This window comes from Helianthus annuus, chromosome 13 (assembly GCF_002127325.2).
Source record: "Helianthus annuus cultivar XRQ/B chromosome 13, HanXRQr2.0-SUNRISE, whole genome shotgun sequence".
NCBI classification, from domain to species: Eukaryota; Viridiplantae; Streptophyta; class Magnoliopsida; order Asterales; family Asteraceae; genus Helianthus; species Helianthus annuus.
This window is the reverse complement of record NC_035445.2, coordinates 151,843,880-151,915,968: the sequence shown is the minus strand read 5'-3', so window position 1 is coordinate 151,915,968 and position 72,089 is coordinate 151,843,880. Positions and strand designations below refer to the sequence as shown.

General features: G+C 36.9%; 1 protein-coding gene and 1 pseudogene across 1 annotated transcript; both read right to left on the bottom strand.

Moving 5' to 3' along the window:
• Positions 1–8,458: 8,458 nt before the first annotated feature.
• Positions 8,459–10,115, bottom strand: LOC110899867 (probable serine/threonine-protein kinase DDB_G0276461). The gene has a single exon (XM_022146766.2). The coding sequence runs from the start codon at positions 10,006–10,008 to the stop codon at positions 8,797–8,799; it is 1,212 nt and encodes a 403-aa protein (XP_022002458.1). The 5' UTR covers positions 10,009–10,115; the 3' UTR covers positions 8,459–8,796.
• A 23,308-nt stretch (positions 10,116–33,423) lies between these two features.
• Positions 33,424–52,201, bottom strand: LOC110902033 (annotated as a pseudogene).
• Positions 52,202–72,089: the final 19,888 nt, after the last annotated feature.

Here is a 72,089-nt window from a genome sequence, read left to right as displayed (position 1 = left end):
CATCACCTATTTAGTTGGAAAAGTTACAACCAACCCCCCCCCTAACCGATTCGGTCACAAGGACCATACCCACCACACTCTCAAATCTTGCCTAAAGATTTTATGGTATTATTTTAATAGATCTTTGCTTGTAGTACTCACCAAAATATATGAAGTGATTATAAAAGCATGGCCAAGATCACCACAACCATACTCCATCATTTCACACTCCCTCACTTCACTCTCTCTCCCTTTCTCGGCTCACCCACAACCGGCCACCATACACCACCCACACACCACCCATCTTCTTGCAACTTCAATCCAATCCAAGGTGATAGCAAGGTGCTAGGAGGTGAAGTAGGAAGCCCGGTGTGCTTGGAACTCGAAAGACCTATCTAGATTGCTTTTATCCACCACTTTTACGCCTTTGATCTTCCCTAGCCTCGAGCTAGTAGTAAGTGACTCTAAACCTCTTCTTGATCTTGTCTAGAGTGGTTAATAAGCGTTTTGTCGGATAAATCGTAAACACTAAAAATCAAAACTAAAAAGTCTTGCTAGAGTGATGAACTTGTTGGTTAAAGAGTAAATAATGATAAAACATGGTAATACAAGATAAATCTGAAATATATGAGTATTAGCTTGCTGTAAATAACTTATAACCTGCTGTAAATCATTATTAGAATGAATGGTAATCATATGTGTGCGTTTTAGTAGCCTTTAGACTGATAACCGCTTGCTGATGTGTATTTTCAGCCGCCTTTAACAGGCTGTAAACAGGTCATAAACTTAACGAAAAACCGATATTTTGAATCTAAAATATGTTATTATGAAATACGGTTCTAATGGCACTGGAATCGTAATTTTTGGACTTCGTTTACTATTTTTAAAGTGTTAATTTGTAACAGCAACTTAAGCTGAATTTTGACAGCAATAAATGGGTGTTATACTTTCGATCATAACCTGAGTTTTGTGATGAATCGGACCATGAAATTTGTACAGTAGATGACAACCGATGCATGTGTAATTACCCCACTGGAATTTCGTAAATCGGACACTCGATGAACTTTTAATAAATTGTTCCGTGGACTGTGGTCAGAAATTCACAAATCTGAGTTCAGTCCGGAACATGAATTTTTATAAAATATTGGTAATTAACCGGACCCCGATATTTTTCACAATAAAATATGGAACGTTTAAGACATCCTGTAAAAATATGGGAATTTTTGGAATAATTTAACTATTTTATTAAAATGACCAAATACAGCCGGTTTTGAATATAAATGCTGAATTGAGATAAGTTGTGACTTGCGTGTCTAAATGTCGAGTATGCTATCCGTGAATGATCTAACATGTTATATATGTTATGTGCATTATCGTATGTTTGATTTTGAGTGGGGAATGGATGGGAAACTTAGAGGGCATAAACCGTTAAAGTGATGCATGTTATGTGATAGATACGTGTAGGAACTTTGTGTTCTATCTGAAAGCCACTAAATGACTAACTAGTAAATCATACTAGGACGTGATTGACCGACCTTGACTGTTAGCTATATTGAGAATCTAACCGAGCAAACCGAGGTGAGTTCACACACTTTCTAAGGCATGGGATTCCCGGTGGTTTGGGAATGAGTTAAAGAATTAAAACGGAATCTACATATCCTACTTAGGTAGGATATGTACGGCCATCCTCCTCGGGTAGGATGCCAATATTAATCCTGCGTATTCTCTTTGGGAGAACTACGTACGTTCGTCCTCCTTGTGTAGGACAACAACCTTAAACTTACTAGACAAAACTCTATCATAAGTCCCTCATTTTATATCGACTTAATAGCCGAGGCCAATGGCGAGCGGGTCATTAGTTAATAGCGCTATTAGGTTTAACAAACCTCACACCGTGCCAGTCGGACGGGCGTGTACTAATGGACTATGGTAAACCATCAGTGATGATAGACACTGATGTAGGGCACAACTTACTTGCGTAGTAGTCGATACCATACGGTCTAGTAGGTCACATAGGGAAGCCCCCACTAATCATGAAAATGGTTTGGGTAATAAAGAATGAACTGGTTAATCTTACTTTCAACTACGGGCTAACCCCCACGGTAATTACGCCAACGAAAGACAAACCACGTTTTCAGAAACAACTTAAAACTAAACAACTACACGTGAACTCACTCAACTTTGTTGTTGACTCGTTGTTACATGCCTTACAGGTCGTTAAATGCTTGGAGCTTTACGAGGAAGGAGTCGTTGTGGGATACGGACTGTCATGTTCCGTAATAAACACTTAATCCTTATGAACTTATTAAATCTACGTTTTGGATTTTTAAACTTATGGACTATGAACTTATATTTTGATATCACGTATTATGCTTCCGCTGTTTAATTTAAAACTTGGTTAACTGGCTTTTGGTCACCAATTGTATTGTGGTTGGTTTTATTTACTTAAATACTTGTTCAATATGATTGGTGGTTCGATCCTGGTCATGTCACGCCTCCAAGCGGTGGCGCTCCGCATGGTGGATTTTGGGGGTGTGACAAAATATATAAATAATAAATTAATATTAAATGCTATCCTAATTTATTAAAAATATAACTTTTTTATTATTTGGTATACAAATCTATACTTATCTTATATTAACTAAATAAATTATAAATTAATATTAAATCTTATCATATTTTAATAGAATATTATTCTCAAATCTAAATTATTATTTTAATATGTTTTTAAAACAATTACATCTTTTCCTACTTATCTTATATTAAATAGATAAATAATAAAATAACATTAAATGTTATCCTAATTTATTAAAAATATAACTTTTTTTATTATTTGGTATACATAAGTATATTTATTCAACTCGTGTAAAAGTAACGCATGGTTTTTCAAAATATTTTTTTTTTATTCTTTACTATTCAAAGTTACATTTATATAACCCGTGTAATACACGAAGTTTTTAAAGATATAACTTTCTATCATTTGCTATGTAAAATTAGATTTATTCAACACGTGTAATAAACATAGTTTTTTAAGGATATAATTTTTTTTTATTATTTGGTAGATTTTCAACCCGGCTATACACGGATTTTTTAAAGATACGACGTTTTTGTTATTTAATATACAAAATTACATTTATTTAATCTGTGTAATACACATGATTTTTAAAGATATAACTCGTTTTTAGATCTATTCAACATGTGTAATATATGGGGTTTCTAAGGATGTAATTTTTTTTTTATTATTTGGTAGATTTATTCAACCCGATTATACACGGGTTTTTTTAAGATACGACGTTTTTAGTAGTTAGTATACAAAATTACATTTATTTAATCTGTGTAATACAAATGGTTTTTAAAGATATAACTTTTTTTATTATTTGATATATAAAATTAGATTTATTTAACCCATACAATATACGGGGTTCATAAAGATATAATTTTTTATTATTTAATATATAAAATTACATTTATTCTACCTGTGTAATACACGGGGTTCTAACCTAGTTATTTGATATACAAAATTATATTTATTCAACAAGTCTAAAATGCGGGGTTTTGAAAAATATAACTTTTTTTATTTTTTTACTATACAAAAAGTTACATTTATATAACCCGTGTAATACATGAAGTTTTTAAAGATATAACTTTTTATCATTTTCTATGTAAAATTAGATTTATTCAACACGTATAATACAAGCGGTTTTTAAGGAAATAATGTTTTTATTATTTGGTAGATTTTTCGACCCAACTATACACGGGTTTTTTAAAGATACGACGTTTTTTAGTATTTAATATACAAAATTACATTTATTTAATATGTGTAATACATATGATTTTTAAAGATATAACTCTTTTTTAGATCTATTCAACACGTGTAACATACGGGGTTTTAAGGATGTAATTTTTTTTATTATTTGGTAGATTTATTCAACCCGATTACACACGGCTTTTTTTAAGATACGACGTTTTTAGTATTTAGTATACAAAATTATATTTATTTAATATGTGTAATACACATGGTTTTTAAAGATATAACTTTTTTTATTATTTGATATATAAAATTACATTTATTTAACCCGTACAATATACGGGGTTCATAAAAATATAACATTTTTATTATTATATATATAAAATTACATTTATTCAACCCGTGTAGTACACGGGGTTCTAACCTAGTATTTAAATAGTTTAAAAAACCTTAAAGAGTAAATTAAGTTTTTTGCCCCCTGTGGTTATATCATTTTTACTATATTAGCCCAAAATAAGAATTTTTAACATATTTGTCCCCATGGTCTCTATAACTAACCATTTTGGCCTCTAAGTCTAACCATTTTAGCCCCCATGGTATCTATAACTAACCATTTTGGCCCCCATGATCTCTAGACTTAGGGGCCAAAATAGTTAGTTATAGAGACCATGGGGGCAGATATGTTAAAAATTCTTATTTTGGGCTAATATAGTAAAAATGATATAACTACAGGGGCCAAAAACGTAATTTACTCAACCTTAAATAACGTCAAATAATAAACAAATCAACAAATACTTATTTATAACAAATTTATATAAAATAAGTTTGATTTTACAACTTAAGGTGAAATTTATTTTAAAAAAAAACATGAAAGTTTAATTTGTATTTTACCTATTAATATAAAGACCTAAGTGAAAAGAAATCAAATCAAGAAGATTTATTTGTATTTTAACTATTAATATAAGGATCTAAGTGAAAAATCCACCACAGGATCGGGGGTGGTGTTCCAAGACGAGTTAACTTTGATTTTAACAAAATAAAAAGCAACGCAAAGCTCGTGCTACGTTTTTGTTTAGAGTGAATTTCAAGAATTGTCATTTATCTTTATACCCTTTTTCAGGTGATGTCCTTTGTGTTTAAAATTGATGAGTTTTATCCTTTATGTTTTAAAATCATCACGTTATGTTATTTACGCCTAACCCAGTTTGTTTTTTTCAGTTAAATGTGACCATGTGTAGGTCACGTGAGGGCAAATAAGTCATTTCTCCCACCCTTCCCATTTCTCCCCAATTAATATCCACCCAAACCCTAGTTCACCAGTTATCCCCAAATCAACTCCGGCCACCCACCCTTATCCACCGGTCACCCACCCCTAGCCACCGGCCACTCACCCCAACCTGTAAAACCCGACCATATCCCTACAACCACTCATCTTTAACAAACACTGATATTAACCACAACCATCATCGCTATAAAACCATCACTGGATCATCAATATCATAACAACCATCATCACGACATCACCATAAAACCATCACTTGACCCATTTTTTTACCAAATTTGTCCCTCAAACATCCATATTTCAATTAACATAAGTATAATCACTAATCAAGTGTCAAAGAAAAGAACAAAACAAAACCCCAACTTTGGATGGTTTTCTATCTGGGGGTTTTAAGAAAGCTGTCCAGCATCCGATTGAAGCTTAATATCCGGAGACCTAGCTTGAATCAATATGGGGTTTCAAAGGGTCCAACCAAAGATACAGAGTCTTCTCCTTCTAGTGTCTTCTATTTCGTATATGGACCCTAACCTGTCTGCTTGACCTCGATTGATGTTCGTTTTGAACATTTGGACCACCAAAGATCACAACTAGACTTGATTATTGGGAACCCTAGCCGCCACCGTCATCGTTGTTCCTTCACCGCAAACCATCCTCTTCGTCTTCTGTCTTCACCATCGGAATGGTGGGTGGTGCAATCTGGTGGTGGTTGTGGTGGTGGTGGTGATGGGGACAGTTGTTGGGGTCGTGTAGTGTAGAGAAATAGAGAGGTAGAGAGAGAGAGAGGGGAATAGTGGTGGTGAAAGGAGTTTGTGGTTGTGGAAATATGAGGTACAGAGAGATACATGGAGTACAGAGAGAAGGGTGTTTGTTTAGAGAGAGAATATATGAGTTTGATATAAAATGATATATCTACCCTCACGTGACCTGCACATCATGGTCACATTTAACTGAAAAAACAAACTGGGTTAGGTTTAAAGGACATAACGTGATGGATTTTAAAACATAAAGGATAAAACTCATCAATTTTAAACACAAAGGACAACGCCTAAAAAAAGGTATAAAGATGAAAGACAATTTTTGAAATTCACTCTTTTGTTTATATAGAGTTTTCTTTAAGAAGTCGATTTAACAATTACGCAACACGCATGTTAAGTTTTTGTTGAGAAACACTTTTTGTATTTATGTTTTTTATTTTAATTTTGTTGAAAATCGTTAAGTCTCCGCCACGAAGCATGGCCTTTTTCGCTAGTAATTTTTAAAATGGGTTTATAAATTAAACTACCATTAATAATGGAATACTAAACATATGCATATACAGACCAAATTATAATGACCAAAACAGTTTTAAACATAAGAGTTAGGATATAATAGGAAGTTTTTTTTTGCTAGGAATAGTGGAAGTAATCTTGACCATCAATAGATTTAACTAACAGCTAAAATTAAATGAGTGAAATTGAAGATAAAAAAAAAGTGGCGCGTGAGTTTGTGTAAGGGCATTCTAGTCACTCCACCACAATAGTTTCTCTCTCATCCAATTCTCCCCAATTTTTTAAACGTTAATAACTTTTTCATACGACATTATTTTTTTATAAAAATTGCACCAAAAAAACGAGTGTTTTTTTATCTTTAAAATGAGTATACTATTGCTATATTTTCGAATTTTTTTTTGAAAACCCAGTTGCGTAAAACGCAATGCATCAAAAACACTTAAAAATGTCTTATTTCTAAAACGCAATAGCCTAAAAACACAAAGAAATGTCTTATTTCTAAAACGCAATGAACAGAAAACACTTAAAAATGTCTTTTTTCTAAAACGCAATGGCCAGAAAACACATAAAAATGTCTTATTTCTAAAACGCAATGGTCTAAAAACACAAAAGAAAGTGTTCTCTATAAAACGCAATGAACTGAAAACGCATAAAAATGTGTTTTACCTAAAACGCAATGACTAAAAACACAAAAGAAAGTGTTCTCTCTAAAACGCAATGGACTGAAAAATGTGTTTTAGCTCGACCCCAGCCAGGGGCTCTGCCCCTTGGACCCTGCTCCCAGGGGCGCTGCCCCCGGACCCTCGCCAAGATTGTAAAACGCAATGACTCAATTCAAAAACCCAGCTCGTAAAATGCAATGCAAGAATTTCTTACATGGATCGAAGCCGATTTCTTAAACAATTGACAAAATTTGAATGATAGAAACACTTATCAGCGATCGAATCGAACGGATCGAGTGATTCGCTGCAAAATCACGGGAAAAATGAGATATTGTATGAAGTTAAACTGGTTTTAATTTCAAAAAAGTTGAAGAACACCTTGATTGAGTGTTTGAATCATTGATTGGTGACGAAAATCGCACTATAATGTAGTGATTATTGTGATAGAAAGTGAAGAAAAGGTTGAAGATGATGGGTTTTGAAAATGGTGGGTTTTGAAGTTAATGGGTAGAAGAAGGAAGAAGAAAGAATACGATTGACTAAAAAACTCTTCCTCTTTATTTTAAATTTTATCACATGTTATAATTCTGTTACTTTCTATACTTTCTAGCCAAAATAAACTTTCTATTTGATCTCACCCTTAAACATAATTCTAAATTGGTGAGTGAGTGATAATCACATTGTATTTATTTATTTATTTTTTTTTTGCTAATTAAGTTTTCAAAGATTATTAATTTTTTAATATATTTTTGTTTGATATAGGTTATTAAAAAGAAAAGGAAAATTGGTGAGTGAGTGATAATCATAAATGATAATAAGTGTTTTGAAATGGACTGTTCAATGCGTCAAACATAACGTACCTCATACCTGCGACATACTCACACTCTTATCAGTTTAAAATTTAAATCAAATCCTGTCATTTTCTTTTCAATTCATTGATACTTTTGTATTAGTTAACCATTTAATACTTAGATTATTTTTATTTTTTACATGAGTGAAGTATTTAAACAAATTATTTAAAAAACACACAAAAATTGTCAAAAGAAATGTTACTTAAATAGCTCAAATTAAAATTGCAGTATATATCCCATTCCACAATAGACCCTAGTAGCATAAGAAAAAGGTGAAATGGACACTTGTAACCCTTTTTAAAACCCCATCAAATCTTCAAAAAGTTCATCATTCTTTATCACTATATCTATGTTCCCCCCATTTCCTTTTTCTAACATTACATACATGATTATTTATTAAATCTATTTATATAAATTAGTGATTTATCATATTACATTAGAAAAATACCAATTAATCTACTTTATAAATATCTTTTTACTAAAATGGATTCTTAATTGTCTCTAGTAATTTAAATATTTATGAAAACTAAAAGTAATCAAATTTAATCAACAACACACAAATATTCTTATTTATACTTTCATATTGACATGAAGGTTCAAATCATAAACCATATATAACAATCCAAACACAATACAAAAGAAAGACTTTTTAGCAAATAACATCACTATTCACTTCAACATTTTTATACCATATAACTCCCATACAAAACAATAACAAAACTAAACATCAATCCATAGCAACATATGTGTACTTAAAAGAGTATATAAATGTTGATTCCACTACCCACTACCTTGCAACATCTTATTACTTCACTTCACACATTTCCATCCTCCATTTACCTTATTCTCTTCAATTCCATTTTCCATAAAATAGTAGGATTCTACCATTTTTGCCATTTTGGTAACCCCCAACTAGTTTATAAAAAACAAAACCAAAATTATACCAAATGAAAAATGAAAACCAAAAAAACATAATAATAATAATAATAATAATAATATAATATCTTTAGCTTCTAACAGACAACAATGAAGGTATTGCACCCAAATTTGGAGTCACATTCTTGTTGGAATTTTCTCGTTTGCTTGTTGTTGGTTTACTGAATGCTCTTATTGGGCTTGCTAAAGCCCACCCCCAGCTTCTTTCTTTTCCGGCCACCGCTGACGTCACTTTTCCGGTACCACCATTATCATTGTTAGTTTCTTTAGTAGTCGAATTTGAAACTACCCAGTGAGAAGATGACGATGAAGAAGAAGATGATGACGTAATCATGAACCCACTGAACAACCCACCACATCTGACTCTTTCTTTAATGCAATCTTGGCCGTTGTTACGTACAACGGAGACTTGAGACTTCCGTTCGCGGTGTGACTCCACGCGCCGTAACGTGCAGTCGCCGAACCCGGTTGAGATCCGCTCGAAGAAGTCGCCGGAGAAGCTCCGGCTACCGCACCCGACGGATCTGGATCTGGACACTTTGCGGTCGAAGGAAGCGTGGTGACATGGGCTTTCGTTGTTTTCAACTATTGTTATTTCATTTTCATTGTCTCGTTGAGATCTTGTGGATGCACTCATGGTGTTCGATGAAATGCTTGTGAGAGTTTTTGCCTTACTGGATGAAGTTGAAGTTGAGTGTGAGGGTTTTTGTGAGTGGATGAATGACCAGAACCCACGCTTATTATGTGGGCTGGTGTTATCTGCATTCATGTAGCGTAAACCATCAGCAGTTGACTTGCTTCGTTTGTAAACAATGGTGTTTCGGTCATGGCTGGTTTGGCCGGTGATAAGAATGTTCTGATCTTTCTTTTTCTTCTTCTTTTGACCGATCAGATACAGTATTCTAGACCGGTTTGACTGGTACTGATAATGATGACAGTTCGTTGCGGTGGTGGTGGTGTTGGTTTGGGTGATTTGAGTGATTTGGGTGTTTGAATTAAGTAACCGTGGTGGCACTGCAGTGTTAACCACGGTGGTTGTGCTGTTATTGCTGCTATTGTTGTTGGCGGCGGTGGTGGTGATGTTATTGATGTCAGATCTGAAAGACGGAGAAGAGGAAGAAGAAGATGGGAACACAGCTATGGGGAAAGAAGAAGAAACCAACTTGCCTAGCTTTTCTTGAAGACAAATGGCACAAATACCACCAGCTGGTGTGTTGTTCTTGAATGGATGCTCTGTGCACTGCATGCTTCCATCTCCTGTGTCATCTTGTAAACCTTCCATAGCCAAACTTTGGTTTCAAGTTTCTTGAAACTTTTCTTGATATTTGTGGTAAATGGTGTGTGTGTGAGATGGGGGGGTGGGGGGGGGGGGGGTGTGGGGGGGTTGAGAGTCAAAGTGAGAATGAATATGTTGGGTATGGGAAGGAAGTAGGGGTTGGGAGAGTCCCCATGAGCATGTGGAGGACTGAGTAAGTTGGATTATTATAAGATAGTGAAACCCTACCAGACTATAAGGACAAATTATGTATGCAGTGGTGATGGTAGTGACTGGTGGTTATGATGGTGGTGGAGTGTAGTGGGGGGAGATGTGTAATTTATAATCACAAAGAGAATCTATTAACCCTGTGCAAACAATGTGCTAAACAAGAAACACCCCTCTTTAATTTAATTATTACCCTTTTTTTCATCTAATAAATTATATAATATTTACCCGGTAGAGGTTTCATGTTTTAGTTTTACACCCGGAACATGTGTTATGAAAAGGTGAAATATGTGGTTATGAAAAGGTGAAATATGATAGTGTAGACGATTTTTCTTTTTCAATTAAAGAACACAAGTATAGGGTGTGTGTGAATGATTCATGCCCCTTTCGCTAAGACCGGTGAGTATGGGCGTGGTTTTTGGGCGTTTTGGCCTTTTTAACACCGGGTGCTCCCCCTTAGATCGAGCAATGCCCCCAACCCAAGCTCATCCACACTCCACAGTCTAAGGACCGTCCCCCTTTCACCACTAGGCCGTAATGGTATTCATGCCCCCTTTGCTAAGGTGACTTGTTATAAATATTTGGTTAATAAGGTTTACAACGACTAATTGTTATGTTGGAAGAACTATGTAATTAATAATATAAATATACATTAAGGATTATGTTAAAAACAATTTTTTTTTGTAATTAATAATATAAATATACATTAAGGATTGATGTTAAAACCGTTTCTATAATACACTAACTAATTAACTATATAATTCAGTAACAAGTTAAAGTTAAATACGATTTTAGAGGGTAGGAATAGTGTACATTAATTCAGAAGTGTGAGAAGTGTATTATAACACTATATATAACACTATATGACACCATATAAACACCGTATAACACTATGTAACACCATATAACACCATATAGATATAACACTATGTAACACTATACATCTATCATAGACATGCTATCAGACAAACTATAGTGTTATATTTGTTATATAGTGTTACATATTGTTATACGGTGTTTATATGGTGTTTATATGGTATTATATAGTGTTATAATACACTTCTCACACTTCTGAATTAATGTACATGATCCTCTACCTATCGATTTTAAATGCAATTTCTTATTTACTATTCAACTTCATTAAAAGTAGATATAAATATAGTTTAAAAAGGTTTACAATGACTAATATTATTTTTGAAGAACTATGTAGTTCATGATATAAATTTACATTAAGGATTGATGTTAAAACCATTTTTATAATATGCTAACTAATTAACTATATAATTATTATATATATTAATATAAAGTTATAATGAACAGTGATATAAATTTTTAAGTATTTTTTTTATTCTAAATTTTGAGAATATATTTATTTTTATTTTATTTTTTAGCATTTATATTTTTAGTAATCCTTTTTAATGAAATTTTATTCATTATTTAATTTGTTTTTTTAAATAAGTTGTGTTAGTTAGCTTATTTTAAAAATCTAACTCCACGACTATGTTTATTTGATATAATTTTATTATGTATTTGTTTATTTTTTTATTCTAATTTTAGACACATTTTGTTTTTCTTTATAACATTTAAGATACGATTTTTATAAATTAATGTCGTTTACCTTCTTTCATTATTCTAATAATATAGTATAATGCTTTATAATTCGCTAAATATACTTTTGCGACATGCTTATTTTATTTGTGTTTTGTTAAAAGACTTGTTCAAAATTGATCGAGTCAATTATAATTGATTTTTTTGCTTATCACTATGACAAACCGAATCAAAACTATCTCAACACCTTTGATGGCAGTATATAGTACCTTTCATATCATAAGCTATAGCGAGTGTCGGTGATGAACAATCTTGATATTGTCTGAACAACATTGGTACCACATCAATTTTGAATGAATATTGGTACCAATATTATACTTTTGAAACCTTAATCGATCTTTATTTTTATATTTTTTGATCGATGTAAAACATGTGTCGATATGTTTTTCGGCATGTCATAACTTTATTATTCGTGGTTTATCTTCCGGTCGCTATACAAAATGTCAATTATGGTATCGATACTTTATTGAATCGAACCGCTACCAACTAACTTCCCACCACAATGCGCGGATGAAGTCCACTAGTTCAATAACAAGTTAAAGTTAAATATGGTTTTTAGATGCAATTTCTTATTTACTACTGATATGCAATAACTGGAAGTAGGGAAAACCAAATTTGTATAAAAAGAAATTATACGGTTACAACTGAAATGTAACTAAATTATTATAGTTTAAACAAAGAAGCAATTAAATTGTTTCGTATCTGTATCTGTATCTATATATCTATTTACTATATACTAAAAGAAATTAATATATGACATATACTTTTTCTTTTTTTAATAAATAATATCATTCCACACGAAAAAGGGTAATTACAAAGCAATGGCAGGTAGTCGGGCAACAAGTTGCGCCGCCACCCCCTTTTGAATAGAAAAACCAATTCTACTAAATACAAAGTTTGAAACCTTTGGCGACGAAGAATTACTATTAACGACTTTTTGAACCCGATTCAAAAGTCGCACAACGTTAGGAGCGAGACCACCAAAAGTATCAAACGCAAACGGGACAAACACATGTTGATTCTCCAGGCAGGCTTTCTCATGTTTTGCCACTTTGCTCGCCTCTGCCTTGAGCACCGCTTGCCATACGACAAAGCCCTTGTCCTTGAGCCCGACAAGGGTGGAGACTCCAGTTAGACCTACACAAGCGTGTTTCCCCCTTTCCCATCCAAACACAAGTATGTCCGCCGGGCGTAAAGTGGACCTCCCCTCTAAGGGGTCAGTCAGGAAATTTACTGGAGCCTCCTTTTTGGCAGAGATCCCGGCCCGCTTAAGAACATCGCATTTGTTAGAAGCATTTACTTTTTAATTTTGTGCCTCTATTTACTATTTATTTTATGATAATTAAATAAATAATAAATTAATATTAAATCTTATCATACTTTAAATGTTGAATAGCATTCTTTTATTTTTTTAATAAAATATTATCCTCAACGTTAAATTATTAATTAAGATATTATTTTCTAAGATATAATTTTTTTATTATTTTAAAATTAATTTATTTAACCCGTGTAATACACAAAGTTTTTTTAAAGATATAGTTTTTTTCTATTATTTACAGTTTTTAGTTATTTACTACACGAAATTAAATTTATTTAACTAGTGTAATAAACGGAGTTTTTAAAGATATAACATTTTTATTATTTGGTATATGAAAGCATATTTATTTAGCCCGTACAATATACATGGTTTTTTAAAGATATAATTTTGTTTGTTATTTATTATTCAACACGTGTAATACACATGTTTTTAAATATATAATTTTATTATAGTTTGATATATAAAATTACATTTATTCAACCCGTACAATACACATGATTCTTAAAAATATAACTTTTTTATTATTTAGTATATAAAATTATATTTATTTAACACGTGTAACAAATCGGTTTCAACCCATTTATCATATAGTATAGATAGTTTCTAATACGATAACAAAACTACAAAGTGATAACCATTCATACAATTAAAAATAGCTAATTCTTTAAATCTGGTTTATAATAAAATATAACTTAAATATATATTATAAATAATATTAAACAACATCATGAAATTCACTGTAGTTAGAGTCAAATCTAGTTACAATATTTTTTTTTTATTTTTTTTATTTTGTCTTTTTGTATCTTTTAATCCTTTAACTTTTAAGATTGACAATTACACCTCTTAACTTTTGAAAAACTTCGTTAAATTTCACTTTAACCCCCTCAAGTTTTACGTGCTATATATATGTTTTCATACTTATATTTAGGTACAGGTTCGGTCGGCCAACGTTTTGACATAAATTTTGTTCGGAAACAAGTCGGGTCAAATATAATATGTGTTTACTAGGCGATATAAATTCGAGTTACTTTACATTACATTTCAACGCCACCCCAACACCCGATACCAATTTAAAACTTAAAAAGCACTATTATCTTGCGTGCTTAATTTTAAATACGTTTTCGTATAAATCCAAGATGGTTTACGTTTCGACGTAAGTTTTTCTCGGTAATGAATTAGATCAAATATAATAAGTATTCGTGCTTATTTTTATGCGCGTTTTCAATCGGTCTACGTTTTGATGTAAATTTTGTTCGAGAACGAGTTGGGTCAAATATTTAATAATAGAGATTCAAATTGCTTTAAGTTTTGACGCCGCTGCAACACACGACGGGTCAAAATACTAGTTGATATGCAATAATATCATTAACCTATGAAAAAAAAATCAATCTTATATTGTTTATAGAGATCACATGAATCAACTATATTGAAATAAACCAACTGGGGTAGCCCAGTTGACCACCGACACCCACCTCTTCCCAGAGGTACCGGGTTCGAGTCTTGGAAGTGGCATATGCCGCCCAGGGTAAGAACTCGGCATGAGGAAGTCACCGCGGAGCTAGCTTGGTCGGGTAGCGGCTCCCGGAGTGAGATCACTCCGGCGGTTGGGAGGACCGTGCACTATCCCCCATATTAAAATATACATTGGACTTGACAACAAAAGTTGGTATCATGACTACAAAATAAAGGGTACGAAAGAAAACCAGAGTTCAATAAAAACACCTGATAATACAATGATACATAAAATAAAACAAAGGGATAGAAGACCCGTGAATGATAAAAATCTGCAACTATACCGAAAGATCTGCAATAACCCTCCTGGAAATTGGAGAAGATGACCCACCATATTATGAAGTTGAAGCATTCATCCCCATCATCCAATTATACTACAAAAGTCAATTCATCATGTACAATTTATCCAACAATCATATGCCGGAATCACAAATACATTAAAGACGATGTTTTATTTGGGTTGAAAATATATCAAAGTCTTGTTATCTTAATTGAGAGAAATGGGGTGATTTTAATATCAGAAATGTAATAACTTAATTCCTTGTATTTTATTGGAATTTCTAGCGCCTTGCTAGTCTTTTTTTTTTTTTTGAACGGCCAACGAATCCTTTAAATGAGCTACTGGTGAAATTCATCAAATCGGGATACACTCGTCTCCGAACCGGGAAAAACCCTCACCTAGGGCCGAAACCCGTGAGCACTCGCCCGAAGACACAACATGGCGGTGAGTTCAAGGATCGAACTAACGATTTTCACCTATTCGCTTTGTCTCCCATCATCACCAGGTTGCTGTAAAAAGAAAAAAGTAAAAAAAAAAAACCTTTTCAACTTGGTTATACTTTGGGAAGTTTCGATTCAAAATGTAATATAACTTGATTACACCTTAACTTATACAATCATTATATAATCCGGTTTGTAAGATGAAGCAAATCATTCCTACTCTTTATATAACTTGGTTTACAAAACTAAAAAGGGTTTGGGCAATACTTTTTTTAATATAAGGTTCAAGCTAGCTATTTCAATTTTCCTTTTTATATTTTCTATGGATTTTTAATTTCTCAAGTAATTTTATAAGATTTTCAATATTATCTCAAATCACAAGTTTTTTTTTTTTAAAAGATAATTTTTTTTAATTAAAAGTTATATGTTTTTCTTTTAACTTAAAAGGAACTTGATAATATTTGAACTTTTAAACATGTACCTTATGAGGAATTCCATTCTCACCCAATTGAGTTTCATTTTGACTTGTTTGACACATGCAATTCTATTGTTTGCTAACAAAAAAGGGTCTACTAAGAAAAGAAGAAACCGAGCATGACCCAATACAATGTTAAACAATATGTTGCCTTGTTTTTCCAAACATATTAACCATTTATGGCTTCACAAATAGGTCTCTTTTGCCTAAGTGCTTGTTTTCTTTAATCGCATTTTGAAGGGATGACGGCGCAGTTTGTTGCTCGTCTATCTCCTATCCTTATGTAATTTGCCCTGTGATTGAAATGAAACAAATTTGAGTTGAAAAAAAAATCGCAAACACAAAATCCGTTATAGCCAAAGATATTATTGTTGTGATAAGTAACAATCTCTTATGTGAAAGATTATTACTTGAAACGATACTAATTCTTAATATGCTTAGACCATCACAAATGCAAGATGATAAATGCACTCACAAACGTGTCTAGTCGGCTGTCACATCAGATTCCCACAAATACACTAAAAATATATATTCTCTCCAATCCTACAAACATATTTACCGATACTTATATTTCCACATCATCATCACTTTTACATATATTTTAATAATTAAGTTATTTCTATCAATATACATTTTTTTATTTTCTCATTATTTATATCGAAAGTTATAAAAAAAACTTCCAAATACCAACATTAATATATACGTATCTTAAACTTTTGTATTATTATTATTTTTTTGTTATTTTGTCCGATTACTATATTTGAAATGAAAAAAAAAAGATATACAAGTCACTAAAGCTTATCGTGTACAACTTATTTATGCATATCAAAATAAATTAAAACAAGAAAAGAATAAAATAAATACAAAACAAACCTAGGGGTCCACCATCTCACCAAACGCAACATTCTTCTTTAGGCTAGTGGGTATGGAGAGCCTCATCCCCAAGGGGATGAGCCGCAACGTCAGCGCCACGTAGGCTCGGCTTGGAAGGGATGGACCTAGGGGGTGGGGGATGAGCCCCTTTATGTATATATATGTATGTATGTATGTATGTATGTATAGGTTATTGTGAGAGAAAGGAGGCCCGTCTCCTCCGGCTGTGGGGAGCCGCTTTTGCCGAGCCAAGCCCCAGGGGGGCGGTGTGGGGGACCGGCGCCGGTCCTAGCCGGGCCTCAGCCGGCCCCCATACCCTTTAGTCTTAAGTGTCGGAAAGAAGAAAATAGATAGTATAGGGGGCTATATGTAACTTGGTGTTCTATATAAACACCATTCTTTGTAACCCTAATTGAGAACACAATACAGTATTATCAATACAATTCAACCCGATTCAGAGATTATTCTCTATACCAAACAACATGGTATCAGAGCAGTGTTTCTGATTCTTGAATACTCTGCTCATCATCTACAACCAATCCCAAACCAAAGAAACCCGACAACAAAATCAAACTCGGAAAATACCATAATCAGTTCCGGCGAATCAACCACAATTCCGGCAAATCTGTTCTTCATCTTCGCATCGATCAATTACGGCAAATCAAATCCCAAAAATCTGTCGCGGTTTGCTTGTGTCCTGTTTACTATTTTTTCATCTTGTTTGAAATAATTTCTTTTCTATCAAAAAGGTGTCGTCGATTGGTTCGCTTCCTGTTATTATCTTTTCCTTGTTGGTTTGTTTGGAATAAATTCTTTCAACCGATTCCATAGAGTTATCTTTTTGTTTTATTCAATTGATATTGTTTGGAAAAGTGTTTGGAAAAAGGTGCTATACATGATAATTCATTTCATTGATAAATAAGCTAGTGTTCGATAAAGCAACCGGCATTTTTTTTTCAACAATTTCGCCTAAATCCGCTGCCGTCTCGATTTTCGTTGTCAATTTCCATCCTTGTCAATTTCGCTGCCAATCTTGCTAACTTCCGTCAATTTCGTTGCCAATCTTGTCAATTTCCTTTTTGATAAATAGGGTGGCGTAATTGTTAATGGTGGACAACCTGCGGGCGAATTTAAAATCTTGAACGCGAGTTCAAGTTGCCGGTGTATTTAATAAATACGTCGGTAAGATAACCTCGCTACCTAGCGACGGTATTCCGAACGAAAATCTTGAACGCGAGTTCAAGTATCCAGCGTAATTGATAAATACGCCGGTTCAGTTGGTTGCTTAATAGCAGTGCCGGGACAACGTTAAAAAAAACATATTTGCCACAGTCGCGTCAGAAAAGTGGATATGACGATTAATCATGAAAAAAACAGTTCTTGGATATTTGATTCTGGTGCCACCGACACCATGACGTTTGAGCCATTAGACTTATGTTCAATGACCCAACCTCAAAAAACTCAGATACATACAGCAAACAACGGAACGATGCAAGTGAAAGGAGGAGGAGTAATTGAAATTTCACCAACTATGAAATTATCAAACTGCCTCTATGTTCCGTCATTATCACACAAATTGCTATCAATTAGTCATATTACGAAAGAATTGAATTGCACGGTACTAATGCACCCTAATTTCTGCATCCTACAGGATATCAGGACGGGTGCGATTATTGGACGTGGTACTGAGCGCCACGGATTGTACTATGTGGATGAAGTGACTCAACAGGGTACTGTAATGTTGGCTCATGGAACTGAAAACCGGGAAGCCTGGCTATGGCATAGACGTTTGGGACACCCATCCCATGGTTATTCGCACCTTTTGTTTCCAAAACTCTTCCCTTCAAATGGAAAAAATAGATTGTGAAACCTGTCTTCGCGCTAAAAGCCATTGACAACCGTTCAAACCTAGCAATACGAAAGTTGCTTCACCTTTTTCCCTAATCCATTCTGATGTGTGGGGTCCTGCTCCTGTGATGGGGGGGGGGGCAGGGTCTTCGGTACTTTATACTATTCGTGGATGATTGCACTCGCATGACATGGGTATATTTTTTAAAAAACAAAGCCGAAGTTTACGAAAAATTTGTCACGTTTTATGCTATGATTCAAACTCAATTTCAAACTCAAATCCAAATCCTTCGATCCGACAATGGGGGGGGGGGAATTTGTCAATACATCTATGAAACAATTCTTTAAAACCAAAGGATTAGTTTATCAAACTTCTTGTGCTCATACCCCCAAACAAAACGGTGTTTCCGAACGGAAAAACCGTATTATTCTTGAAATGACTCGAGCCCTTTTGATCGAATCTCAGGTTCCTAAATCTTTCTGGCCGGAGGCAGTTGCAACCTCCGTGTATCTGCTGAATCGGCTTCCCACAAAAGCTCTTAAATTTAAGACTCCCTTAGATTGTCTGTCTAAGTCTGCTAGTATTCCCCATCCTCTTACACTTGAACCTCGAATCTTCGGGTGTACCGCATTTGTTCATATACCCAAAACCAACCGAAACAAGCTTGGCCCATGTGCTGAGAAATGTGTATTTGTCGGCTATGGGATCGATCAAATAGGTTACCGGTGTTATAATCCAGCAACTCGTCAAATGTTCACCACAATGAATGTTGACTTTCTTGAAACAAAATACTTTTATAACACCCAACTCAGTGGTCAGGGGGAGAACGACAGTATAGACACTCTGAGTTGGTTGAACCAACTTCCCTCATTTGAAGCAGTAACAACAGAAAACCATCACAGTACTTCGAGTCCTTCAAACACAGCCATACAATCTGAGGAGCACAAGACCACTGAAGAAAGTCCATCCAACGTGATACCAGAGGTGAGAAATACTGAGAACCCTGAATGTTCTACGTCTTATAACTATGAGACAACATGGGAACACATAGAACCGACAACAACAGAACCTACAGAACAGGTTGATCCAGTTGTAGAACAGGTTGAACCAGTTGTTGAACATGTTGAACCAGTTGCAGCAGAGACTACCGGAAGATACTCTCTTCCACCTAGAGCCAATAGAGGGGTCCCTCCAAAACGGTATTCCCCGGAGAAAGAAACCAGAAATTCAAGGTATCCTGTAGCTAATATGGTTAACGGGAACTTATCTAACAGTGCGAAAGCATTTGTCACCTCACTGTACTCCGAACAAATACCTGATTCTGTAAAGGAAGCACAAAGTAAGAAGAGCTGGAAAGAAGCTATGGAAACGGAGATGCACGCTCTTATGAAAAACAATACGTGGGAAAAGTGCATTCTCCCAAAAGGAAAAAAACCAGTTGGTTGCCGATGGGTGTATTCGATTAAATATAAACCAGATGGTTCCATTGGAAGATACAAAGCCCGTCTTGTAGCCAAAGGGTACACTCAGACGTATGGGATCGATTATTCTGAGACGTTTTCTCCGGTTGCAAAAATGGACACCATCAGAGTCCTCTTTTCCGTGGCAGCTAACAAGGATTGGCCCCTTCATCAATTTGATGTTACAAATGCATTTCTTCATGGAGACTTAACTGAAGAAGTTTACATGGAAGCACCTCCAGGTTTTTCAGGGGGGTTTAAAGATGGCGAAGTCTGTAGGTTGAAGAAATCTCTATACGGGCTAAAACAGTCTCCTCGGGCATGGTTTGGAAAGTTCACCTTGGCCATGAAAGAATATGGGTATCACCAAAGTAACGCTGATCATACCTTGTTCCTCAAAAGGAGGAACGGCCTCGTAACTTGCTTGATCATATATGTGGACGACATGATTATCACCGGAGATGATGTAGAAGAAATAGCACAGCTGAAAAGGAATTTGTTTTCAAAGTTTGAAATGAAAGACCTTGGGAATCTCAAGTATTTCCTTGGAATAGAAGTTCTCAGGTCTAAATGGGGGATTTTCATCTGCCAAAAGAAGTATGTTCTTGATCTCCTGGCGGAAACTGGGCTGATTGACTGTAAACCAGCTGATACTCCAATGGTGGTGAATCACAATCTTCACATGGAACTCAATGGAGAACTTGCAGACAAAGAAAGGTATCAACGGCTTGTGGGCAAGTTAATTTATCTCTCTCACACTCGCCCTGATATAGCTTATGCTGTTGGTGTGGTGAGTCAGTTCATGCATCAACCTCAAGTTTCCCACATGGAAGCTGCTCAGAGAATTTTAAGATATCTCAAGGGAACGGCAGGCCATGGAGTGTTGTTCAAAACAAATGGACATTTAAATGTTGAGCTCTACACTGACGCAGACTGGGCAGGGGAAAAGGGAAACCGAAGGTCAACATCAGGATATTTTTCCTTGGTTGGTGGAAACCTCGTTACCTGGAGGAGTAAGAAACAGAAAGTAGTCGCTCTATCGAGCGCAGAAGCGGAATTTAGAGGTATAGCTCGAGGGTTAAGCGAAGTTCTGTGGATCAGGAAGCTGCTAGAAGACATTGGTTTTTTACAAAAGGCTCCTAGTAAAGTTATGTGTGACAATACAGCTGCAATACAAATCTCAGAAAACCCAGTTCAACATGATCGAACAAAACACATGGAGGTAGATCGACATTTCATCAAAGAAAAGCTGGAAGCAAGAATCATAGAACTCCCTCATGTTTCGTCAAAAGATCAACTCGCGGATATCCTCACAAAGGCAGTCAACGGAAACGCGTTTAATAGCTGTTTGAGCAAGTTGGGTATTGGTAACTATAACAACCCTCGGTAAAACAGACATCCTCATAATATTTCCGACGCCCTAATATATCTTTAAATATATCAACTTGTCTTTATATGCACCCCGTATGTGAAAACCGAGCCCAAAATAGAGTATATTATATAAAATAAATAAAAACAATAAATTTTAAGTTGAGGCGGGCCGCGTAGGGCCTCACCTCAAGTCCATGCGGGCCGCGCGAGTAGGAGAACCAGATATCGTCAAACCATAAGCCCAAGCGGGCCGCGTACCTATTCAGTTTAGTTGATGCGGGCCGCGAGCGACCCAATTTGTGGCGTGACCCGGTGCGGCCACGTGTCATCATCGTGGCGAGTCTAGTAGATGAGCCGGACAAGCTAGTCCGTTGACTAGCATTGACGCGGGCCGCGTAGACCCGGCCCAAACTTCACGCGGGCCGCGTGGGGACTCGAATTCAGCACTATAAATAGAAGGCAACGGCCTTCAGTCCATTTCGTTCATTTTCTTTCTGTCTCTCTACACTTTTAAATAGTGGGCATTATACCCGAGTCCTATACCCTAAAATAGCGAGGTTCTGCTACGATGTAAGTATTATAACCCCTGGAGACGTATTAGATACGCTGCCCGATTGATCTAGGGTTCCGTAACGGCTGTCGTGGTTCTGCCCGACGTAATCGTTGGAATGCCGTCTCGGGGAGGGTATTACTAATGTTAAAATGGGTTATTATACTAACACACGTGCATTTGTGTAATTTATAGATTATCTCCAGGAAACCCTTACGAAAAACCTAAAACAGCAATGTGAGTGATCCTTCTTTTTATGAACTCATTTTTGTGAGTAATCTCCTTTTTGTTAACTGTTTTTACAAAACCTTAAATACCTTTCCATGCGAATGACAGTTATTGAGTATTTGTAAAGAATACAATTATAGTGGGTATGTTGGGGTTTTGTATACAAAATTGGTTACTGGCGTGGTAACATCCCATATGTTGAGTATGACCGTACCACTGATGTTAATTGTGATGTCTTGGATACAAATGTAATTGCGGATGTGCCCTCAATACTGCAAATTGGTTTTTACTTAAACTTGATTTAACTGGGATTCACTCACCAGTATTTCCCACTGACAAAATGTTTTTAAAACGCGTTTCAGGTAACAAAATGTGAAAGCCAAATAGAAGCCAGCTGGACAGCACTGAAGGCTTGGAAAAGTGGCAATAAAGTTACCTAAGAATAAAATGGATGTTTTTATTAAATAAATAGGATTTATTCCTATGAAACGTGTGTATTGAAAACTTGGGTTTTTACCCATATGTTTAATGTTATAAACATGGTGGTTTACTCTGATTAAAATATTTCCTAACTACGGTCCTGATGAAAATTTCCGCTGCCAAATTGAATAAATAAATGTGATACCACCGAAACTAGCTCACGGCCGCCCGTTCCCGGGAGATAGGGATCGGGGGCTGTGACAGAAGGTGGTATCAGAGCTATGCCACTGATTCAGCCACAGAAGTGTTCTGCTGACATCAAAATTCAAAGTGTTAGGAAATAAATTATGGAAATACGTGTATAATTGTATTTCTTGCTATGTGTTATCTGACTATTTGTTAGTTTACAGTATGAGTGACCAAGGACCTTCTGACGCCTATCGTCAACTGTCTGGTTCGCCTAGGAGCGAAGGCACCTCCTCTTCTCAGCCTGCCCTCTCAGGGTATTCTGCTGACACAGAAGAAGGAATCTTTGTGTTTAAGGCTCAGTCTGAAGAGCCATTTCCTCAGAAAAAGAGGGGATGGTTCAGTAGGGGAGCGCACGAGCGTAGGAAAAGAATGAAAAAGTTGCAGGAACAGCGAGTGTTAGCCGCAGCAAAAAGAGAAACTGATGCTTATAATCAGGATATGCTCAATAGGGGTATCGCTAATATCCATATTTTAGCAACCACTGCTGCTGACCCAAACCTGGAACAAATGCTAGCACCACAACCACAAAATCCTGATCAACCCATGGAAATAGAAAACCAGATAGAAATGCCTGATTTCAACCCGGAGGAGATACCTAGGGTACCTGCACCTGATCCTCTAGACCCAAACAACTACGACCCATGATGGGATGATGTTAGGGACTACGTGCAACAAAACCCAATTCAGGAAAATGTGCCAATACCCAACTTAGGAGCTTATCCAGGGTTAGATCCTCAAGATCCCTACAACATTAGTGATGCATACGTTAGGGAAATTTTAGAGAATCCATACCCGTACCAGGCCCCTATGCCTCCGTATCAGGAACCCGTACCTCAATTTCCAAACCCAGTCCTAGAACCTGCACCCCCAATGAGTGCAGAAAATGTCCAGGAACTTAGGACTTTTGGGGAGGAAATTTTAGAAAGCAGTGATAGAATGCGACAGGTGGGAGAACGCCTCGTATGGAAATACGATGAGCGTAATATGGATTTCTGGTTGAATCCATATCAGTAAATGTGATGACAGGATGGTAGTAGTAATAATAATAATAATAATAATAATAATAATAATAATATAATAATAATATATGTGTGTATGTGTTAGAAAAAAAAAATACGGATGCATACTATTAGTATTGTAGCTTTACATTTCAGTCGGTACTGTAATTTTAATTTCTGTACTGGTGTGTATTGATGCATACTATATAAATAGAGTAAATGTCGCAATGCTCGACGCTTTTGGTTAAAAGTGCGTGTCATGGGATTGGCTATATATAAATATTATTTGTGATATTAATATTTGGTAAATGTCTAAAATTCAGATGGCCGACGCGGGAAATCAAGAAAATCTGAATAACGATAACCAGAGTAACATTAACGTGGTTAATGAGAATTCGGACAATAATAACAACGGAAACCAAATGGATAATAGTGCCGTTCAGCATATTGTGGCACAGGGAATTATAGATGCGATGCCATTTATTATTCAAACAGTTCAGGAAGCGAATAATAAAAGTAAGCATAGCAGTAAGCGACCAACTGAACCCGAAAACAGCGTGAACAATGGACCCATACTTCAAGCGCCCGTTCCCAAAAGAAGAAGAACCATGCCACATGGTTGTTCTTACAAGGAATTCTGGTCCTGCAAACCAATATAATTCTCGGGCAATGAAGGACCCATTGCAGCTTTACGCTGGATAGAGAAAACTGAGGCAGTTCTGAAAATAAGCAAGTGTGCTGAAGAAGATAAAATACTGTTTGCTTCAAATCTGTTTAAAAATGCAGCCTTAGAATGGTGGAACACTATCCTCCAATCCAGAGGAAGTGATAGGATGTATAATATGGAATGGGAGGAATTTAAGAATATGGTAGAAAGGAAATTCTGCCCTCCCAATGAAAAGGAACAAATAGCAAATAAGTTTCTGAATCTAAGAATGACCGGGGTAGATAGTAAGGGTTACACTACCACATTCTTTGAATATGCTAGGATAGTACCTACCCTTGCATCACCTGAACCGGTATTAATCTCCCGTTATATCTGGGGATTAATTGGAGAGATTAGACATGTAGTCAAGGCAGCTAGACCCCAAACCATAGAGGAAGCTGTAGAACTAGCCAATACCTTGACAGATGAGTTAATCCGTACTAGAGAAGAAGACCAGAGGAGAAACCTAACCCAAAGGCTTACTCAAGAATTCCGTTCTGGGAATTCCAATCGTAGGAATGTAGGTTCTACCTCTGCACCCTACTGCAAAGCCTGCAGAAAGAAGCATTCTGGAAGATGCTCTACTTACTGTAATTTTTGCAAGGCCCCAGGACACAAGGAAGAGAATTGCAAGAAGAAATCCAGTAATGGAATGTGTTTCAATTGTGGGGAAAAAGGTCACATTAGGACAAACTGCCCGAAATTGGCTCCAGCTGCAACCAACAAAAATCCTAAAAATGCCAGAGCATTCGTGCTAACTACAGAGGAAGCCAGGATAATTCCAGACGTAATTGCTGGTACGTTTTTAGTTAATGATATTTTTGCTAAAGTATTATTTGACTCTGGTGCAAACCAAAGTTTTATTAATACTTCGTTTTGCAAACTCCTAAATCAATCATTAACTAAACTACCACAAGAATGTCTAGTGGAAACCGCAAATGGAGAAACTGTTAAGATTTCTGAAATCTTGCAGGGAGCAAGAATAGAAATTTTTAATCAAAAATTTATTGCAAACCTTTACCCAATGAATCTGGTAGGATTTGATGTAGTATTAGGAATGGATTGGTTAATAGCCAATAAAGCCAGTATTTTATGTGATCAAAAGACAATTCAATTAAATTCACCAAGAGGTGAAAAGATCTCAATTAAAGGAGATAAACCTTTTAGATCCACTAAATTCATCTCTGTGATGAAAGCTGCAAGTTATATAAGAAAAGGATCTATAGTGTATTTGATTTCTATAATCACTAACACTAAAGGAAAAGAAGTAAAAGATATCCTAGTAGTATCCCAATTTTCAGATGTCTTTCCAGAAGAATTGCCAGGACTACCGCCAGACAGGGAAGTTGAATTCAGAATTCATCTGCTACCAGGAACAGCACCAATTGCCAAAGCACCTTACCGTTTAGCACCCGCGGAAATGCAAGAACTGAAGAAACAACTAGACGAGTTGTTGGAAAAGGGATTCATACAGCCAAGCTCATCGCCATGGGGAGCGCCGATTTTATTTGTTAAAAAGAAGGACGGATCAATGCGTATGTGCATTGACTACCGTGAATTGAACAAAGTCACGATTAAGAATCGGTACCCATTACCGATGATCGATGATTTGTTTGATCAACTTCAAGGAGCTCGATTTTTCTCTAAAATCGATTTAAGATCAGGATATCATCAATTAAAGGTACAGGAAGAGGATATTCCTAAAACCGCATTCAGAACAAGATATGGTCATTATGAATTTACTGTCATGCCATTTGGTTTAACCAATGCCCCAGCCGCATTTATGGACATGATGAACCGAATATGTAAGCCATATTTGGATAAATTCATAATTGTCTTTATAGATGATATTCTAATCTACTCTAAAAGTAAAGATGAGCATGCAAAGCACTTGCACTTACTTTTAAGTTTATTAAGAAAAGAGAATCTTTATGCTAAGTTTTCAAAGTGTGAGTTTTGGTTAGAACAGGTACAATTTCTCGGACATTTGGTTAATTATGAAGGAATTCATGTAGATCCAACGAAAATCGAGGCAATTACCAAATGGAAAACCCCAGAGTCACCAACTGAAGTTAGAAGTTTCTTAGGATTGGCCGGTTATTATAGAAGATTTATTCGAGATTTTTCTAGAATAGCCATTCCTTTAACTAAGTTAACTTGTAAATTTGTTAAGTTTGAATGGGGACCACAACAAGAAGAAGCCTTTAGAATCCTTAAGCAAAGATTAACCCATACACCGATACTAGCATTACCAGAAGGAACTGAAGACTTTGTAGTCTTTTGTGACGCTTCTAAGTTAGGCTATGGATGCGTATTGATGCAACGTCAAAAGGTTATAGCTTATGCATCTAGACAACTTAAGAGTCATGAAGGAAATTATTCGACCCATGATTTGGAATTAGGAGCCATAATTTTTGCCCTTAAGATTTGGAGACATTATCTTTATGGTAGTAAGTTTACCATATTCACGGATCATAAGAGTTTAAGATATGTCTTCGGGCAAAAAGAGTTGAATATGAGACAGAGACGTTGGATGGAATTGCTTAGTGACTATGATTGTGATATCCAGTATCATGCAGGAAAAGCCAATGTGGTGGCTGATGCTTTAAGTCGAAAATATCACGAAAAGCCAAAAAGGGTACGTTCTCTTAAATTAAATCTACAAGTAGATTTAAACAGTCAAATTAGAAAAGCACAAGAATCAGTAATCAAGGAGGATACTGAAAAATTAAAAGGAATGATTAAGGAATTAGAACAAGGAACAGATGGAATTTGGAGGTTCCATAAAAAGAGAATGTGGATACCTAAATTAGGAAATTTACGTCACCGTATATTAGAAGAAGCCCATAAGTCTAAATATACGATGCATCCAGGAAGTGATAAAATGTACCAGGATTTACGGAAAAATTTCTGGTGGATAGGGATGAAAAAGGATGTAGCAGCTTATGTTTCTAAATGTTTAACTTGCTCACAAGTTAAAGCTGAACATCAGAAACCCTCAGGTTTATTACAACAATTAGAAATACCAGTTTGGAAATGGGAATTGATAACAATGGATTTTGTTACCAAATTACCTAAAACAAGAAAAGGTAATGATACAATCTGGGTGATTGTAGATAGGTTAACCAAGTCAGCTCATTTCTTACCAATAAAGGAAACCTTTAGTATGGAACAATTAGCCAAATTGTATGTAAATAAAATCGTTTCTTTACATGGCATTCCTTTATCAATTGTTTCCGATAGAGATAGCCGTTTTACTTCTCATTTTTGGTCAAGTTTCCAAAAAGCAATGGGAACCAGGGGTTAAATCTAAGCACAGCTTATCATCCTCAAACGGACGGACAAAGCGAAAGGACAATTCAGACAATGGAGGACATGCTTAGAGCTTGTGTAATTGATTTTGGAGGTAACTGGGACGAACACTTACCTTTAATAGAATTTTCTTATAATAACAGTTATCACACAAGTATCAATGCTGCACCATTCGAAGCACTTTATGGACGAAAGTGCAGAACCCCAGTCTGTTGGGCAGAAATTGGGGAAAAACAATTATCTGGACCTGAGATAGTACAAGAAACAACTGATAAAATCATTCAAGTCAAGGAACGACTGAAAACAGCACGTGATCGCCAAAAGAGCTATGCTGATAACAGACGCAAACCATTAGAATTTCAAGTGGGAGATAAAGTGTTATTGAAAGTCTCTCCCTGGAAAGGAGTGGTAAGATTCATCAAAAGAGGAAAGCTTAGTCCCAGATATATTGGACCTTTCAAAATTCTTAAAAGAATAGGACCTGTAGCCTATCAGCTACAACTGCCAGAAGAAATGGCAGGAATACATGATGTGTTTCATGTATCCAATCTTAAAAAGTGTTTAGCTGATGAATCACTCGTAGTACCTCTTAAGGATATAGAGGTTAATGAGCAACTCAAGTTTGTGGAGAAGCCTCTACAAATTGAAGATAGGAAAGTTAAAAATCTCAAGCATAAGAGATTGGTTCTGGTCAAAGTAAAGTGGGAATCCAAAAGAGGACCCGAGTACACGTGGGAGCTTGAATCCGAAATGCAAAAGAAATATCCACACTTGTTCCAGTAGATCTCGAGGACGAGCTCTAAAACAAGGTGTGGAGGATATAACAACCCTCGGTAAAACAGACATCCTCATAATATTTCCGACGCCCTAATATATCTTTAAATATATCAACTTGTCTTTATATGCACCCCGTATGTGAAAACCGAGCCCAAAATAGAGTATATTATATAAAATAAATAAAAACAATAAATTTTAAGTTGAGGCGGGCCGCGTAGGGCCTCACCTCAAGTCCATGCGGGCCGCGCGAGTAGGAGAACCAGATATCGTCAAACCATAAGCCCAAGCGGGCCGCGTACCTATTCAGTTTAGTTGATGCGGGCCGCGAGCGACCCAATTTGTGGCGTGACCCGGTGCGGCCACGTGTCATCATCGTGGCGAGTCTAATAGATGAGCCGGACAAGCTAGTCCGTTGACTAGCATTGACGCGGGCCGCGTAGACCCGGCCCAAACTTCACGCGGGCCGCGTGGGGACTCGAATTCAGCACTATAAATAGAAGGCAACGACCTTCAGTCCATTTCGTTCATTTTCTTTCTGTCTCTCTACACTTTTAAATAGTGGGCATTATACCCGAGTCCTATACCCTAAAATAGCGAGGTTCTGCTACGATGTAAGTATTATAACCCCTGGAGACGTATTAGATACGCTGCCCGATTGATCTAGGGTTCCGTAACGGCTGTCGTGGTTCTGCCCGACGTAGTCGTTGGAATGCCGTCTCGGGGAGGGTATTACTAATGTTAAAATGGGTTATTATACTAACACACGTGCATTTGTGTAATTTATAGATTATCTCCAGGAAACCCTTACGAAAAACCTAAAACAGCAATGTGAGTGATCCTTCTTTTTATGAACTCATTTTTGTGAGTAATCTCCTTTTTGTTAACTGTTTTTACAAAACCTTAAATACCTTTCCATGCGAATGATAGTTATTGAGTATTTGTAAAGAATACAATTATAGTGGGTATGTTGGGGTTTTGTATACAAAATTGGTTACTGGCGTGGTAACATCCCATATGTTGAGTATGACCGTACCACTGATGTTAATTGTGATGTCTTGGATACAAATGTAATTGCGGATGTGCCCTCAATACTGCAAATTGGTTTTTACTTAAACTTGATTTAACTGGGATTCACTCACCAGTATTTCCCACTGACAAAATGTTTTTAAAACGCGTTTCAGGTAACAAAATGTGAAAGCCAAATAGAAGCCAGCTGGACAGCACTGAAGGCTTGGAAAAGTGGCAATAAAGTTACCTAAGAATAAAATGGATGTTTTTATTAAATAAATAGGATTTATTCCTATGAAACGTGTGTATTGAAAACTTGGGTTTTTACCCATATGTTTAATGTTATAAACATGGTGGTTTACTCTGATTAAAATATTTCCTAACTACGGTCCTGATGAAAATTTCCGCTGCCAAATTGAATAAATAAATGTGATACCACCGAAACTGGCTCACGGCCGCCCGTTCCCGGGAGATAGGGATCGGGGGCTGTGACAGTAACCCCACTACTCAACTTGAGGGGGAGTGTCGGAAAGAAGAAAATAGATAGTATAGGGGGCTATATGTAACTTGGTGTTCTACATAAACACCATTCTTTGTAACCCTAATTGAGAACACAATACAATATTATCAATACAATTCAACCCGATTCAGAGATTATTCTCTATACCAAACAACATTAAGCACATTCCACTCAAATGCAAACTCCTCCGGTGTATTTCCCTCTTAAATGCTAAATCCACATAAGTCAAATGCAAGCTAAAATGCATTGCATTGGCCATGGTCTTATAAGCCACAACCAACAATTTTCTTTTAATCGAGACTCAACCCTAGCTTCTTCCTACAACATACATGTTTTTGAGCGGCAAACGTTACTACCAATCTATTTCATCAATTATTCTAAGTTTTCCCCTTGCCCATGTTAGAACCTTTGACATCTTTTGTAAGAGGCAATTGCCTCTATCAAGTGGACAAGTCCCACATTAACACATACATTTTTGTATTAGTAAATGTAAAATTGCAAGTTAAAAATAGAATACAATGTGAGGTGGCTGAAAATAGAGTAAAACTTGAAAATTAAGGGACTTTATGCTCGATAACTTGGCTTTCCTTTTCTTGTCTCGTGAGTTGAACATGTTTTCCATAGCATTATAGTCTAGTAGCATCTTGGAGGTGAGATAAGACTTAGCGACCATTAGCTTTTGGGTTCGATTCTCACAAGAAGGGGGGGGGGGTTCCAGATTTATTGTGTTTCCTTCTGAATTGGTGTATAAACATTATTGCCTAGTGATGATAAATATGACCGGGTGATTCTGCTAGTGGCACGATGACAGTTTAGTGATCCGTCAGTAATCTAAATTTACCGTAGAAAAAGTGAACATTATTTCTTTGGCTCTACACCAATCGTGGGACTTGCTTTCTTGCAGACTTTTGCTAATCATTGAAACATAAAAAAACATTTGTTATTTCTCATGCTTATACGCACACCCTATTCCTTTCTTGCCTCACTACATTTTTCTACCGCACTTATCCCCTTCTTCTGCCATACTCCACATAGTGATCCCATGCTTTCAATATGTTATGATGATTATTCAAATTCGGAGACAATTATATTTCTCGGTTTGTAACACTTTTTATTTGTTCTATCAAATCATTGCGTCGTAAATGTTATAGAGGTGTTTGGCAAGTTTAGCGTGTAAATAACACTATTTTGTTCATTGAGAATGGTTGAGCCATGGTTATACCATGGATCCACCTGCCCCGCCCATGTATCAGACCACCCGAACTAAATCTTAATTTATTGTTTTTATTGAATATTAAAAATTAAAATTATGAAAGAGTTGCATTCCAACAAGTGTCATTGTCATTTAACTTCATGAGGTTGGTCATGTTACATAACATTAAGTTTTGTTTATAAAATATGACATGACTTTGATCATATCTTATAAAATAAAAAATATTATCAATATATAGTTTTTAATAAATAATAAATATTATATAATTTAGTAATAAGTGCATGAAGATAAGTGGGAATGCATGGGATTTTAGTGTGTGATAATGAAAGCATGAGTCCCCAACACATGAAGGAATCTCCACACGTGTTATTAGTTTTGACTATTTGTTCCTTGTGAAGCTGTTGATGAGTTGTGTTGTGGTCCTCAACTGCTCATAAAACCAAACACAACTATGTTTTGTTTTGTTTTGGGGTCACACAAACACTTGTTCTAAACATGCTCCTTCTTACTCAAATTTTATGTTTTCTTTTCCCAATTTTTTATCCTTTTTCATTACTAGCCCATAGAGGTGATCAAGATCACAAATATATATGCAAATGCATTCTAAAAAAAAAAAGAAAAGAGTCAAATTTTAAACATTTGTAGTCTAATTATTCATAAAATTAAATGGACTTACTATGAGAAGAAAAAAAAAGTTTAAAGGTTAAACTGTTGGGTTTAAGGATTAGAGCTTTATTAGCTCATATTTAAATCAATTACAACTAACTTTGAATTCATAACCTCAAATAAGAATCTATCATTTAGTATATGATTTGGAACAAGATTAAACAACTACACACATGTGTTTATATGTGTATGGATATAATTATCATTTATGAAGAATGTGAAAATAATAATGTAAGTTAAAAATGGCTTTAATTAGTAAAATTTACTAGTTAATTAAAATTTAAGGTATATAAATTTTGAATCGGTCCATATCTAACGTATTAAAGCTACCAAGAGGGTGTTTGGGATTACGTTTTGAAGTGATTATTTGATTATTGCGTTTGTAAAACATAAATAATCTAAAAAAAATGTTTGGATGAAAAAGTGATTATCTGCCTCCAAAACGCAGTTTTGGAAAAGCATGTACCTACATGCTTTTTCAAAACGCAGTTTTGAAAACGCAAAATCTATTTTGAAAATGCATAATCTATTTTGAAAATGCAACACCAAACACACCCTAACAATGATAAGTATAAGTCTATAATTCTCAACTTATCTAAGATCTAATGCGTCCATATCATAATGTATTAAAGCTACTAACAGTGATAACTACAAGTCTAGTACAAGTCTAGAACTCTCAACTTGCCTAAGATCTACTCCATTAAAAACATTTATGTTGCTTTTATGTGTTGGGGACAATCAATAGGGCTACACATCAATGCACCTCATTACACATGATGTTTCGAAAAGTAAACCGGGTTGATGACCATTTAAACCAAGAACCAACCGTATCATCGATTTGAGCTAACAAATCGTTCAATGAACCAACGTAGGGGTTGCTATGGGGAGATGTAGGAGGTGCTACTATACATGGCCCAATGGGCCTAAATTTTTGTATTTTTTTAATATATTATTTATATATGATTAATTAAAAAAAAGATTAAAACCCAATAACACAATAACTTTTAAAAACCTAACCTAATTATACAAATCCAATACGTGATGATATCTATAACTCAATAATTCTCAACTTACCTAAGATCTACTCTTTTACTCGATAACATTTGTTGCTTTTATGTGTTGAGAACCCAACACCCCCGCACCTCAATGCACCACCTATCACATATAATGTTTCGAAAACCAAACTGGACTAATGACCATTTAATTGAAAACCACTAGAGTATCATTGGTATAGTTGATAGCTAACAAATCATCTAATGAATAACACATTTAAGCAAACAATTCAAGAAGAAATAATATAGAGCTCCCCTCCCCCTCTCTCTTTGTGTGCATGTGTTATTCGACCTCCGTCAAGCAAACCAGTCAAAATCTTTTTCAAAACTGTTTTTTAGATGGGGCCGCCTTATATACCTATTTTACGCATTTTACTCAACAAAACTAAATATGTACAATACAAACTTTCCTTTGGAAACAAGCATGATTAGTTTAAGGGTCATGAAACCAATAGACGACGTCCATTCTCATAGTCGCGATTTTGCTTGATCCAACGCTGAACTCTACAAAACATTATATAGTACATTTAATATTTACCAAAAATGTCAATATATATAAAGTAAATGATTAAAGAGAATCTAACCAAAGGAGCCCCAAGTGCAGCTCTTTGGGCCAAATAGTCACATGGCTTAAAGAAGTCCCCATACAGATTTGACCACTCATTCAACCTCTCATATATGTACTTAGATCCAACTGAATCTCCCCAGAACATAATACCACCCCTGTACACAAAAATATGTTAAAAACTTATAAAATATATTATATTTATTAATTTATATAACTGCGAATAAAAATGTGTATAAAAACTTGAAACCTGTAAGGTGGAAATCCCATTCCCATAACACCCTCGATATTCAAATCAGCTGCCTTTACTGCAATACCCTCAGCGTATACTCTACACGCCTCGTTCATAACAGGATAGAATACCATCTCTGTTATATCCTTATCTGATAGTTTTGCAAACTGAAACAAAATCAAACCCGGTTATGACAAATTTAGTTAAATTTATACATTTCTTTTATGATTTTCACACACTTAAGAAAATGTAGGATTACCAACTTCAGATTTCCTATTGTTTGAAGAAACCAGTTGTCACAAACTCACCTCTTGAATGAAGACAAATTGTATATACAACCTGATACAACTTGTTTTTTTTTTAATTAAATTTAAGGTTATATTTGTTATCCAACTTGTTTATTTTTCGTATTTTGTATATACGACCTGATGCATATACCGGTGCAGTGGCAGATTCATGGATTTTTATTACGGGACGAAAACAGATCGGGTAAAAATGAGTTGGGTCATAACACGAAACACTTTTAGTTATACTATCTAATTAACCGATTAAGTTAAAAACTAGATAAACAAATCACTACACTAATCACTAATGTTAATAACTAACAAATGCAACAAGAAGTCACATCTGTGGGCCTGTGGCCCCCATTTACTCAAAGAGTGCCCCCAGTGGCCCAGTATACTTATAATTGGGCTAAAGTTCAATAGAAAAAAACCAATTTTAACCAGGCCTGTAGGGGCCCCTTTTTCCCTATTTGTACACCCGCCATAATGGAATGGGTGCCCAATATAGTAGGTTCAATAGTTGGGTGGCCCAATTTTAAAGAGTTGTGTAGTCTCCTCATACATTATCCATATTTATTATTATTATTATTATTATTATTATTATTATTATTATTATTATTATTATTATTATTACTATTACTATTATTATTACTATTACTATTACTATTACTATTAGTATTAGTATTATTATTATTATTATTATTATTATTATTATTATTATTATTATTATTATTATTATTATTATTATTATTATTATTATTATTATTATTGGCAAATTTCTTTTTTGTTCCTGTCGTCTGTGGGACTTGAACCCAAGACCTCCCTCTCCCAAAGTAAACACGCCTATTAATGCAAACACTTTTACATGTTTATAAGGGGTATCAACATCACAAAACATTACATGTTTCCCTAACACATGAGGGACAACAAAAACATGCAAAAATTGCCTATTTTTGTGGTGCCCCTAACACGAATATATATGACTATAGGAGTAGATATATTTCAATTTCAGAGAGAGAGAGAGAGAGACCTTAGGGTCAACTAAGATGCCAGAAATTTCCCTTGCTTTCTCAATGTATTTATCAATTTTCAGGATCCGGACTCGCTTTGTGTTTATCATCGTAGACATAAAAACCTTTGTGAGTGTTTTCACCTAAACAAGAATCACAAGTTTTAACAAAGAAACAACATGCTCAAAAACTAAAATCATTTTTATGTCATTCAAAACAAAAAAATAATTACCAGTTCTTTTATCCTCTTGCATGAGTGGAATAAGCATAGATTTATACGTCCTTTCGGGGAAACTATAAACAAACTGTGACCCAGTTGCCACTACAATATCAAAACCAACATGATCGCACAATCTAAACGGGCCCATCGGCATTCCAAATTTTGTAATCGCTCGATCAATTTTGTATACGTCGGCCCCATGTTCTACTTGCAAAAGAGCCGCTTGAGTATACGGGAAAAACATCCTGTTAACAGCAAACCCTGTGCAGTTCCCAACCACAACTAGCGTTTTTCTAATCTTTTTCGCCACATCCAACAAGTCAACCACTGTTTTTGAGGTGATGTTTTCGATGTTCGGACGATTTCCAAACGTGGCATCACGTGAGCCGGGCTGCAAAAGTTAACAAATTATTTTGGGCAATTAGCGCTGTTAAAACGTAACAAATTATTACCTGAAGAAGCGTACGCCAATTATTCTATCATGAGACTTTGTCTTCTCACCAATTAGATCCAAGTCAACTGTTGATGTGTTACTTCTTTCAATACAACTTCATACCCATTTAGAATCAAAGCCATTGCTATTCTGGAGCCCATCGGACCTCCGCCAACAATAGCAACCTTTCTTATTTCTCTTGGTTTCAAACCAAGATCAGTGACCCCAGGTACCTGTTGACACACAAAAAACACGACGTGATCATACTCATTTGACCATGTTGACTTTTTTCTGAGAAGTTGGTAAATATAAACATTTTGCTAGAAATTCGCACTTATTGTAAACTGATAGTAAGGAGTAATAAAATTCAAATAAATAACAGATGTACCTTCATAGCATCACGACGGGCAAAGAAGACATGAACCAAGCTCTTGCAAGTATCCGATTTTAAAAGATCTTGGAATGCTTTACGTTCCTGCAAATTATATAAACAAAATTACATTGTCAAGTAATGCCAGTAAATTTAGGGAATTAAGTTATTACAACAAGTACAAGCCTTTGATAATCCTGCATCCGGGCCCGAGACAATGCCTTCTTCAATAACATCAATGCAAACCTGTGGATGTTGTAAATTGGGTGGTTGTGTGCGGGTTTGAGCTCTAGCAAATTTTAATATTTCACGGGCCTCGCCTAGTGGCTCGATTTTATCTGTTTTGTAAAGACTTGAAACCAGTGGTTTGTTACGGGCACATATATCTAAGGCCATTTGGCGAGCATTTTCTAGTAATTCATCTCCTGACACAACGGCATCCACGAGCCCAAACTTATGAGCTTCGTCTCCATCGACCGGCTTTGATGTCTAGAGTGTGTGATAAAGAAAGATAAAGAGGTCAATCAGCTAATAAGAATATAGTATTATGAATCGCCTCTACTTCAAGAAAACTACAATGTTTGGCCGATCATTGTTTTTGGTGTCGAAAAGGGTTGACTAGTAACGGGTCAAAATGGGTTTGGGTCAAACATATGAATAATGATTGTAACTTGAACCTATCAAAAGAGACATGTAAACAGCATACCAACAACAATTCAAGAGCCTTTCGTAGACCAACAAGCCGTGGAAGCCGTTGAGTTCCTAAAATTACGCAAAATCATAAGTTACACGTCGATTTTTTTATTAAGATAAATCATTTTTGTTATTTATTTCACAAGAATGACATACCTCCACCTCCAGGAATAATACCATACCGTAGTTCAGGCAAGCTTAACTGAGCCGTAGAAGTAGCTACTCTAGCATTGCAAGCCTGAAAACAGAATCAGCATGATTTATCAAGATTATTATACAGATACGTTAAACTAGCCCGAAAAGAAGAAGGGAAATATAGCACATAGCCACATACCATTGCAACCTCTAATCCTGCACCACAAGCACGCCCGTTAATAGCAGCAACAGACGGTTTTCTTGCGCCTGAAACCAACACAGCCAACATTTTTAAAAGGAAATTCTGATAATGAGTTGTTAACCATAAAAATCAACAAAAAAAAAAAAAAAAAAAAAAAAAAACAGAACTAGAACAGTAAAGAGACATACTTTCCATGATATCAGATAGATCGTGAACTAATCGCAGTCCAGCTGTAAATAAAAATCAACATAGAAAAATAATAAAATTTTAGCAAAATTAATGGGTTAACAAGTGGGTCGGTTCGGGTCATGTTTTATCTCCGAAAGAATTGTAAAATTTGGATCAAGTGAAAACCAGTCAAACTGGTTGAACGGGTCAAAAGTCGCATGAAGTCATGTCTAAAACATCAACACCTCCTAAATCATTCAATCAAAAGCTATATTATTAAGTTCTATAAACATATCTGACACAACACCCACTTTAAAAAACAGAACAAAGGGTGTTTCTGTCTTACGGGACAACCCGATCCAAACATAAATTTCTAGCTCTAGTTGACATACAAACAAAACGAAATGTGCACGATATCCATCCATAGTAATAGTATGTCATACCGTTGCCTTCCTGCAATTGATATAATGCATTGAGGTCGAAACCACCACAAAATTTGCGTTTTTCACCTGCTCCAATTATGTTAAGTATTAACCTTACATGAGTTAGAAAGTTACGACGACTAATGATTAAAAACTAGTAATCATCAAAATTACCTATAACGACTATCGCCTTCACATCGTCCCTTTGTAAGGCTTGACCAAAACTTTCTTTTAAGCTATTTAGTACTGGGGATGAAAATCCAGATAGTTTCAATATAATAACATATAGAAAAAGTCTATCGTACAATATACCTTAACGTACGCTGCGTACGCGATGGCAAAATCGCACGTTATGTTACAAAAATATGAAAATCGCATGTTGTGGTATATGAAGAAATCACATGTTAGTGTATACAAAAAGCTGCAAAATCGCATGTTGTGGTAAACAATTTCGCATGTTGTATTATATCAGAAATCGCATGTTGAAGCAAAAACTCGCACGTTGAGAAACAATCTCGTACGCAGCGTACGTTAACCCCTATTGTACAATAACCGGCCTCATAACATATGTTCCTAGTGCTTTAAATTTAGGTGATCCATGAATCTATTTAGTAACTAGTAGATATACCATGAAAAGAAAGACACAAAAAGAGAAAACTATAACTTTTTGCATACCTACAAATCCATGAATATCATACTAAGGCAAAATTACTAGTCTTACCTCATGGGGACCCCTTGTACTCTTTTAATGTGGCAAAAGTATATGCTTTCATGTCTTTATTATGTGATCTTGTCACCACTTAGTTCTACCCATTTAATATACATATTTGCATAAAGAGATTCAAAGATTGATGCTTCTAGATGCTTATTCATATAATTATATCTTCAAAAATTCAAAGGTACATGTTAAACCCAAAATCGATACTTGAAAGTATCTGTTGGCTATATATACAACCTGTGTGGAACAAGTCCCATACCTTGCAACGATGTTGGTCCATAACACATTATTAGAAAAAATCCAAAGATTTTCCCTCAATTCAACCCCAATAACACCAAAAAGGCAGAATATAGAGTATAGATACGATTACAAAAGCATTCATATCATACTTGATGCTTTTAAATGCAAACTAACATAACTTTATTGTAAATCAGTTACCAGCTTTGTTACTTAAATAAAAAATCTACTATAATCTATGTAGGGTGTGATATCATTAGTTCGCAGGGGCGGAACTAGAGGGTGGTCAAGAGGGTCCGCTGACCCCCAGACATAGAAATTTGTAAGATTTTTATATGTACAATCTGAGATTTTTCTAGGAAAAAACATGTTTTAGACTCTCTAGTTGTAGCCGGCAGAAAAGAGAGTCTTATGATGACCCCCTGACAAAGAAGTTCTGTTTCCGCCACTGTTAGTTCGCCCCAAGTTACTCGCACATGTCAACGTGTGATGAAACAGAAGTAAGTAAGATAGTGATTATTATTATCATGATATTGTTGTAAATGATAATTAGAGATAATCAAAAAAGGGACTTCATTTTATTGATTTATTTCTTTCATACAAAACATAAAACCAAGCCTTTATTTATAGGCTTTACAAGAACTTATAAAAAAGGAAATACAATAAAGATGATTCACAATTATTGGTTGCCTGATTTGTTGGTGCACTTGTGTCTGTACTTTGTCTGTATTCGGTCTGTATGTAAACGATGTCCAAAGTCAGTCTGTAAGTTGACCAAGTCAACTATCCTCCTAGTTTGACTTGGACAACATGATGCTGTCTGGATCGAAGGATAGCCTCGAAGGATACAACTGATCCTTCGAGGTGCTCAAAAGATATGATTCGACCATAGTTCAACCATTAGACATCGAAGGATGATCCTTCGATGTCCATGCTGATCGTTCGAGCTCCCTGTCATCGATAGATGATCCTTCGGACCATCTATCGATCCTTCGACCAAGACCTGCTATGTATGGGTATAAATACCCATGCAGTGTGTTAGTGTTAGATAGATGCACATTTGGAGAGTTAGAGAAACTCTGCTGGAAAACACACACACACACATACTTTAGAGAGTTTGCAAACAAGATTGTAAACCTTGTGCTTGTAACCGTAAACCTTCATACGTATTAATACAGTGGTGTTAATCGGTGAACTTTGTGTGTTCTTGTGTTTGTTCTTGCTTCATCCCGGTTTGCCTACTAGCTTGGATTCCGCACTCGCTAGTGGGTTAGTATAACAAGGTTTAGGTTGTTCTCGATCCTCCGAGAAAAGGGACCTACAAGTGGTATCAGAGCCTCGCTCTTTACCTTGTTTAAAACCGGTTTGTTCGAGTTCTTTGGTGTGTTTGGACACTTGGTTTAGCACCCGTTTTTGGTAGTTTTCTGCATAAAAACGCGTACTAAACCTATCGGGAGTGTTCGGGGTCGGTTTGGGTAACATAAAAATTGTTTTTGTGAAACTTTGATTTTTCCGGCCGTGTTCCGATCATCTTTCCGGTGACTGGACTTGGGATAAGGTTGCCATTTTGGGTAAACTTTTTGAAAGTCAAAAAGTTGGTGAAAAAGTTGTTGACAGAAACATCCTTTCTGCCGAAAGTTGGCTCACCAACCACATCAACTTTTCACCAACCTGTCGTACCTTGTGTAAGTGTGTCAGAGCTGTCGAAAGATATCCTTCGACATCGAAAGATATCCTTCGAAATCTTTCGATCAAAGGCAGCTCGAAAGATAGGCATCCTTCGAGTAGTCTTTCGAAGTCTAAGGGTTATCCTTCGTAGTTGGAATCTTTTCGAAAGTTGGTTGTCCGAAAGATAAGGATACATCTCGAAAGATAAGGATCTTTCATTGTGAATCTTTCGAGATCAGTATTCGAAAGATATAGATCTTTCGAACTGTGAATCTTTCGTGATAATCAGTCGAAAGATAAGGATCTTTCATTGAAAATCTTTCGAAGGCTTTGCTCGAAACTCAACAGTAATCTTTCGATCATTGTTGATCCTTCGAACAAGTCTTGATCTTTCGATCAGATTGTATCTTTCAATTGTTGTCTGTTTGTTGTTAACAGTTTGTGGTGTGTAGGTTATTTGTTAATTTTTGATCAAGATGAGTTGCACAAGTCCTTGGGATTGGAGTACGGATCCACAACCAGATCTGAAACAGATGTCGATGGCTGAATATATGACGAGTGCCATTCCAAAACAACAACAATCAATAAGTTCGTGTCAATGGGCTTTGGTATCCAATCAAAGTCAAAGTCTTCAGAATCTTCTGATTAGTGAAAGTGAAACAGGCAGTAACAATCGTCCACCAAAGCTGAACCACATGAACGATTTTCCGTCATGGAAAGGCCGCTTTCACACATATGTTCAAGGACAAAGCACCGATCTTTGGATGTGTTTTGTCAATGCATTCAATGAAAGTCTTGAAAGTAGAGCATCCACTTCAGAAGGTTACGCCAACATGCTTGAAAATGACAAGAAGGCTTATGAATTGGAGAAAAAGGCCTATGCCATACTTACTCAAGCACTCAACAAAGACATCTACCATCAGTTTTCATATTGCAAGACCACGAAAGCATTGTGGGATGCCTTAGTTGCTAGAGGAGAAGGCAATGCAGCTGCTCGAAAGTCTAGGCATGATTTGTTGAAGAAAGAATTTGAATCCTTTCAGTTTTTGGAAAACGAGACTCTGAATGATATGACCACACGTTTCTATCATTTGATTAGTGAAATGTGTGCTTATGGGGTGGCAGCTACTCAACAAGACATGGTGAATAGGTTTGCTGATGCCCTACCCCCAAAATGGAGTTCGTTTATTGAGTTGTTGAAGCATACTAAAGCTCTAGATGAGATTAACATCTATGAGTTCATTCAGAAGCTGGAACATAAAAATGATGAAGAAATTAGGAAAGCAAGGCGTGCTCCAGCTCCTCAGAATACTGAAATGTATTTGCCTGGTTTTGGTCCTTCAGCTAGTTCTGTTCAGCAACCGAAGCTTCAAACTGCTTTTGTGTCCAATACGAGTTCCTTTCCATTTCCTCAATCAACAGCTGCTCCACCACAACCTCAATTCGATCCGAGGTCTTATATTCCTGTTCCAACACAGCCACAACCACAACCTCAACAACAACAACAGCAAGCTCACTATACAAGCAATCCTCAACCTCAACCTCAAAGTCATCACACAATCCGAGTCGACAACTCAAATCTTTCACACCTTAGCATTGAAGTTGCTAAGGAACATATGGAAATTATCAACACCATGGTCAGTGCTTACTGTGGTTTGGTAGCTGGTCAGCTTGGAAACATCAACATGACCAATGAAGATTATGATCAGATCGACAAGGAAGAAATGGAGTTGATGGATATTAAATGGGCTTTTGCTAGTGCGGTTAGAAGGGCAAAAGATTTCATGGCACGAACTGGAAGAACTTCGTTGGAAGGAAAGAAAAACACGAAGTATGGGTTTGATATTAATGCCGTCACGTGCTTTAACTGTGGCGAGAAAGGGCACTTTAAACGTGAGTGCACTCGACCAACAAAACACGGCAATCACAACCCGTTCAGAAACCAGACCAATGTGAATGCCCAACAAGAAAACCGTGAACGGAGGATGGTGGCAGTGAATAACAATCAGGGACAGCCTGGAGCTACCAATCACAATCGGGCTTTGGCTGTTCAAGCTGATGAAGGATGTGACTGGTCAGTTCAGTTTGGTGAAGGTGATCAAGGAAGTGGAACTGCATTGTATGCTAAGGTCATCGAGCAGGTTCAAAAAGAAGAATCTTCTGGGAGCGATGACAGTTCTGGTTATTCGGGCAGTTCGGATGAAGAAGGCTCTGTTTCTGGGGATAATCACTCAGAGCCTGATGTGAATGAAGAAGGAGATGATGATATACAGGAGCTACTGAATGAAGCTGATGAGCTTAAGTGTCAGAAATCAATTCTGATTAGGAAGGCTGCTGCTACATCAATGGAATTGGAAAAGCTATTTTCTGAAGATGGAGCTTTTTCTTTTCAAACTGCCTTTATGGCAAATGGTTCAGCCTCTACTAGTCAGGTAACTTCTGAACCTCCTGTTTCTAGTATTTGTAAATCATGTGCAGATGTGAAGCTTGAATCAGAAAAGCTTCATAGTCATAATCAGAATTTGGTTATTGAACTGTCAAAATGCCAAGAGGCAAACATGGCTTTAACCCGGAATGAAAAAGAATTCAAATCTGTAATAGAAACATTAAAGAAAAATGTGTCCGAGGTTAACAAAGTAGTTTACCACAAACAAGTAAGTATAAATGAATACATTAACCTTGTGGAAGAAACTAAGAAGCAATTAGCCATTGCCCAAGGCAAGCATGATGCGATCAAACAAAAATTGGATAGTTATTCTAACTCCCGATTTGTGCTTGATCACATCATAGACGTTCAACAACTGAAAGGTAACGTGAAAGGTGTAGGGTATAAGGCGTGTCCACCCCCTTTGATGGACAACTATACCAAGATGCCCGATGAAGAGGAAATGCCTCGGTATGAACCCAGTGTGCCTTTGAACTTTGAGGAATTTTCTACTGGCCTAGGGTTCAAATCGGACAGTTCTTCAAACACAGCCCCTAAGGAACCAGAAACTTCACCATCCATGAAACAAAGTCCTCCAATTATCGAGGACTATGAGACATCGGATGATGAATCAGATGTGGCTGTAAGTGATCAGGATAAATCACTTAGCAAGATGAAAGGAGTAGATATTCCACGAGAGAATCACATCCTTTGTGATCCTGATACTCCTGAGGTTCCATCTGTTGAGAAGCAAGTGATTGATCCTGTCAAGGTTGATAAGACAGGTGTGTCTACTGTTAAAAGCAGTAATGTGCTGTACACCTTGGTTGGAGATAATAAAATCTATTCAGATCATGTTTTTCCAATTAAAAATGTAAATAAATCTTTGATTGACAAAGTCTTTGAAGACAATACAAACAAATTTTTGGGAAAAACACTGCCGGGAATTGTGGTAACACAATGTGATCCAATTCCTAAGGCTGAGATTAGGAAACAGTTTGGCAATCAAAAATCTCCAACCACTCAACAACCGACTGCTTCTAAGGGTAAACAACCACAACGAGCTCCAAAGCCAAAGGCTAAAGTTGAATCAAAAGGAGCTCGTTACATGAAGAAAGGAAAAGATGTTAAGTTTGTAGCATCAAAAGGTACAGATAAAATTGAGACTTTTGAAAACAAATCAAACACTGATTTTGTACAACAAGTCAAGATTTTGAAACGAAACAGTGATAACAATTACACCCAACATACAAACGGGTGTGATGAAAGAGCAAGTACCTCAGGTTCTACAAGCTCAACATCTGGTAGTCGATCAAGTTCTCCTAAGTCTGTTGAAAGGAGAACTTGTTTCAAATGTGGAGAAATTGGGCACATTATCAGAAATTGCCCAAATGCTCCAAAGAAGAAACTTGTTGAGAAAACTCCACCTGAAACAGTTCACCCTCAACGTCGGTCAGTTTCACCTAAACAAGATAAACGAACTGTAAAAGAACAAGAAACTAAACAACGACGTAAGAACATAAAAACTGTTGAAAAAGCTTTAAAATCTGAAGTTAAAACAGTTCAGAAGGAACCAAGAGTGTCACAACCTGTAAAACCAGAATCTTCAAAAACTGGTGGGCACAGACAAACTTGGTTACCTAAGTCGGGTGACAATTCAGGGGGAGCAGTTGTTCTTGAAAACCATCAAGAGATAGAGCTTACGTATCGTGATGCCAAGGGACGACCCAAGACCACTAAGGCTTGGGTCCCCATTCTCAACTGATGTGTTTATTTGACATGTGCAGGATGTTCTAGGAGGAACTATTAATAGTCATTGGATTGTTGATAGTGGAGCATCCAGGCACATGACTGGCGACTTACGGCTCCTGTATGACGTGAGAAATATCAGAGGAGGGTATGTTGCCTTTGCGGGTGATAAAGGAGGGTACATCACTGGAGAAGGAAGTATCTCCAATGGCATCGTGTGCTTTGATAAGATCAATTATGTGAAGCAAATTGATCACAATCTTCTCAGTGTGTCGCAAATCTGTGATAAAAAGTTCTCAGTGATTTTTGATGATGCTGGCTGCTATGTGCTGAAACCTGGATTCAAAATTCCACAAGAATGGGTTCTCTTATCGGCTCCGAGAGTTAATGATCTTTATATTCTCGATATGAGCCAAGCAATTACTACGTCTGCACAAGTTACTTGCTTTGTCTCAAAAGCCACAGAAAAGGAGTCTATATCTTGGCACAGAAGAATGGGACACATTCACCTGAGAAAAATGAACCATTTGGTGAAAAATAATCTTGTGAATGGTGTGCCTGTGAGAAGTTTTCATCTACAAGATATCTGTGTCTCGTGCCAAAAGGGGAAGCAAACAAAGAAGTCTCACCCTTTGAAGAAAATCAACACTGTCAGCATGCCTCTCGAACGTCTTCATATGGACCTTTTTGGACCTATGAAGCACAAGACAACGTTTGGTGATGCTTATTGTTTAGTAGTTACTGATGACTACTCTAGATTTTCTTGGGTATCTTTTATGGCACACAAAAGTGAAACTCCCGGCATCCTCAAGGATCTTCTTACAATGTTGGAGAATCTCTATACGTTGAAAGTGAAAAGGATCCGAAGCGACAATGGAACTGAATTCAAGAATCAAGTTATGGATGAGTTTTGTACTTCTAAAGGCATTCTTCATGAGTACAGTTCTCGTTATACTCCACAACAAAATGGTGTCGCTGAGAGGAAGAATCGGACTATTATTGAAACTGCAAGAACAATGTTAGTAGAGTCGGAACTCCCTATTCAATTCTGGGGAGAAGCTGTATCGGCTGCATGCTACACGTTGAACAGAGTTCTTACAGTTAAGAGACATGGCAAGACTTGCTTCGAACTCCTTCAGAAAAGGAAACCGGATCTTTCTTACCTTGAACCTTTTGGTGCTCCTTGTACTATGATTGAGCCGGATGGAAAGTTTGGTGCACGAGCTATCGAGGGTTTCTTCCTTGGATATGCAACTCCGAATTTTCGTGTTTGGAATCTAGCTACCAAAAAGATTGAGCTATGGAGCGAAGTTAGGGTTCAAAGGTACACGAGTCCTGTTAGGGCTCCGGGTGATCCGTGGATGTTCGATTATGATGGGCTATTTGACTCCTTTAATCTGCCAACCTTTGACGAAGAATCAGCAGCGGCTCGAATGTTGTTGGAAAGTGACAACGCTGCTGTTTCGCCATTGGTTAGACCTATTGTTGTTGACCCTCAAGCTTCTTCGTCAGTCAACAATATGGTTCAAAATGAGGTTTATGAAGATGCTGCTGATTATAATGACTCTTCTGAAGATGATGAATATCATGATGCAGCCGAAGGATCTTCAGCTCCAGCTGCTCCTGTTCAAGGTGCCTCTGGTGATACACCTCATACGCAGAATGTCGATACTGCTGAAGGAAATGCATCCACCTCTAACCACATTCCTGGTGTGGAGTTGGTTGTTGATCTTAATCTGAATAATTTGGGTATCAATGCTCGTGTACCGGATAATCCTGAAATGAGGATTCACGATACCCATCCACAGCAGAATATCATAGGAGATGTCCATCGCGGCGTGCAGACGCGTAATCAGCTGAGAAACAACCGGAATGCTGGTTTGTATTCAGCTATAAGAGAATCTGGCCAACAGAATGACTGGTCCTTCGCGTGTTACGTGTCACAAGAAGAACCAAAGTCGTGGAAAGAAGCATTGAAAGACAGTGCTTGGGTTGAAGCCATGCAGGAAGAATTACAGCAATTTCACAAGCTGGGTGTTTGGAAGCTGGTTGAAAAGCCTGAGAATTACAAGAAGATTGGCACTCGATGGGTATTCAAATGCAAGAAAGACGACCGTGGAGTGGTCATTCGAAACAAAGCTCGTTTAGTCGTTCAAGGTTTTCGTCAGATAGAGGGTATCGACTACAACGAAGTCTATGCACCAGTTGCACGTCTGGAAGCTATTCGGATCTTTCTGGCTTATGCCTCATTCAAAGGATTCAAGGTTTACCAGATGGACGTCAAAAGTGCATTTCTACATGGTGTGGTTGAAGAAGAGGTATATGTCGAACAGCCTCCTGGTTTTGAAGATCCTGTCCATCCCGATCGGGTTTGGTTGCTCAACAAAGCTCTCTATGGTCTTCATCAAGCGCCACGAGCTTGGTATGCAACCTTATCTACATATCTGTTGGAGAACGGTTTTCGAAGAGGTCTTATCGATTGTACTCTCTTCATCAAAGAACAAGATGGAGATCTTCTTCTGGTACAGGTATATGTTGATGATATTATTTTTGGTTCTACTAATGATGTTTTGTGCAGGAATTTCGAGCGCATCATGCAGGATAAGTTCGAGATGAGTGCTATGGGGGAAATGAATTTCTTTTTGGGCCTACAAGTGCAACAAACGGAGTCTGGGATATTCATCCATCAGACTAAATATGTTGGAGACATCCTGAGCCGGTTCCAGATGTCCGATGCAACGCCCATTGGTACCCCATTGCCAACTAATCATGGAATTACTCCTGACTTGAAGGGTGAACCTGTTAGCCCTTCATACTATCGCGCGATGATCGGATCCCTTATGTACCTCACAGCATCAAGGCCAGATATAATGTACCCAACATGCCTGCTTGCCAGATATCAAGTCAACCCGAAGGCCTCACATCTTGCAGCTGTCAAAAGGATTTTTCGTTATTTGAAGGCTTATCCAGACACCGGTCTGTGGTATCCTAGGGATAATAACTTTGACTTGGTCGCATTCAGTGATTCTGATTTTGGCGGGTGTAAAATCGACGGCAAATCCACAACGGCTGGATGTCAGTTTTTAGGAAATCGCCTAGTCACCTGGCAGTGCAAGAAGCAGACGTGTGTCGCTACATCAACATGCGAAGCTGAATACATTGCTGCCTCAAGTTGTTGTTCACAAGTTCTTTGGATCCAACAACAATTGCGGGACTACGGTTTTGAATTCCTAACTACTCCTATATACGTTGATAATTCTGCTGCTTTAGATATCACTAAAAATCCTGTGCAGCATTCAAAGACCAAACACATCGAAATCAAATATCACTTCATACGTGATTGCTTTGAGAAAAGGCTAATCGATGTTGTTAAGGTCCACACCGATGACCAACGTGCCGACTTATTTACCAAAGCTTTTGACAAATCTAGATTTGATTTCTTATTATTGGTAAACGGCATTAAGGTCAAGCAAGAGTAAACCAACATCGGAAAATCATTTTTGTAAATATCTTTGTGTGTTTTTAAATTTATCTTAGTTTGTTGATTTTAGGGGGAGTAAATCCAAAAATCGGAAAATACAAAAACATCGAAAAATTTCAAAAACACAAAAACAATAGAAAAACAAAAATGAGTTTCCTGGCGAGCAAAAGAGAAAATGATAGTACATCAGTGGTCTATCCAAACCTCTTTAAACCTTAAATGCAAATCGATAAGCAGCTCTATATAAGATGTATCGGTAGGCTCACAATCATTTTAAAGTGTGCAGGGTGATATAAATCTTAATCGACTGAAGATCAGGTGGGAACCATTCATTGGCATATGGTCTTGGTACCGAAATTTCGTTTGATAGATTGCCGAGGTTCTGAGATATTCGGTCTTTATGCTGCTTATCATCTGGGTATCATGGTTGTATCTTTTACCGAAAAATAACGGGGACGCAAGTCTAGATCTTCCATGATACTATACATACGTGTACATATTTACATACTGCATTCGACCTCAATAAGTGATAAACAATCACATGTCCAAATCAAATAAGTGATAAAATATCACATTTATCCGGGTGTCAAGTTCGTCTCTCTGCTGTACGGAAGTACTGACCTGTTCACGGACTTGCACCTGTGCCCTCATGCATACGAAAATCAAGTACCTCATCAATAAGTGATTATATCACATAGGACTTGTTTTCAAATCAAAATAAGTGAGTATCTCACAATTTATACGGTCAAACAGATGATAATCGGTATACTCACCGGTAAGATGAACTCTCGTGCATACCTTGATACGGGAATGTGTCGTGATGTGGATGAACACCGGTCGGTAAGTATAAATCATACATTAACGTATCCTCTAAACATGATTACATCTGATAAGTTGAGCTTAAGTGGACAACAATACCGATAATTGTTATAGGATGCTTATCTTAATGTTAACTAACCGAACAACAAGAGTGTTTTGGCATGACCGTACACTGATATGATTCTCTTACCCTCGAAACTCGCAAAAAGAATGTCTGTATATATTTATTTACTGCTTAACTTTTATTGCTTTCTTTTAAACAGTTTCGTCGTTTGGTGCATATCAGCACGACATTAGCGGTGATGTCGTTTGATAACACTCAAAGGATTTTAAATTGTTGTCGTTTACTTTCAAAAATACCAAAAAGATTTTAGGTGTGTTTTAATATAAACTTTATAAAAGCCAAAAAGATTTTATTTCTACTTTATTTTCGATCGTACGATGTTGGAGCTCGAGTCTTCGTTACCTGAAACCTGAACGAAAACCGAACTGACTAAATCTTCATAAACGGTCGAAATTTGCATGTTTTGAAAGTTAAAGACTAAAATTGACAAATTTTATTAAACTTTCAAACTGTCGGACGGTGTTTGATTGTGACATGGTTATTCGTGTGTCATTTGTTTATACAATATTCCAAGCAGTTGTTCTCATTACGCGTTTAGATTTCTTGCATGTGCAGATTCTAAAGGCTAGGAGAACATGGTCGATGACAAGCTTTGGAATGAAGACACGACGAGAAGGCGCTCAACTGATGAAGATGATCGAGTAGCCGCTGACCATCCTCAACACCACAAGGATCTCACTTCATAAAGATAAAGTCTTTTCACGAGCATAACTCAAGGGGGAGCTTATGTTAAGGGGGAGTTTGTCAACACACTTCCTACATGATACAGGTAGTTTGTTGATACACTCTCTGCTTTCAAGACGTGAAGACTTTGAAGATCCTCCGACATTGAAGACTTGAAAGGACATCAGAGTTTTGATAACTCGAAGACCAAAGACCGTCGAAGTTCAAGACGAGTCTACAACCATAGAAGATAAAGACAAAGCTACAGCCAAGGGGGAGTTTGTTGGTGCACTTGTGTCTGTACTTTGTCTGTATTCGGTCTGTATGTAAACGATGTCCAAAGTCAGTCTGTAAGTTGACCAAGTCAACTATCCTCCTAGTTTGACTTGGACAACATGATGCTGTCTGGATCGAAGGATAGCCTCGAAGGATACAACTGATCCTTCGAGGTGCTCAAAAGATATGATTCGACCATAGTTCAACCATTAGACATCGAAGGATGATCCTTCGATGTCCATGCTGATCGTTCGAGCTCCCTGTCATCGATAGATGATCCTTCGGACCATCTATCGATCCTTCGACCAAGACCTGCTATGTATGGGTATAAATACCCATGCAGTGTGTTAGTGTTAGATAGATGCACATTTGGAGAGTTAGAGAAACTCTGCTGGAAAACACACACACACACATACTTTAGAGAGTTTGCAAACAAGATTGTAAACCTTGTGCTTGTAACCGTAAACCTTCATACGTATTAATACAGTGGTGTTAATCGGTGAACTTTGTGTGTTCTTGTGTTTGTTCTTGCTTCATCCCGGTTTGCCTACTAGCTTGGATTCCGCACTCGCTAGTGGGTTAGTATAACAAGGTTTAGGTTGTTCTCGATCCTCCGAGAAAAGGGACCTACATGATTTACGGATGCCAAGAATAGGGAGGATTCTTGTTGACCCATAATTTGCTCTCCAAGATATCCTCATTTCTAACACTCCCCCTCAAGTTGAATTGTGGGATTGCCACGATTCAACTTGGATTGGTTTTGATTTTGGGTTTTGATTATGTTTGGTTTTTGGTTTGGCTACCGTCTCCTTGACATGGTAGTTTGGCTTGATTTGAGTTACCGCCTTTAGACATGGTAACTTTTGGCTTGATTTGAGCTACCGCCTTTCGACATGGTAACTTTTGGGTTTTGGTTTCTCCTCAAGTTGAAAAAATCAACTTGGCCATTTAGGTTTTGGCATTTGTTTGGGTTTTGATTTTTGGTTTGGTTTTTTGGTTTTGGATTTTTTTTTTTTTTTTTGGGTTTTGGGTTTGGGTTTTTTGATTTTGATTTTTTTTGAGCGGATTTTTTTTGAGCTCTATTTTTTTTGAGCATTGTTTTTTGAGCTTTTTTTTTAGCTTTGTTTTTTTTTCCTGAGCGGAATGTTGATCCTTGTTTTTTTAATATTTTCTTTTATATAAAAAGAAAGGAAGCCCTAGCCCTTCGCCTACATAAAATACCAAAACATATTTAGGCCTTGGCTTCTTCGTTCGCTCATTTGGGGGAATAGGGTTTTGCAACATATCAGATGTTCCAGCCGAGGGTTTCTTCTCCTCAGCAGTATCTGCAGCTTTGACACTTTCAGCATTATAACCAGGGGAATGGACATACATGAAACTAACGGCTTTCATCATCTCATCTTTTCCTGGTCTTTCTTGGAGACAAGAGCAGCCTGGCGGAAATGAACGCGGCGGCGGTGATGAATTTTAGGGTTTTCAGCGGCAGCAACAACTAGGGTTTTCAGCGGCAGCGGCGGCAGTGGATGCAGCGGCGGCGAAGTTCACCGGGGTTTCAGGTTCGATTTCGGGGTTTAGGTTTTGATTTGATTTTGGTTTTTTTCTGGTTCGGAGTTGACAAAGAATTCAGGGTCTTCGTGGGGACTGTTCGTTGGACTGGAATGGTTCATTGGGGGGTTTTGGGCGAACCGGTTTGACGACAGAACTGATGAACGAAGACGGTCGACTGATTTGTCGGAACAGTGGAATCAGGTCAGATTTGAAGTTGATTTTGGTTTTGGTTTGAGATTGAAGAACAGAGTTTTCACGGATCATAACTCTGCTCTGATACCATGTTGTAAATGATAATTAGAGATAATCAAAAAAGGGACTTCATTTTATTGATTTATTTCTTTCATACAAAACATAAAACCAAGCCTTTATTTATAGGCTTTACAAGAACTTATAAAAAAGGAAATACAATAAAGATGATTCACAATTATTGGTTGCCTGATTTACGGATGCTAAGAATAGGGAGGATTCTTGTTGACCCATAATTTGCTCTCCAAGATATCCTCCTTTCTAACAGATATGTTAGAATATTCATAACAAAAACAGAAGTAAGTAAGATAGTGATTATTATTACCATGAGAAGTAAGTGAATTAACAGGTGGATTGATGATGGTGATAACAGCAACCCCATCAGACCCAAAAGATATCTTTGTTGTTCCTCTCATTCTCTCTACAAACTCCTAACAAAATTGTAACTTTTGATGGGATTTTATAAAGGTGGCAATAGGGGATGAATGCTTGGTGGTGGTGTAGCACGACGTCGTATTGAAATAAAAGCAGTGATTGTGTGGGTGAAATCACTGGCTAGGGTGGCATTTTGTAGAATTGTGCCACCTTTTGCTGCCTAAATTTGGTCAACAATACACGCTGGGACTTTATACAACTGTTTTGTACTTTTTATGTGTTTCAAATATTAGTTATTTGAACTATACAAACAGTCAACGTCCCATGACGACATGATTCTAAATCACGTGTCTTGTCTTACCACTTATGACCTAACCCAATAATCTGTAATTTGATATTAATCGTGTACTTTTTTAATGTTAAGACTTGAGATAATCTATATAATTAAATTTGAAAAAAGATTCAAAGTTGAATTTTTTTTATGCTTTTTTTTACTGGAAAAAACTTCTATATAAATATATAGAAACGAGCCAGCAAGAAACTAGAACTAGGGATTACAAGATTACATCGCCAATATTGAAATCAATTCGCCTATCTCAGTTGAAATTACAGAATTTAGATCTACTAGAAACAAAAAGAAAGGAGCTTTCTTTGATAGAATCCACAGTACGATTGAAGTGAATTTGCCGATCATTGAAGGTTTTTTCATTTCTAGTTTTCCAAATCTCCCATGCCGCCACTAGTATAACGGCTCCAATTAATTTCTTCCACGTCTTTAACCCGTTTCTCTCCATGGTTCTTACCAACATATCTTGAACCGAGTTTGGTTTCTCAGTAACTTTAGCGAAATAAAAACTGCCCACCAAATTGATTTGGCAAAAAGACATTCCCGCATAATATGTTTCACATACTCATCTCTAAACCCGCATCTCGAACAAAGCATGTTTTTCCAGCTTAACACCTCTCTTCAAGAGTGGTTTGGCGAAAATTGCTCTTTTACTATTTTTTTTAAATAAGTATACTAACCGTATTAGTCAAGTGGTCTCAAATGACAAGATATATGTATATGTTGTAGTTGTCTGGTCCTTTGCTCGTTTGGTTCGAGGTTTTGTTTTGTATTGGTCTTTTGTCCTTTTAAGTCGGGGGCGTTTTGTTAATGAAGTTTAGTTTTCAAAAAAAAAAAATGACAAGATATATGTTTGAGGCAATGATTTAAACCTATAGATTAAAGTGGCAGTTTTACACTTTTACAAAATACATTTTATGTTACCCTTTTTTTTCCTTCTAGAAACAGAAGCATATTACCTATAACATGTCGTCATCTTGCTAAATGGGTTTTGTATTTTCATAATTCACAGTATCTGAATGAAACGGTATACATATTTAATGCTGCTTTGAAAAAAAACATACATATTTACAAATTTTTAAAGGTACAATATATACATGGGTCTTAATGTGTGAAATAAAATATCTGGATATCATGTATTGTTAGTTTAGCCTAAAGATTCATGAAAGATCGATGAGCACGTAAACGTGAACAAGTCGACTTTGACAACTACAGAAACAATCTTAGTTGTTAACTATTAAGAAATCATCATTGAGGTTGGTGTCATATAACGGTAGAAGCAAAGTTTCTAGAAGCATCGGCGGCTCTGAGGGTGGGCGGGGAGGACCACTGGGCAGAGCCCGATATTTCGAAAGACACGTTATTTAAAAAAACGATATGTATATGTAAAAAAATAAATTAATAGGGTATACTCATACAAACATCAACATAGGCTCACTTACAAAACTATTTTTATTGTTTAGATTAGTTACTAGCCCATTGTCATTAGGTTTAGACCTTTAGTGAGACAAATACCCAATTTCGTTAAGGTCTAAGGGCACGTTTTTTCGAGCTCGAACATGGTACACGAATTCTCAAGGCCGGCCCTATCTAGAAGCACCTGTGGGGAGGTCATGGGTTCAAGTGGCACAAAAGTAAAAATAAAAGCCAATGTGGGGTAGCCCATTGGTAGAGACACTTGCCTCTTAGACTATGGGGTGTAAAGTAGCCCCATCATTTGAGGATGACCCTCCACGTCACCTGCCACGTCAACACCTAAGGAGGATGCCCCTCAAAGGATGGACCAAGCAAGTGGAGGATGGGCCTCTTTTTTTTTTTTTTTTTTTTTTTTTTTTTGCAAGTGCAATATATATAAAAGTAAAATTAATTTAAACTCTAAATATAATATTAATTCAAACATTACATCGGCAAACTAATTGACCACTAATCTATCATCGACAGCTACACGTGAAAAATAATATAACTAAATTATTAACACCGAAAAATAATATAACTTTCTCGGTCTCAGTTTAGGACGGCTTGCCTAGTTCGCGGTTGTGACGTGATTTCTTCATCTTCTTCTTCCTCGATGATGAAGAAACAAATCGCCCTCACGCGAAGATGACGAACACCACGACGAAGAGGACATGGCTAAAACTTTATAAAATTTAAAGAATTGTATAAAAAGTGAGAGAGATTGGGAAGATTTGGTATGAAATGGGGGATAAATGACGTATATTTATAAAGAAAATTATATTTTTTAAGAAAATAGCCATTATAACGCCTGTATTTTTTATTTTGGTGGCCCAGCTTTGGCGTCAACATGAAGACGGAGAGGACGGGGACGCCCCTAGGGGGCGATGTGCAGGCATGACGCCGCACCAAGCCGGCCCTAGGTCGTCCCCACAACGCATAGTCTTAAGAGTAGATCCCAAGTTCAAACATGAACAATGGACGTATTTTATATTATTTGTCGTGCAAAAAAATAAAATAAAATAAAAATAAAAATTTGTCGTTCAAAAAAAACTATAAAGAAATCAATAGCTAATGACAATCAATAAGTTTCAGAGTATTATACTAAGACAAAATTACATAACGTTCTTTAGGTTTATATAAAAGCTCGGTTGTTCAAGGGGGAGGTGAGAAGTTTTGCTTCTCTTGGAGGTCCTGAGTTCAAATCCAGAAAAAAAGGATTTTAATACTAACTTGGTGACACTAACATACTAACTACTAACTCGGTTAGTGTTCTCCTAATCGTATGCCGTTAAAAAAAAAGCTCGGTCGTTAGTGGCGGCCTTCAACATCGTATGGTGTGTTTGCTTACCGTTTTGAGCAACACTTTAGAGCAATCACATCTCTTCCATTTTTTAATCTTATAATTTCACTAAAAACAACTATATATTCTCTCATTTTTCAATTAAATAATTTTTTATACTTTTATCATTAAGTTTTCTCTCTTATCCACTCACAACCATTTTCAAAATATATATTAAAATATTATAGAGGGTCAACAGTGTCCTCTTAATTTTACAAAGAGTTAAATGTCGTTTTAGTCCCTATGGTTTGGGTCATTTTGCCAGTTTAGTCCAAATGTTTCATTTTTTGCCTGTGGGTCTGAAAAGGTTTCAGCGTTGCCATTTTAGTCCACTGAGTTAACTTCATCAATTTTTTCTGTTAACGAGAAGTGCAATTCGGTCATTTTATATGGCCGAATTGCCCTTCTAGTTAACATAATTACATATAAAATAATCGAATTGTCTTTCCTTGTTAACAGAAAAAATGGATGTAGTTAAGTCAGTGGACTAAATGGCAATGATTTTATTCCTTCGTCTTTTCTCGCATACCAAACAATAAAAAGTAATGGTTCATTACATTCTCACATGGTAACCAAACAAGACATGGAATGGTAATAATCAATTCTATTACCTCATCTATTCCATTACCTCGTCCATTCCATTCATCCGTTTATTCCATTACCCCATACCAAACATACCCTAAAGCCTTACCTCCTAAGAGAGCTTATGCTTATGATCACCAGATTGTTCTAAACAGTGGTGATAAGCCAATGTTAAGGGACCAAGGTTGTAATCTCGTGTAAGAACGTTTGAAAGGTTGTTAAAAGTAGTTGAAAGCCCAACCACGGTTATGCTTTGATTTGGGAATTCTCTCTCTCTCTCTCTATTGACTTTGATTATGTTCACTAATGAGGATTACAAAATCAATGGTCAAAACGGATCTCACCCGAACCAAAATGACCATTTTTTATGATGTCCCATTCTGAGTGAACACGTTATGACCCGTTACCCTACCAGTATTGTAAAGTTTGGTCAGTATACATGATATTTAAGAAAAGCTAGTGTAACATGTGTTGTTTGGTATAAAGAATGAACTGATTTGGGGTTTGAATTGTATTGAATTGTATTGAAGTATATCACTTAGGGTTACAAAGAAATGATGCTTATATAGAACACCAAGTTACATATTAGCCCCCTATACTATTTATTTTCTTCTTTCCGACACTCCCCCTCAAGTTGAGTAGTGGGGTTACCAATGCTCAACTTGCTCAAACAGCTATTAAACGCGTTTCCATTGACTCCCTTTGTGAGGATATCTGCAAGTTGATCTTTTGATGCTACATACGGGAGCTCTATGATTCCTCCTTCCAACTTTTCTTTGATGAAATGTCGATCTACATCCACGTGTTTTGTTCGATCATGTTGAACTGGGTTTTCTGAGATTTGTATTGCAGCGGTATTGTCACACATAACTTTACTAGGATCCTTTTGTGAAAAACCAATGTCTTCTAGCAGCTTCCTGATCCAAAGAACTTCGCTTAACCCTCGAGCTATACCTCTGAACTCTGCTTCTGCACTTGACAGAGCAACCACCTTCTGTTTCTTACTTCTCCAGGTAACTAGGTGTCACGGCCCCCGACCCGGTTTGACCCGTTTCAAGAGCCGCGGGACAGGAATCCCGTGGTATTTAATTTAGGTGACAGCGGAAGACTTTTTAAAACAGGATCTTTCAATAATTTAAACTGCTCGTTTTATAACTGAAGGATAGAATCCCATAATTTACAATAACATGATTTCCCAGGGAAATCTTTATTTTCAAAACATGTTCATTTTATTTATTTGCATTGAGCCACTTTTCTAAGCTGGGAGTGCTCCGTGGCACTTTCCTTTGCTCACACCAGATCACCTGAAACATGTTTGAAAAAGGTTTTGTCAGCGGGGAAATACTGAGTGAATCATTCAGTTTACTAAAACGACTCGTTTGTTATAATCTACAATATTAAGGGGAATTACAATGTTTCTGATTTCAAACCAACTACCCACAGTACTTGTCACTCGACTACCCATTGGCTATCTCGTTGTCCAAATGGTGTGTGTGACTGTGGTCAGATCACCCCTTGGCTAACTCGTTGTCCAAGTGTGACGGGAAATAAGTAATGTATACAAAACCCCACATACCGGCTGTAACTTGGTGATTACATAGACTTAATCACTGTAACTATAACTTTGAAAATAATTTGGAGTTTTGTAAAACAGTTGATAAAAAAAAGAGAATGACTCACATTGCAGATTTACGAGCAGAGTATAAGCTTTACTGATTAGCCTTCTAACCTAATTTAAATAACAATGCACACACAAACGGGATTAGTAACTAATTCAGCAGTTACGTCAATTCACGAGATTAAACCCTCACAACTATTATCAAGTGCAATACTTAATAATTCAATGGATTCACAACGAATGACAGAGCATAGTCCGAATTCGAACAGCACTCAAACATTCAAGTCGAAATCACAATGAATAACAAAGTACAAGCTCAATTTGAGCAGCACTCGGACAATTGTTGGATAGTTATAATCGATCGGACGTTGAATCGTAATAGCGATTGAGTTATTACCCTGATTGCGGCAGCACCTCATGATCGTGTGTGTTTAATTGTAGTGTAACAGCTCTAACTCGACGTACAGACAGCAACTTTACGTCGTTTTCATTTCTCAGTTCAAGTCCCAAGGTCGGCTATTTATACTAATTTTTGGGACTCGCTTACGGACCGTAAGCCCTTTCCCTTGCGGTCCGTAAGCTAAGCAGTCTAATTCATAGGCTGCCTAGGCTCGGTTATAGCTTGGGTGAATCAAATGAATTGGCCAATCAGAATTAAACATTCGTTTTCTGTTGATAATTATCAACTAGGGTTTGCCCCCCTCGATTTTTAGGGGTCCTGATCCTAATTCCGATTGTTCTGAAAATTTTAGGGCTAGTGCAGAATTACTTGGGTGTCTCAATTAGGGTTTTCTTATTGACTAATTATCGTCCTAATTATTGATTTTAGTGGCAGTTGTTACATCCTCCCCACCTTATGTAACACCTCGAAAAATTTCGTCCAATAATGTCTTGACACGTGTCATAAGGTTCCGCTATGTGAAAACATACTTTAGAGGGACTAAAAGTGACAAACAGTGAAAACTATGGAACGTAAGGGTCCAAAGTGTCAACAATGGATAAATAGGCTCTATGATAACCCCACATAATGTTTATAACCTTTAACGGATGGTTCATGGATCATACGACGCGGAAATTGCACAAAAGTGAAGTATTATAAACTATAGGGGCCAAAAGTGTCAACATGTTTAATTTATACCTCTGAGTGAACTTTTGGCAGACCCGAAGCTTTGTATAGCTAAAATATACTCACTAGAATATGTGGTAAAAATTTCGTGAAGTTTCGTCAATGTATGAGAAAGTTATGGCCAAAACCGTACTTAAGGGACTAAAAGCGTCAACGTCGAATTTCATGGCTTTTCGGTTGAGCGCAAAGTTATCCGAGGGCATTACCATGTTGGTAAAAGTCCTAAGGTTCTTAAAAACCAAGTTGGGGGTTTACGGGTCGAGAAAAGCAGCCGAAACATCGCATACAAGCTCAGGGACCATTTCTGCCAAGTTTGAAAGTTGTTGGCTGATCAGGAGGGTCAGGCGACCCGCCTGGGAAAGCCCAAGCGGGCCGCGTGGGTTGCCCAGCGACAGAAATTCGAAAAATGGGTAGTTTGGCCCGAATTTGATGTTGGTAACAGCTGGTGGCACCTCCAATTGAGCCAATAACATACCTTGCATGCCTACATCAACAGTAAACCTCAAAAACTCTGCTTTAAATCCGAATTCATCTCATTTCTTGGCATTTACAATTGTGAACAAGAACACCAAGACTTGCAAGAGCTCTCAAAGCTTCTCTGGAGATAATCTGATCAACAAGGCCGACTCCTAGTGTTCATTAAACACCTATAGGACTCTTGTAAGCTTTCAATTCGTTCTTTAATCCGTTCTTGTTGTGTTAATTGCTAAAAGTCAAACTGGGTGTTCATAACCTTTGACTTTCTGATTAAACGGATTTCTTTCAGTCATTTCTCGAATTGAAACTTGTTTTAGATTGGTATTTATGTGGGAAACAAACCCTCTAAAGGGCACTCTCTGATTCCCACTACATGCATGCTAAATGTCGAGTCAAACCTATTTCTAAAAAGTCAACAGAAACGATTTTTGAGAAAAATGACATGAATAATGATATAGATGACATGCAATCTGATTGATCATCATAAATAACTTGTAATACATATAAGAATGTGTTTTAATCATCATCAACTCGACAATCTATAGTATAGACACGAATCGGAACCGAAAGTCTTGTAAAACGATTATTTCGTAGACTATCGATTCGGATTCATACATGCATGATCGAGATCTGTATTGAAAAGCATTTTTGACCATTTTTATTTTGGTTAAACTTTCTGGAATTTTTGTTAATAAAGTCTATGCTTAGCCTATTCGAATGCATGTTTCCGATTTATGCATAAAGTTGACTATCTTGCCCTTTTTGATATAAAACGTGATTTTTGGAAAAGTGAAAGAGTAGAAATCTTTATTTTTATTATATAAACGTGCACCGAAAATTTCGGATCAGTCGGAGGTCCAGATTGTGAGTTATGGCCATTAGCGTAAAACTATATTATAAATTTACATAATCGGTCCTTTTCGCGTATGACCTATTTCTGGCCACGTTTTGATGCAAAACTTTCTACCAACTGATGTACTATAATATTCTGGGAATTTTGATGATTTTTAATTAATTTTTGGCTGAACGGATCCTAGATCGCCTAGTCATTTCGGCTTATGTCGGTTTTGACCGTTTTAGCCATAAAATGAGTTTTACACATCCTTTTGACCCGAAACCTTTTTCTACTGATTTTAATTGTTGAATAAATTATTATGAGCCTTCTGGAAATATAAAAATCTCAGCTTTCATATATAAACCCGGAAACGGCTCTAAATCGCATATTTAGCATTTTAAGCGCATAGTAAGCGTTATACTTGTTTTAAACATATAAGACCTATACCTACTGATGTGTTTAGCATATTTTCATATAATAACAGTGAGTATAAGTATATGATCTCAGATTTCCAGTTTTGGCAGTTTTAGCCCTTGTGAAATTACTAAAATACCCCTACGGTGCATAGTTTGGTTTTAAATGATAAATTTGGTATATGGGTCATACCCTACTGATATAATATGTTATATTAAGTATATTTACTGTATAAACCAGACCCGAAACTCAGATTTCTAATTTGACTCTTTTATAATCTTTTAAATGACCAAAATGCCCTTATAAGGCATAAACTGAGTTTAAAAGTATTCCGGGCAATATAGAACATAACTTACTGATATTATATCATATTTAAAGCATATTACCTCCGGGAACTTGCATTTGACTTATTTGACTACCCGTAATGCCCTTTTTGCGTTCGGTTCGGTTTACGTAACTAGTTTGCGTAAATTGACCGAAACGGGTCAAACGTTATCATTTTTGTCTCAAAATCCAGAATGTATTTTGTATACCCATATTATACAAGTATTCAAACTTGTCGGGTCTAAATAACGTTCTATCCGGTCTTCGCTTAATCATGCGCTTGAACCGTATAATTCCTTAAAACTAACCGGTCTAAGCTTAGGCTTAAATTAAAGACCCGTTAGTATTCTAATTGGTTATTTATACCATCGTTCCAGACTAGAGCCTTCCGGTAAATTGTACCTACGCTTACTTAAGTGAATACGGCTGAGTTATTAAAATTCTTGCTATTTAAGACAGGAGCTAGCTCAGGTAAATACTCTTAACTTATTTTCCCTATTACGGGCTTGGGATACGGTAATATAAATACCGCATGGTCAGGTATGGGATTCGAAGACCAATGTGTCGGGAAATTCAAATAACCTGTTTTAATTCGTATTGCTTGACTGAAACATTGGGGGTTAATGCGACCGTGTCCTGGATATCCTTGACTCATTAATTGCAAATGGCCACACGACCTAAGCACGGGGTGTAGGCATACACCTGACAGATGCTTTATGCTTATTACTTGATTATACCCAATATGGGATTCCCAATAAGGGAATAGTGGTGTGTCGGTTAATCTTGAACCGGCATAGGACCGGGCCCCGTATGTAGAGCAAGTTATGTAAAACTGATAACATGAGATATAGTTTGTCCCAAGTATAAAAGATTAATATTGCCTTGTGCATTTTAATCAAGTGTCAAAATAGTTTTGTGCCTTGTGCGCCTAAACCAATTTTCATAAACTCTTTTCAAATGAGTCAGTTGAGTGTATTTACCAGTGAAAACTGACGTATTTTCCAAAGTCTAAGTGACAGGTACAAGTACGTAATAGGCTGGAAGCTGCTCAGGGCGTTAGTAAGGAATCTTGCAAGTTCTAGGCGTCTAAAGTCTGTTGAACATTTATCTTATTTTATTTGATCCGCCTGTGGATCCGTTTCAACTACTTGTGATATTAAATATTACGTTTATGTAAAGTTGAAATGAATCTATTTCTGCTTCCGCTGTGCATTTATATATTGTGTTGTTTGACTATGATGTTATCAACTACGTCACGTTACCCCCACCGGGCCCACCGGTGACACGTGGAAATTCGGGGTGTGACAGGTTGGTATCAGAGCCAACATTGAGTGAATTAAACACTAGCCTTTTGTGTTTAATCTCAATGACACAATAGCACATTCCTTAATCATCTGAGTCTAGACTTAACATAGGAATACTCCCGATTCTAATTTGGAATTTATTGCTTCCAATTATTTTATATATTGGATACGTCGCCAAGCGAAGGAGCCGTATTAGGAGTTATCCACACCTGGAGCCCCGAGATGCTGAGCTTCGTACCGCGGCTAAAGTGAAATGAACATCCAAGGAGAAAGCATTCAGAAATAAAATGAAGAAGAAGCTCCTTTTACTGAAGATCGTTTCCTTATTAGTCCTTATAAGGACATATTTATCTTTCAGTCCCTGCGAGGACAACATTATTCCTTTCAAGTCCCGCTTAGGGCAACTTTATACTTTTACTTTTATATAATGGAATGATTACGTTTGGACTTTCATTCTAAATAAGAAATATTAAATAAATGGAAAATATCAATTTTTATTTGATTTGCCATTTAACAAGAATCTTAGTAAGGTAAAACCTAGCTTGAATGTCTTAATAAAAGGCCTGGCCAATATGGTAAAACCTGGTTGAAAAGATTCAAATCTCTGTTAACATATGTAAACATGTTAACACTCCTGGCTAAGCGTGACCGTAAGATCACACAAGCCACTCTTTTTATAAATTATCTGCAGATTATATCTGTATACAAGTCTGATAATGACTTGATGCCTACGGGTAATAAATTTGAAAATTGGGATTTATTTAAAATTCCCTGCAAGTAAAATAGCCATCCTTTAAGGATGAAGTGCCTACGGGTAATAAATTTGAAAATTGGGATTTATTTAAAATTCCCTGTAAGTAAAATAATCATCCCTTAAGGATGAAGTGCCACGAGCTATAATACACTGTCCGATTGCGACATCGACAGTTGTGAATCTTTTGAGATTCCCTGTCCTAAGGGGGTGAGCTATGCTCAAAAGCCCTCTAGACGATAATCTGGTCGTCATGTCATTATTATGACCGCTGAATGACATTTGATTTAAATTAAGTACTAATCCTGTCGTTATGTCATTATTATGACCGCTGAATGACAGTTGATATAAATTAAGTGCTAATCCTGCCGTCATGTCATCATTATGACCACTGAACGACAGTTGATTAAATTAATGACACTGATCATGGCGTCATGTCATTATTGTGACCGCTGAGCGTATCATCAGTACAATGACTATATGTCTTAACATCTTACGAGATGTCAATTGATAGGCCCACGGGCCAGAAATTTTAATAAAGGCAGTGGTGGTCTATGACTCCCTGTCAAGAAAAAGGTAATGAACTATGTTCAAACCTCAAGGCTTCGATTCTCTGAAATCCTAGCTTATAATTTATAAATGTCCTTGTGACTAGGCCTTTGTGCCACCTCAATATCCGTAATGTTTTATAACTAGGATAAATTGTAATGCCTCGACTCTCAGAAATCATGGGTTATAAATTAAACTTGTCTACGTGACTAGGCTTTTATGCCAACGTTAAATTTTCAATAAATTTGGGATAATTATAATCCTGAATAAAATAAATATCATTCCTTTCCTGCCAGTATTTATATTAAAAAGAGTCTCAAAGGGGTATAACCTAGCTTGAATGTCGTTAGGGACCTGGCTATGATGGTAAGACCTGTTTAGAAGAGATTCAGATCCTGATTGACACTTGAAAACGTGTTAACACTCCCGACAACAGTGATGCGATAAAATCCCGATGGTCACCTCTATATTAGGAACTTCTAAACTCCTTAATTAGCCTATATGATCGATAGGAATCATGGCTAATAAACGTCGAACATGATGTACACATCTAAACATCCACTGGGATGTATACCTACGGGCAAAGATGCATACATGAAAACGATAGTTATATTTCATAACTTCTTGTCAAGACAATGAATTATGAAATTTTCCGATCCAAAGGAATCATTGGTTATGTTTTAAAATTTCCCTAGTGACAAGGCATCTATGCCATCGAAAAGTCCTATGGGACAAGCCATTGTGCTATATAAGATGTCGCTATGACATTGACAGTCGTGACTTATGTCCCCTGTCTAGTAAGTATAAAGGATTTATTCCATTTAAAAACGCCAAAGATGGTTTATTTAAAAATCTAGGCAATACATGATCAAATAGACTAAATACTATCTATTGGCCTATATGGTTTGTTTGCACCATGGCTATTTAAATTATCAAGTTCGACGATTCCCTATAATTAAGTAAGCTATTACATCATGGTTAGTTGGCCTTCAAAGCTTCACCATGGCTGACTCCTCTAGGGCTCACAATCATCTAGTTAGTCAGGATGATGTACATTGACTAGCCTTTGTGGCAAATAAATTATCTTTCAAAAGATGACGGTTGTAGTCTTTGACTCTCTGTCCAAAGGTGAAGAACTATGTTCGAACATTAAGATCTCTGATCCAATAAGATTACAGCTTATATATTAATGCCTTATGTACCATATTTTGTATGTCCCTTGTGACAAGGCCTTCGGGCCTATGATTATCAATGTCCTTCATGACAAGCCTTCCAACTATCTAAAGATTGTCGTTATGACAAAGACAGTTGTGACATTGTGACCCCCAGTCAAAAGGTAATGGACTCGGTCCAAACCATAAACGCAATTGATGGTCCTTTTTGACCTAGGCTAAATATAATTGACATACTTTCTAATAGCATACTATAAGGAAGTTATAAACCAAACAGCCATTAAGGTTTAGTAATACCATGACTTTATAAATCATCCATTACGATGATCTCATAATAACTTGCATCTAAGCATACGTTATTTTTGGTGATTAGTACCAAAGCTCCAGAATGGGGGTTCCCGACGAAGCGCACGGCAGTGCAGCGGCTAAAAACAAGAATGCAAGTATAAATATAAATGTTAATGGCACTACTCTTCAGGCCTTGATTAGCGCAGCAATTAGTGAAGTTGTGGAAAAGGTCCTTGAGAACAAAAAGGAACCGAGTGTCACTCACTCAAAGATCCATACGGAAACGAATACACCAGCTCGTAAGGAGAGCTCCGTTCACTCTTCAGATGAAAAGAGCGAACCTCAGGAGTTAGTACTCTATGATAAGCCCCGTTCAACTGAGGGCGGGTGCACCTACAAATATTTCGTCTCATGCAAACCCAGAGATTTCAATGGCGAAAAAGGAGCAATTGATGCTATGGAATGGCTTGAGGAAATGGAAACGGTTGTGGACATCAGCGATTGTGCTGATAAGGACGTAGTAAAATTCGTTTCACAATCTTTTAAAGGAGAGGCTCTTGTATGGTGGAAGGCCATGATGCAGTCCACGGGGAAAATTCCCCTATACCTTATGGGATGGTCCAAGTTTGCGGACCTTATCAAAGAAAACTACTGTCCACAACACGAAGTGGAAAAGGTGGAGACAGAATTTCTGAACCTCTCAATGAAAAACCTAAATTGCCAGCAATATGTTACCGACTTCAACTCCCTATCTAGACTAGTACCCTATTTAATCACCCCGGAACCAAAACGCATTGCGCGTTTCATCGGTGGTTTGGCACCAGAAATAAAAGGGGATGTTAAGGCTTCAAGGCCAACCAACTACAGATCAGCTGTAGATCTATCCTTGTCTCTCACTCTAGACGTAGTGAGACAAAAGTCGTTCATGAATAAAACTAATGACAAAAGACAAAGGGAGGAGGATAACTCTCAGAATTCTAAGAAGAGCAAATCCAAGTTCAACAGTAACCAACAGGATTCCAACAAGAAGCCTACATGCAAAACCTGTAAAAGAAGACATTGGGGGCAGTGTCGATTAAGCCAAAAGATAAAGCAATGCGGCATCTGTAAAAGAACTGGCCACCAGTCCCACGAATGTAGGGACATGAAGGATGCAAACTGTTTCAGCTGTGGTGAAAAGGGGCACATCAGTACTAATTGCCCTATGGCTGCCAAGAAAGGAGCAGCTAGGTCTGGAAAGGATAAGAAAGGAACCGCCTAGACTATCGGTTGAATACCTGCGGCAGTGCACATCGATAATAGCAATAGGTACGTCCTATACCATTTAGCATTGATAATGACTGTCAAGTATTTTTGCATTGATGCAAGGGATAATAAACCTTTAGCAACCCATAAGCTTAGCAAAACTCTGGATTACATTCATAAGGACTTCATATATTAAATATGAGGTATAATTTACCAATGGAATCTTTAATGACCTCTCTCCCATCCTCGGAGATAAACCTTTCATAAGAATCTGGAGTACTCTTCCCCAGAAGGAGTACGACAATATATACTAATTATTTTATTTTATTATTTTCCTCATTGTTTTCTATCGTCTGCGAATGCCAAACTATGTTTGATAAGAGTACCATATGAGGATTTGCGTATCCTAGTGTGCCCCATAGATTGCTTCCATGCCTGATCAGTATGGAGGTTTAATGCATGGGATCCCCGAAGATATTCCAATGGTCATATTGTACTAAAGTCGACTAGTAGTATTCAAAGGAGATATCCAATATAAAAATGTCCTTATAAGTGTCTCTACTTAGGGCATCCTTGCAATGGTAAGAGGAATGTGTCATTTATCTGACACCGACAGCGATAGAGGAGCTAAAGTCTGAGAATACGAAAATCTCTGACATCTCTATGTGTCATAATTAGCTTCCTTATAAGAATTACCATGGTTACCTTCTGAAATGCAAGAGGATGTTAGGACAAACATCCCGCTTAGGGCTGCAGTTATTGTAAGAATCTTATATCTGTTATTACCAGCGAAATAGGAAGAACTAAGAGCCAAATCCATAAGTTTTGGATAAGGTTTCGAAAGGCTAAAATTCAAGGTTCTAAGAACTCCGATTTCTTTTTCGTAAATAAGAAAGACGGTTCATTTTGCTTATGCATGAAATACCGCAACCCAAAATAGGCAACAATTAAGAATTTCCATCAGCTGCCCAGGATCGTCGATTATTCGACTAAGTGTGAGAATTAACTATCCCCTAAGGTTAGTTTTAAGCGGTGATTGGAATAACCATCTCACCTTAAGATTAGCTTGTCTATAACAGTTGGTATATAAGTATCAAGGCTGCTCCTTTGGGAGACCTTGTATAGATAAGATGTTAAACATCTATTGCTAGACAGAAAAATTGGTAAGTCCAATTATCAGGATCTAAAAGTTGCCTTGGGAACAACGAATAAGATCGAGCAAATCCATAACCATCTATAAGTTGCCAGTATTCGGCAGAGAATCAAGGATTCATGGAAATAGCAAACCTCCTAAGTTCTTGTTAAGAAATAAGGTTCGACAAAAGATATCACCCTGGAAAGGTGTGCCAATCTGTTAATTGTCAGGCTAGTAAGCTCTGAATATATGAAATCATTCGAAGTAATCGAATATATCAAGATCAAATAACTTATGAGCTAAAACTTAGTTAAGGAGCTTGGTGGAGCTCGCAATGTATTACATCCTAAGGATTTAAGGATATGTTCCGCCAATAAGTCAATGAGCATTATCACATAACGGTTGGCAGATGGACGGACAGAGTAAGCGTACCATCCAAACATTGGAAGACATGCTTCGAGCATGTGTGATTAGTTTAGGTGGCAGTTGGGATAACCACCTACCCTTGATAGAATTCTCCTATAAAAATATCTACCATACTAGTATTAGGGCCGCGCCTTTTGAAGCCCTATACGGTAGAAAGTGTAGATCGCCCATCTGTTGGGCAGAAGTTGGAGATGTCCAATTGTCTGGACCAGATATCGTTTTTGAGACGACGGACAAGATCGTGCAGATACGCGATCGATTGAAAGCTGCCAGGGATAGGCAGAAAAATTATGCGGATCCTAAGCGCAAGGATTTTCACTTCGATATGGGTGAAAAAGTGTTGCTTAAGGTATCACCTTGGAAAGGTGTGATACGGTTTGGAAAGAAAGGCAAGCTAAGCCCGAGATATATAGGACCTTTCGAGATAATCGAACGTGTCGGAGCAGTCGCTTATAAGTTAAACTTGCCTGAAGAGCTTAGTGCTATTCATAATGTGTTCCATATCTGTAATTTGAAGAAGTGTTTCGCTGACGATTCACTGGTTATACCGCATACGGATATACACATAGACGAAAGTCTAAAGTTTGTTGAAAAACCTTTGTCGATTGAGGATCGACAGGTAAAGAAGCTTCGAAGGAAGCATGTGCCTATTGTAAAGGTCAAATGGGATGCCCGTAGAGGACCCGAATTCACGTGGGAAGTGGAATCAACGATGAGAGAAAAAATATCCCCATTTGTTTGATTAAATCTCGGGGTCGAGATTTCTTTTAAGGGGGTGAGGATGTAACACCTCGAAAAATTTCGTCCAATAATGTCTTGACACGTGTCATAAGGTTCCGCTATGTGAAAACATACTTTAGAGGGACTAAAAGTGACAAACAGTGAAAACTATGGAACGTAAGGGTCCAAAGTGTCAACAATGGATAAATAGGCTCTATGATAACCCCACATAATGTTTATAACCTTTAACGGATGGTTCATGGATCATACGACGCGGAAATTGCACAAAAGTGAAGTATTATAAACTATAGGGGCCAAAAGTGTCAACATGTTTAATTTATACCTCTGAGTGAACTTTTGGCAGACCCGAAGCTTTGTATAGCTAAAATATACTCACTAGAATATGTGGTAAAAATTTCGTGAAGTTTCGTCAATGTATGAGAAAGTTATGGCCAAAACCGTACTTAAGGGACTAAAAGCGTCAACGTCAAATTTCATGGCTTTTCGGTTGAGCGCAAAGTTATCCGAGGGCATTACCATGTTGGTAAAAGTCCTAAGGTTCTTAAAAACCAAGTTGGGGGTTTACGGGTCGAGAAAAGCAGCCGAAACATCGCATACAAGCTCAGGGACCATTTCTGCCAAGTTTGAAAGTTGTTGGCTGATCAGGAGGGTCAGGCGACCCGCCTGGGAAAGCCCAAGCGGGCCGCGTGGGTTGCCCAGCGACAGAAATTCGAAAAATGGGTAGTTTGGCCCGAATTTGATGTTGGTAACAGCTGGTGGCACCTCCAATTGAGCCAATAACATTCCTTGCATGCCTACATCAACAGTAAACCTCAAAAACTCTGCTTTAAATCCGAATTCATCTCATTTCTTGGCATTTACAATTGTGAACAAGAACACCAAGACTTGCAAGAGCTCTCAAAGCTTCTCTGGAGATAATCTGATCAACAAGGCCGACTCCTAGTGTTCATTAAACACCTATAGGACTCTTGTAAGCTTTCAATTCGTTCTTTAATCCGTTCTTGTTGTGTTAATTGCTAAAAGTCAAACTGGGTGTTCATAACCTTTGACTTTCTGATTAAACGGATTTCTTTCAGTCATTTCTCGAATTGAAACTTGTTTTAGATTGGTATTTATGTGGGAAACAAACCCTCTAAAGGGCACTCTCTGATTCCCACTACATGCATGCTAAATGTCGAGTCAAACCTATTTCTAAAAAGTCAACAGAAACGATTTTTGAGAAAAATGACATGAATAATGATATAGATGACATGCAATCTGATTGATCATCATAAATAACTTGTAATACATATAAGAATGTGTTTTAATCATCATCAACTCGACAATCTATAGTATAGACACGAATCGGAACCGAAAGTCTTGTAAAACGATTATTTCGTAGACTATCGATTCGGATTCATACATGCATGATCGAGATCTGTATTGAAAAGCATTTTTGACCATTTTTATTTTGGTTAAACTTTCTGGAATTTTTGTTAATAAAGTCTATGCTTAGCCTATTCGAATGCATGTTTCCGATTTATGCATAAAGTTGACTATCTTGCCCTTTTTGATATAAAACGTGATTTTTGGAAAAGTGAAAGAGTAGAAATCTTTATTTTTATTATATAAACGTGCACCGAAAATTTCGGATCAGTCGGAGGTCCAGATTGTGAGTTATGGCCATTAGCGTAAAACTATATTATAAATTTACATAATCGGTCCTTTTCGCGTATGACCTATTTCTGGCCACGTTTTGATGCAAAACTTTCTACCAACTGATGTACTATAATATTCTGGGAATTTTGATGATTTTTAATTAATTTTTGGCTGAACGGATCCTAGATCGCCTAGTCATTTCGGCTTATGTCGGTTTTGACCGTTTTAGCCATAAAATGAGTTTTACACATCCTTTTGACCCGAAACCTTTTTCTACTGATTTTAATTGTTGAATAAATTATTATGAGCCTTCTGGAAATATAAAAATCTCAGCTTTCATATATAAACCCGGAAACGGCTCTAAATCGCATATTTAGCATTTTAAGCGCATAGTAAGCGTTATACTTGTTTTAAACATATAAGACCTATACCTACTGATGTGTTTAGCATATTTTCATATAATAACAGTGAGTATAAGTATATGATCTCAGATTTCCAGTTTTGGCAGTTTTAGCCCTTGTGAAATTACTAAAATACCCCTACGGTGCATAGTTTGGTTTTAAATGATAAATTTGGTATATGGGTCATACCCTACTGATATAATATGTTATATTAAGTATATTTACTGTATAAACCAGACCCGAAACTCAGATTTCTAATTTGACTCTTTTATAATCTTTTAAATGACCAAAATGCCCTTATAAGGCATAAACTGAGTTTAAAAGTATTCCGGGCAATATAGAACATAACTTACTGATATTATATCATATTTAAAGCATATTACCTCCGGGAACTTGCATTTGACTTATTTGACTACCCGTAATGCCCTTTTTGCGTTCGGTTCGGTTTACGTAACTAGTTTGCGTAAATTGACCGAAACGGGTCAAACGTTATCATTTTTGTCTCAAAATCCAGAATGTATTTTGTATACCCATATTATACAAGTATTCAAACTTGTCGGGTCTAAATAACGTTCTATCCGGTCTTCGCTTAATCATGCGCTTGAACCGTATAATTCCTTAAAACTAACCGGTCTAAGCTTAGGCTTAAATTAAAGACCCGTTAGTATTCTAATTGGTTATTTATACCATCGTTCCAGACTAGAGCCTTCCGGTAAATTGTACCTACGCTTACTTAAGTGAATACGGCTGAGTTATTAAAATTCTTGCTATTTAAGACAGGAGCTAGCTCAGGTAAATACTCTTAACTTATTTTCCCTATTACGGGCTTGGGATACGGTAATATAAATACCGCATGGTCAGGTATGGGATTCGAAGACCAATGTGTCGGGAAATTCAAATAACCTGTTTTAATTCGTATTGCTTGACTGAAACATTGGGGGTTAATGCGACCGTGTCCTGGATATCCTTGACTCATTAATTGCAAATGGCCACGACCTAAGCACGGGGTGTAGGCATACACCTGACAGATGCTTTATGCTTATTACTTGATTATACCCAATATGGGATTCCCAATAAGGGAATAGTGGTGTGTCGGTTAATCTTGAACCGGCATAGGACCGGGCCCCGTATGTAGAGCAAGTTATGTAAAACTGATAACATGAGATATAGTTTGTCCCAAGTATAAAAGATTAATATTGCCTTGTGCATTTTAATCAAGTGTCAAAATAGTTTTGTGCCTTGTGCGCCTAAACCAATTTTCATAAACTCTTTTCAAATGAGTCAGTTGAGTGTATTTACCAGTGAAAACTGACGTATTTTCCAAAGTCTAAGTGACAGGTACAAGTACGTAATAGGCTGGAAGCTGCTCAGGGCGTTAGTAAGGAATCTTGCAAGTTCTAGGCGTCTAAAGTCTGTTGAACATTTATCTTATTTTATTTGATCCGCCTGTGGATCCGTTTCAACTACTTGTGATATTAAATATTACGTTTATGTAAAGTTGAAATGAATCTATTTCTGCTTCCGCTGTGCATTTATATATTGTGTTGTTTGACTATGATGTTATCAACTACGTCACGTTACCCCCACCGGGCCCACCGGTGACACGTGGAAATTCGGGGTGTGACACCTTAAGAAAAATCTCGTCCTCGAGATTTACTGAAATAGATGAGGGTACTTTCGCTTCATCTCTGATTCCAGTTCCCAAGTGTACTTTGGTCCTCTCTTGGATTCCTATTTGACTTTCACTAGCACTAGTCGTTTGT

Coding starts and splice junctions, on each gene's coding strand:
- LOC110899867 (XM_022146766.2), bottom strand. CDS start 10,008: ATGGAAGGTTTACAAGATGACACAGGAGATGGAAGCATGCAGTGCACA.